General features: G+C 33.5%; 1 protein-coding gene across 1 annotated transcript; it reads left to right on the top strand.

The window, feature by feature from the left end:
* The first annotated feature begins 18,863 nt into the window (after positions 1–18,863).
* LOC114339228 (facilitated trehalose transporter Tret1-like) lies at positions 18,864–71,567 on the top strand. The gene is made up of 2 exons (XM_028289848.2): positions 18,864–19,091; positions 66,532–71,567. Exons 1-2 carry the CDS (start codon positions 19,052–19,054, stop codon positions 67,866–67,868), a joined length of 1,377 nt encoding a protein of 458 aa, XP_028145649.2. The 5' UTR covers positions 18,864–19,051; the 3' UTR covers positions 67,869–71,567.
* Positions 71,568–72,089: the final 522 nt, after the last annotated feature.

The following is a 72,089-nucleotide window of genomic DNA, read 5'->3' as shown; positions in this document are numbered from 1 at the left end:
ACATTGCTATTTTGAGTTAGCTACTGGGATTATCCCATTGATTTTGTTTATTGATTTTGTTGGTTAGGACTTTTGTGGTTAGCTTGAGTGCGGTGTTCAGTAGATTTATACCTCTATAATTATTGTCTTCTTTGTCTCCTTTCTTGAACATTGGTATCATTATGCTGTTTCTCCGTGCATCTGGTATCTTGCAGTGTAATATTAGTTTTTGTATAAGTTTTGTTATTAGGTAGTCGAGAGAAAAATATAATTATTTTGAGTTGAATTAGGTTGCCCAATGTCCAAAGAAATCAAATAATCTTGCTTGCAGCCGCGTATTTTATAAAGCGCTGAAGACAATGGATTGGTGTTTTCAGAGAAATTATGTGGAAGTTTCTGATAAATAAGTTTTATTAAGTAGTATTTGTCTGTAATTGTGATACATATGGCCTGTTGGAGAGACTTTGAACCATTTTTATATTAACAGGAGACGTGGTGGGTTCAAAAATACGGACCTGACCACTCTGACCAGTAATTAAAAAGGTAATGAAACTGGAATAATCAGACATGGGTCTTACCGTATTGATGGTTCAATTAATGGTTCAAGTGGTTAAATTGAAACTAACACGATGTGATCACTTACCGGTACTTTGTACAATTGTCACTTAACTATTTATAAATAAACTTTTAATAATTATTAGTGCACGAAATTTGCAAATTTGTTGGGTACAAACTATACAACTGCACGCCGGGGTTTGTCCTAGTTGGGTCAGAGAGAGCAGCATATGTGCCTCCTGATGAGAGACTAATAAGTTTCGAAACCGGTAGAGGTGCTTGCTGCACTCTCTGATTGGACTAGAATAATGATGCGGCTGTAGTTTCATCCTGCAACGAAATTGAAAATGGTTATTCATTTTTGATTTACATGTTTACTCCGATTGGAGTACGAAGGGAACCATTCTCGTTGGAACTTTACCGCGCTAAGCAGATGGGACGTGAATTATAAATTGTAAAATTCTCTCATCTTCCTTATTCTCAGCATCCGTTATGACTTGCAAATTGTAGAAGTCTCGGAGGTGTTACCAGAGAAGGTTCCCATTGTTTTCGGTCTGGTAGGATGTAGATGTAGAATACTATTTTTGGATGTTGTTTTATGTGCTATTAGATTGAAAACTTAGTTTTTTTTTATTTATTATCCTATTCCCGACGAAGATAAATCCAATGACACAAAAAATATAATAAATATATTTACTAAAAACACCAGTATATCCTTTTCCATACTTTATTTGTACTGATACATACGTAACTTGAAACATTTATGCTTGGTTGCACCAACAGAGCTTAGGCTTCACTATAGCCCGGATCAGCTTATAGATTATGACTGTCTAGAGTATGTCTTAAACTTAGACAGCAACTTAAGCTGAGAATAACGAGGACTTGAGATTAATATTGGTTCAAGCTGAAAATTGATCTAACTCAATGGTTCAACGCATATGTTTCATGAGCTAAGCTTAAGACACGTCATAAGCTTAAGACCTGTTGGTGTAACCAGGCATTAGCAACTAATATTATACTGTCGGTGTGCGCGTACGTTATACTGTCATTTTTATAGAAGTTCACCCTCAACATATTTTCCAATCGCACCTAAAGAATTATAACTCCAAAATTAGTTAAAACGCAGCCAGAAAACTACAGAGGTATCAACTGGTTAAATACTACCCTAAAACTTACAACTAAAATCTTACAAGACGTAATGAATCAGAGGATAAGTTTAGCAGATGAACAACAGGGTTTTCGTACTGGAAGATCGTGTACAGATGCAATATTCGTCATAAAGCAAATTACTGAGAAATCACTAGAGTATAATAGACCAGCATTCCTATGTCTGATTGACTTAAAGAAAGCATTTGACAGAGTAAGACTCAAAGATGTAATCCATCTTCTGTATAATAGAAAAGTCCCTCTAGATATCATAAAAACTATTGAGAACATCTACCAAAACAACAAAATGGAAGTCAGAATAGATGGATAACTTACAGAACCTATAGATATAGGCAACGGAATAAGACAGGGAGACTCATTGAGTCCTATGCTTTTCAATTTAATCATGGATGAAATCATCAAAAACGTCAACAAAGGAAGAGGATATAGAATGGGAAACAAAGAAGTAAAAATAATCTGCTACGCAGACGACGCAATATTGATAGCTCAAGATGAAGATAGTCTATAAAGATTAGTCCACAGATTTAACATAAGAGCAAAATAATTAAATATGACAATTTCATCTCAGAAACCCAAAACAATAGTAATCAGTAAAGAACCAATCAGATGCAAAATAGAAATTGATGGTATCAGTATTGAACAAGTAATGGAAGTAATATACCTTGGAATTACATTGTTAAGCCGACATATTAACACTGAGATGAAGTCAAGAATTTATAAAGCCAGTGTAAGACCAATAATGACATATGCATCAGAAACAAGACCCGATACAGCCACAACACAAAGACTACTGGAAACGGCAGAGATGAGAGTACTGAGAAGAATTACAGGAAATACACTGATCGAAAGAGGAGCGAAGATATTAGAAGAAAATGTAACGTACAGTGTATAAACGAATGGACACTAAATAGAAAAAAGAGAATGGAACAACCACATAACCAGAATGGGGGAGACACGTGTGGTCAAAATAGCACGAGATAAATCACCAATCGGTAGAAGAAGTATCAGCCGACCGCGCAAAAGATGGAGTGACAACCTTCCATGGAGGTATCAATCCGCCAATGAACAAGCAGAATTGCTTATAAAGAGGAAGAAGAAGAAGAAGAAGAAGAAGAAGAAGAAAATTAGTTGAGGATGAGATGAAAGTGGAAATAGAGTGCCTAGCAACAAACAATATGGCGTTAGATGTGTTACGTATGTGTCATGTTTTAAAGATTTTTAGTTTTTTTCCATCCTTTATCCCAACCCTGAATTTGTTTTTGTGATATATGAATATTCAAAAATTAAGAGAGATAAATGAAAACTGGAAATTTTATTATGTAGCTCATCATGATACTCGGAGTTAGAATAATTATTTTCCAAGCATTGTTTTTCTAATAATTTCTTTATATCAAGCATATTTATTTATCCAAGAAAGGTGCACACAAGGAAGGAAAGCTATCGCATTATTGAACAAAATCCTATGGGACCAAAGTATCTCCAAAGAAAATAAACGTAACATCTATAACAGCATTGTTAAGAGCATTATAACATACAGCAGCGAAGTTTGGCCACTTAAAGAAAAATCCGAAAATATGCTCAGAACAACTGAAATGGACTTCTGGAGAAGATCTGCTGGTATATCAAGAATACAAAAAATCAGAAATACAAGAATATTGGAGATAATGGATGTAAAGCATGCAATAATGGACGATATAAAAACAAAGCAACTAAGATGGTTTGGCCACGTACAACGTATGGAAGAAGACAGATTACCCAAGCAAGTGCTACGATGGGCACCAAAAGGACGGCGGAAGAAAGGAAGACCTAGGAAAAGCTGGATAGAAGGAATCCATAGGGAAATCGGAGAAAGAGGCTTGAACGAAGACATGTGCTACGATCGAGAGCAATGGCGATTGGGAATCGGAAGACGTCGTAGAACGTTATGAACCGATTATATATATATATATATATATATATATATATATATATATATATATATATTTCTTTATATTAAATAACAAAAATACAGTGTGTCCACGATTGGGGTGCCCAAGAGGAAAAACTTTTTTATTTTCAATTTTAGCGAAAAATGTCGTTCTTTATAAAAAGTTTTGCTTGTTCTAAAACCCCATAAAACGAAATAAAATTCAAGTTTTTCAAAACCTGCTTAATTTTGTAGCCAATTTTGTGTAAATCCCTATATAAATTTTTGCACTAAGTTCGAAATATTAACAATAATCTAGTGTTGCTAAGCTACAATGTAGCTGAATAACTGTCAACTCCGATAAATAATTTGCTAATTGTCATTCTTTTTCGATAAGATAATGTTAACCATCCAACAAAGAATTTATATTGTAAAGTGTTATGAAATTGGAGCTGTTTCGTACCGACATGCGATTGAAAAATATCGAGATGTAAATACTTGTTACGCGGAATGGATTGAAGAAACTGATAAAGAAATTCAATGAGACAGGATCTGTTGAAAACAGAAAAAGATCGAAAACAACGTATAGTGAGGACGATGATGCAGCTACTGCCCTAGCTATGTAGTCAGTAAGGGAAAATCCAAAGTTAAGTTTACGAAAAAGAGCAGCGGAAGTTAGCTTTAACAAAAGTCACTTACAGAAAATATTTGAGCAAAACAACATTCATCCCTTCAAACCAAAATTTATTCACATCTTACAATATTGTGATTATGAAATGAGGCTTGACTTTTGTGCAATCATTGGTGAAAAACTTCTGAATGACGATTTATATAAAATTGGCTTTTTTTAAATTATAAAAAATTAAGCAGGTTTTGAAAAACTTGTAATTTTATTTCGTTTTATGGGGTTTTAGAAGAAGCAAAACTTTTTATCAAGAATGACATTTTTTGCTAAAATTGAAAATAAAAAAGTTTTTTATCTTGGGCACCCCATCCGTGGACACAGTGTATAATGTTGTTTTGAAACTATTTTCTTGTGGCATTTTTGAAATTAACGTTTCGACGTCCAAATCGGATGCCGTTATTATTTTTTATACAGGGTGTTTGGTAAATAATGGGCCATAGCTTAACCTTAGATTCCTGAGGTTAAAATAGGTCGATTTCAGCTAACTTTCCTTACTACAAAAGTTGATAATAACCGAAATACAGGGTGTCAAAGTTAAACTTGTATTTTATTTATTTTTGAATATTGCCTGACAGGCATGAGACAACAACACGAAATTTGGTAAGTGGTGCTGGTACTGTCCACCCTACTAAATTATGTTAAACGAACGTTTCTGGCTACTACCAGAGGCGTACGACGGGGGAACGTGAATGGTTGACCCTTCCCAAATTCTACGCCACTGACGGAATTGCTATTTTTGTGCAATTTTTTGATTTTTCAATACTCTCTATGTAAATAACATACTCTTCATTCGTAACGATAAAGCCATTAGTTTTCGAGATATTTGAAGCTAAAAACGAAGAAGCATAATAAATTAATCAAAATACGTGTGCCTTTTCATTTTTAACTTCAAATATCTCGAAAACTAATGACTTTATCGTTACGAATGAAGAGTATATTATTTGCATAGAAAGTATTGTAGAATCTAAAAATTATGCTAGAATAGGAGTTTAATCAGTGGCGTAGAATTTGGGAAGGGTCAAGCATTCACTTTCCCCTGTCGTACGCCTCTGGTAGTAGCCAGAAACGACTATTTAACATAATTTAGTAGGATTTACAGTGCCTACACTTTTTGTCAAGTACCATAAGGATACGTCAAATAGTTTTATAGTACCGGGCACACATAATTCTTAACGTTTTAAATAAACAATAAATTATTTAAATAAAAAGAATACTTTAAAATAATTTAACATATCCATGACATACTTGACAGAAAGTGTAGGCACTGTACACCCTACTAAATTATGTTAAATATTAGTTTCTGGCTACTACCAGAGGCGTACGACAGGGGAAAGTGAATGGTTGACCCTTCCCAAATTCTACGCCACTGACGAAACTGCTATTGTAGCATAATTTTTAGATTCTAGAATACTTTCTATGCTAATAATATACTCTTCATTCGTAACGATAAAGTCATTAGTTTTCGAGATATTTGAAGTTAAAAATGAAAAGGCACACTTATTTTGATTAATGTATCTTCTCCTTCGTTTTTAGCTTCAAACATCTCGACAACTAATGGCTTTATCGTTACGAATGAAGAGTATGTTATTTACATAGAAAGTATTGGAGAATCAAAAAATTGTACTAAAATAGCAATTCCACCAGTGGCGTAGAATTTGGGAAGGGTCAACCATTCACGTTCCTCCGTCGTACGCCTCTGGTAGTATCCAGAAACGTTTGTTTAACATAATTTAGTAGGGTATACAGTACCAGCACCACTTACCAAATTTCATGTTGTTGTCTCATGTCTGTATTTCGGTTATTATCAACTTTTGTACTAAGGTTAGTTAGCTTAAATCTACCTATTTTCACCTCAGGAATCTAAGGTTAAGCTATGGCCCATTCTTTACCAAACACCCTGTAATTTCGACGTCCAAATATGAATGAGTCAGATTAAATAAATTATTAGAAGAATTATTTACTAAGCAACAACATTTTTGTTTAATTTATTAATAATTTTTGTATTTTGACAACGGCATCCAATTTGGACGTCGAAACGTTAATAAAATCATTTTTGTAGTAAAATTGTGGCTTATTTCCAATTAAAAATAGTTAATAACAAAAATATAAAGATGTGTACGTCTTAAACATTACAGCTATATAGTAATGAGCGCGCTAATAACCGGCAGAATAACGCAAAACATGGAAAACATAATGCATTGTGAAATAAAAAGAGATGAAACTAGTAGAGGTGGAAATTATAGATATAAACATATAAATTAACATTACATTACATACTTTTCGACCTTTAGACGTCTAAGTGACAAGAGTATTTTATAAAATTCTCCTGTCACAGTGACTGTTTTCATACTCCTCCGATACGTCTAAAGGTGGGAAACTAAGTAATGTAATGTTAATTTATACGTTTATATTCATAATTTCCACCTCTACTAGTTTCATCTCTTTTTATTTCACAACGTATTGTTTTTCATCTTTTGTGTTATTTTGCCGGTTAGGTATTAGGGCGCTTATCGCTGTAAATTTAAAATGTTCTGAGAAACGTTTTCATGAACGCACTGTGTACCTATAACATTTAAGACAACGAAATTATCAAAACAGCATATTTATGGTAATCAAACTCTCAATAAGTCAAAAGGTCTCTTGACGTCACAAGCCACAAAACAGCTGTTACCAGAACAACGGTAATTCATATTTTTCACGAAATTTAGAAATTTTTGGAACCACATACTTAGCACCATTATTAGAGACAGACAACTTTTAGATATACGATATGCTTGCTATGTGCAAATTTTTATTCCGAGATTTATGTAGATATATTTAGCTTATTATGTTTATAAATTCTTCATTTTTAAAAGTGGTAAATAAAATTCAAAAACAAATACAAGTTATATCTTATCTATACACAGAGTTGGTTTCAAAGTATACAAGAAATAATTTAAATATGATGCAATGCAGACAAAATGAAAGGAGAGGACAAATTATAGTTAGCAAGTGGAAAACGGAGTATACTCAACTCGCGTTTATCTGCGAGCGGTTAATGCGAGGGGCGCATTATCCGTGACTCTGTAGAAGATTTTTTAATATTAAAGAATATGACTGAGAGTTTTGGAAGCCATTCATTATTCTCGACTCTAAATGTACGAAATCTCATCTGCGTGGGGCAACGGCGGATGCAGCAACCTTTCAAGGAGGGGGCAATGAAATAAAAATTTTCTCGTCGCTCGCGTACGCAGGATTCGTTTTCGGAATGGGCTGTTACTTTCTTTTTCTTCATGTACCATGTCCATTCAGAACGTTGGTTTATATCATAGCTATCTTAATTATTTTATTCACTGCCACCCTAAATCAATCACGAAGTTCTTCTGCGTCCTGGACTGCGTTTGACTTCTATTTTCACTTGCATAATATTTTGTAGCAACCTATATTTGAAACTTCTCATTACATGTCCAAAATACTCCACTTTTCTCTTCTTGATGCCTTCTATAATCTCAGTAGTCCTGCTGAGACGTTCTAGTATGGTGGAGTTTCGAATCTTCTTCACCCAAGATACTTTTAAAATTCTTCTATAGCACCACATTTGGACCTTCATAACCTCAAGGCAATTTAAGTAGATCGATTTTAACGAAAAGTCTTGGATTTAAAATATTGTTTATTATTTTTATTTCAGTTATTTTAATTGTTTAATAATGGCCGGTTTCACCAATGACAAATAGTAGTTTATCCTATGAATAAAGTTATTCGACCAATAAACTGACATTTCTCCATTTTACTAACGTCATATAAGACTTATTTTAGTTATTTATCAAATAAATGCTTACTCTTCGAATAAATTGGCAAGATAATCTCGCTATAGATATTTTTAGGAAAGTAAATTCGCCAGTTTTTCTTTAAATTATCAAAACTATATTCAAACAAAATATAAATATAAACGTCCAATAAATTTTAATCGACGAATAACTATTCAATGATTTAGTTGTTGTTGGTGAAACCGGACCTAATTGTAGTAAACTTTGTATCTAGGGCTTTTCGTCTTCCTAGTTACGTTAAGTTTTACGAGAGATATCGCTGTTTTACGTCTCAAAGGTGGAACCATTGCATCGCGGTGATTTCCCTTAAATAGGCAGGCTGTTGATATTTGGTTTAGAGTTGTGACTGCGTAGCTCTACCGAGGACGCATGAGATGCAAAAATAGCTATCTGGAGATGGTGGTCCAACTCTGAATCAAATAAAAACAAAAACTGCCTTTTCCTCCTTCCTAGATCGATTTTATTCACAGTCCAAGACTCGACACCATACAGTACGACTGAGAACACGTACTTCGAAGAAGGAATTCTGTTTTATGTTTCAGTTATTCAGTTATCAACAGGACACAAAACCCGCTATTTATTTTCAGTCGTAATTATCTCTTTCTTAAAAAAAAATGCAACACCAGGCGAAGTCTCAAGGAGGGGGCAATTGACTCCATTGACCCCCCTTGGATCCGCGCCTGCGTGGGAATCTGTAAAGTATCCAATAATTGCGAATTCATGGAGAAAACTGTTACCAAACATCGAAAATTATGTCTAACCAGGAGTTAGAGATGATAAAAATGAACTGCCTCTCCTTACAAGTTTATTAAACACAATTCCTGGGAGAGATAATACGGGAGAAGGAAATCTGCAAGAGTGGTTAGACTTAGACGCTACCTACCCGAGATTTGAGCATCGAACGGATGAAGACATTCTAAGAAAAGGCTGAGGAGAAAACGAGGAAAGTGGTAAAGAAGAGTAGCTTGTACCTGGTGGACAAGTGACTTACAAAACGGCCTTGTGTCACGTGAATGAACTTCTGAAATGCCTAGAGAACCAGGACTCACTGAAAAACTGATGCTGCATAAAGTGCAATGTAGAATAAAGAAACACGTTTTTCACTCCAAGAAGTAGAAACAAGTGACAGACTACTTTCAAAAAGTGTAAAAATGTAGGTATACATTGAAAATTGTAAATTAAAGCTTAAAGTGAAACTACCTTTTCATTCTTTGTATATGCTACAGTTCAAGTTAATTCCCAGTTAGAGTTGACTTTTCCTAGTTCGTTGATTTGAAAAATTTAAATCAACTTTTACTAGTTGAAGTTGACTCTTCCTAACCCTTGTTAGTAAAAGTAGATTATACAATTTATACGAGTATAATCTCACGTGCATATTTGATGAGTGTGCGTCTCTTTGTTTTGACCGTTTCAACTACTTATTAGTCCAGGCTGTAACGTCGCCCCCGTTAGGTAAATTATTCTGATTCGATTTTTTTGCACAAACTTACTCAAACAAATACATCCTTATAACAAATACACAGTGTAAGGCGGTACCGCGGTCGAAAAATTGTTTAACCAATTTTTGTTAACCAAATTCACAAAAATAATTCTTATCTACTCTACCTCATATTATGTATAAGTTTTTATTGTGTGAAAATTGTAAATATAGATAGCAGTCCATGAAGGGTTTAAAGTGTCATCATCATCATCATTTGGCTCTACAACTCTATGTGAGTCTTGGCCGCGTTTACTATTTCCCTCCATTGTTGTCGGTCCTGAGCAGCTATTTCCCATTGCTGTACTCCCATTTTGCGTAGATCGCTGGCTACTGCGACCTTCCATCTCTTTCTTGGGCGACCAACTGACCTTTTTCCATCGGGCCTTTTCCAGAATGTGGCGTTTAGAAGTCTTTCGTCACTTGATCTTAGTACGTGACCCGCCCATCGTATTCTGTTTGATTTAATGTAGCGTACTATGTTTTCATCTCCGTATATTGTCTGGAGTTCATCATTGTGTCTTCTTCTCCATTCTCCTGTTGTCTCTTCTCTGCAAGGCCCATAGATAGTCCGCAGTATCTTTCTTTCAAGTACCAGTAATTTTGTTGTTTCCCGCTGATTCAGAGTCCAGGTTTCGCTTCCATACGTTATTGTGGGACGAATTATTGTCTTATATACTCTTATTTTTGCTTGTCTTGAGAGTATTTTTGATTTAAGTAGGGTCCTTAACGAGTAATATGCCCTGTTTCCTGCAATAATCCTGGCTGCCACGTCCTTTTCATAGTTATTTTCAGATGTTATGATCGCTCCCAAGTACTTAAATTCTTTGACGACTTCAAAATTGTATTCATTAATTGTTACGTTTTGTCTAACCCTTGGTCTTGGGTTCTTCGTAACCACCATGTACTTGGTCTTGTCCTCGTTGATCTTAAGACCAACTTCCTTGGCTCCGTTCTCGAATAGGGTGAAAACTTCTTTTGCATCTCTGGTGGATTGTGCAATTGTGTCCACGTCATCCGCAAAGGCTAATAGTATTTTTGATCCTTGGGCGGCAAATCCGTTTGTCAGTTGTGGCTGAGCTTTCCTTACTGCATGTTCCAGTGCGAAGTTAAACAGCAGGGGGGCGAGAGGATCTCCTTGTCTAAGTCCGGTGTCAATGAGGAATTCCTCCGACGTGTTGCTGCCAACTCTGATTCGTGCGGAAGCGTTCTCCGTGCTCACCTTTGCTAATCGTACCAGTATTCCAGGTACTCCCATTTCTACCATAGTCTATCACAATGCTTCTCTGCTAACAGAATCGTAAGCTTGCTTGAAATCCACCAAGATTTGGTGTACATCGCGGTTGAATTCCCAGTTTTTTTCCAACACCTGGCGTAGGACGAAGATCTGGTCTATAGTCGACCTTCCCGGTCTGAATCCGCTTTGGTAGTCGCCTATTATTTTCCTCTGCGTATGGAGTTAATCTTCTAAACAGTATTATGGATATAATCTTGTATGTTGTATTAATTAACGATATTCCTCTATAGTTCCGACACATTTGTTTGTCTCCCTTCTTGTGAATAGGTATTATATGGCTTTCATGCCAGTGTTTCGGTATTTCTTCTCTTTCCCAGACTTTTCTTATAAGATGATATATCTGAAGATGTAGTTTGTCTCCCTTTTTTTAGTAGTTCCGCCTGTATGCCGTCTGGGCCTGGGGCTTTATGGTTTTTTTAGGGACGAAATTGCGGACTTTACTTCAGCTAGTGTGGGCCCTGGTATTTCAGGTTCGGCTAACTGGCACTGTCTTTGTTGCCCTGTCGTTGTGGGGTTTTCTGTATTTAAGAGTTGCTCAAAATATTTTCTCCATTGGCGGCTTATCTCTTCGTCGTCAGTGAGCAATTGTCCTGCATCGTCTTTTATAAATCTTGGGCTGTTGATCGTGTTGCCCGTCATTGTCTTTATGTCCCTATAAAACTGTCTAGACTGACCGGTTCTATGTTCCTCCTCGAGTTGCTGTATTCGTGCTTCTAGGTACTGTTTCTTTTTTCTTCTCAAAGCTTCAAAGTCTTTAAAGTGTGCCTGAAGTAATAATGTATTTTAAATGGGATTTACTTTTTCGCACTGTTTTTAGCACACTTTCATATAATCAAATATCCTTAACTTTCGCCTTGTCATGGTGATGACATGTGAGCAATAAATTACAAAAAAAGTTTTGACAGTTTTGTGACAGCTCAATATTGATTAGAAAATAATTACATACTGATACTGAAAGTAAGTTACCATACGTCTTCTAAAATAGCACAAGCTATATGTTTTGGGTTTTAAATATACCATACTTAAATAACAGTAAACCTTGAATTATTTTATGTATGATTTTGATGTCAGCTAAAATGATAAAGCAAACTTTTAAATAAGAATAAGAAAATAAACACAAGGCAGTGAACTATGATTGCTAATATTTTATAGGTCCTTCTTTATTATCAGTTACGGTTGGGGTACTATTTATTTTATTTTTTAATGTCAGAAATTTTCAATAACATTCAAATCTGGTGACTGGGCTAGTGTTTTAATGACATTTCAGCACTTATAAAGCAACCAAATATGAACTCGATATAACATATATGTTTTGGGTCAATGTCCTGATAAAACTGGTACTTAATTATAATCAATACGTAATTTTTGAGCACTAGCAGTGAGATGTTGTGTTAGTATATCCAAATATATGTATTGGTCCATATTACTGTCAATAAAATGCATGTTACGTACTCCTGCAGACAACATACACCCCCACATCATCACTCCACCTCCTACGTGCTTTCATTTTTTTAATCTTAGTTCTTTAGTCCATCGGACTCAAACAAGTTTATTTTTATCAGCAAATATTACTGAATTCCAAAAGTTACAATCTTTGTTAATATGCTCCCTAGTGAACACAAATAATGTAATATGCCAATTTCTTTGGCTGATAGAAGATTTATTTCTTGCAGTTCATGTAGATTATTCTTTTGTAATATCCTAAATCAGGGGTTCTCAATCTGTGGTACATGTACCACTGGTGGTACATATCATTATTTGGGGTGGTACACAAAATACAAAGACACAGCCAAAATCCAGCATATTTGTAGTTAGTTGGATTACCTAGCTCGCCAGGTATTTCAGTTAGGTGGTACCAAGAATAATTTTAAAAGAATTTGGTGGTACATGACTCAAAAACATTGAAAACCAAAAACCACTGTCCTACATAATTAAATTTATTTCAAAGGTTTATTAATATTTAAGTATGGTATATTTGAAACCCAAAACAGCCTATGCTATTTTAAAAGACTTATACTAACTTACTTTCAGTATGTAATTTTTTTCTAATACATATTGAGCAACTGACACAAGCTAGTTTTATAGAGCTTTTCATTCACAGTCATTTGTTTCAGCTTCTATCATATGTTAAATAATCCCTGTATATTAATATTATACACAGATTATACAACATATGACAGAAGCTCGAAACAAATGACAATCTATGAAAAGCCCTATTGAGTAGTGACTGCATCATTTAAGCTGTGAGACACTGTATATCAGTGGTGGCTTCGCTACATATTAAAATTATTTTATTGATCTTTCCTTCCTTCATTTCCTTCTTTGCTTTCTTTAGCGTGCATACTAAACAAGTTATTTATGTACAGCAGCTTTTGTAGCCAATGGTTACTCTTGTTTGTTTTCTAGATTTTTTCTCATCAGGACTTCTCATTGCTTTTTGATTTGTTACTTTCTACCTTCTACAATTCACAGACAGAGTTTGGGACATATTATTTACTTGATATCCAGTTTAAAAATACAGCAAACCATTTTTAAGTCCCTTTTAACATCACTGCACTAGTAGTAGGATTGTTTCTGGTTTGTTAGTCGAAATAACACTTGTTTTATTTTTATTTATTTTGGCCACTCATAATATTAATAAAACTAATTATATTAATTATCAGTGTAATAATAATTGTAAATCTACAAATAAGGCTTAACTAAAAACGCACTAAAATAATTTACATTTTAAACTTCTTCACAGCCGAATGCTGCTAACTGCACCATTGCTATTAAAAAAATCTGAAATTCAAATCTGATATATTTGGATCATTTCTTCTTATATCTGCAATAGGAAATTGACCATTTGCATAATATAATACAGCAAAAAGTAATGGCTGTCAGTTCCTTTATAATTTCTATAGTATCCCTTCTGAGAGGTTGAAAGTTCATATGTTTCCATCCATAGCTTCTAGACAATGTGGAAACTGCCATTTGCTATTAAATTTATTGGTAATTTAGAAAAATTATATGCAATTCTCGTGGAAAAGCTTACCCTTTTTAATGTGAGCTCTGTGCCTATATAGCGTAAAGCAACAATTAATCTGTAAAGAACAATATTGTTTAAATATAAATACTGTTAATTCAATCATTGATTCGTACCTGTTCGCAGTGTTGATGCTTTCACTCATAGATGTATTTCTTTCCCAATGTCTTCTTGTACACAATTTAGTTTTTATTAGGGCTTTCATTTCATGGAAAAAGTCCAGGTCTAGCCTACATTCTTTCTTTTCTATTTTTTCTGCCTGATATGCCCGAACAGTGGTAATAGGTGCCCTACTTAGTACTTGACAACAAAGTAAAGTCACAACTCCCTTCAGCACTCCAGCCTTTTTATTTCATTTTCAATTTTCATTGTGGATTAGATTAAGTTCAAACAAATTAGACAACTCTTAATACAGAAAATTTGATCAAACTAGACTGATAGTGAGAACACCGATTTTTAGAATTTCAACAAACTGCAATTGTGACGTCACTTTGACGTACTTCCGGAGTTTGCTCAAACTGTTTAATCAAATTATTTGATGGTGAGAATAGACCTTAAGAAACAGCGACCTCTGAAAGGGGAAAAGCTGAAAAAGAAGAAGACAAAAGGTTGAAACAACCGCTAAATATCATAAAATAGTAGATATAATTTCTACTTTTTCTCTTGGAACCACTTTCTGGTGACATTCTTAATCTCTGCCTTTTACAACTTAAAAGGCAAGGAGACGACAAATAAATAAAATGAAAAGGAAATATAGAATATGCAGTCATATTCCGTCTAGTCTTCTAAGAGATAATTCCAACGAAATTTAATTCCGTGTACTCAAGATATAAGTAAAATGAAAAATTAAAATAACAGTTTATGTTTCATTTCGGTTCAGAGGTGATCCACCATCCCCATACGTACGTTTCTGTCTCTCCAGATGTCTTCGGTGGAGCTACATGGACACCTCCTTGTTCTATAAATTGTAAAAGGCAGAGATTAAGGATATTACCAGAAAGTGGTCCTAAGAGAATATTCGGCTTTATTCACCCCTGTGATGTATAAAACACGTTATAAATAACGTGCACGTTATCCTGCATTTACGTTAAATTCTACAAATTGATGTGATGTATGACAAATAATAACGTTTCTCAAAAACGTTATCTGGTAACATAACAGGCTCATTTTAACGGGACCTATTTAACCTCTTGTTATAAAATAACGTGTAGTATAAAGAATAAATAAATATAAAAAATGGACAATTTAGTCCAGAATTTTGTCAGATTGTAAACGTCGGATTATTAAAATAATTAGATTAGATTATTATTTTTTAGAAATAGTGTATTATTTTTTGAGGTTATGTTATTTGTAAACAAAAACATTTTATTCATATAAATGAAGAAAACATACAGACCATCAGACTATAGAGACCAGTTTGGCCAGATTGGGTAAATCCATTTGTATGTTCGTTTTGTAGTTTATTTCAATCCTTGTTGAGCCATTTTATACCATAACAGCACGACAAGCAAAAATTAAATAAAATGCACAATAGAAAGAACACCTCACGGACCGAGGACCGGGAATTTCAAATAACATCTTGGTCTTGGTTTTGGTGCCAGTGCCAGATGTGCGAGTGCGATGAACAAGATGCGTACTTCGCTGCACGCTGCATGTTTATGTCTGCCTTCCTCTAACTCATTCAATTTCTGTATACTGTTATTCTTGTCGCGCAAGACAATACTTTAACGTTTTGAAAATAACATGCTGGATAAGCAAGAATAGGATATTACCTCCGAATTATATCCTACTGCATGAATTTTAATGAAATTTTGGGAATAGCCTTAACTTATCTCCTAATTCAAAATCTACCCTATTCCGATGTGTGCTTTTATCTTGAGAGGTGGTTACCACCCCTCCTTAGGGGTGGAAAATTTTTTGGTTAAAATAACCACGGAATTCGCTAGAGAACCTAATTCTAAGCAAAAACTGTTCTATAATTTTTTTTGAGGCCATTTTCATTGAAAAATAACAAATTTTCGAAAGGTTTTTTGCGAATACCTTAAAAACTATGCATCTAACTAACAAAACTATATAAAACATTTTTATAGGTTATAAAAAAACAAACAAACGTGCACGTTAAAAACATGATACATCACATCAAATTTTTGGCAACACGTTATACAGGCTGTTATAATCAAACGTTATGTTAACATAACGTGTAACACGTTATTTATAACGGGTTTCTTACATCACAGGGCTGATTTTTTAGATCTGGAACTTCTCATTTCTCTGTAATAGATGTCGCTACCGCTAGAACGTCCGATACGCAAAATTATTTTTACAATTTTCCTTAATACGCCAGTCAATGGGAGCAAAAATAGGATATTACCTCCGAATTATATCTTACTGCATGGATTTTAATGAAATTTTGGGAATAGCCTCTACTTATCTCCTAATTCAAAATCTACCCTATGCCGATGTGTGCTTTTATCTTGGGGGGTGGTTACCACCCCTCCTTAGGGGTGGAAAATTTTTTGGTTAAAATAACCACGGAATTCGCTAGAGAACCTAATTCTAAACAAAGACTGTTCTATAATTTTTTTTAGGCCATTTTCATTGAAAAATAACAAATTTTCGAACGGTTTTTTCCGAATACCTTAAAAACTATGCATCTAACTAAGAAAACTATATAAAACATTTTTATAGGTTATAAAAAAACAAAGACATACTTGCCTTCATAAATCTTCTAGTTATAATACAAAAAGAGATATGGTAGGTGAAAAGAGTTTGTTTTTTGGTACATGCTCAAATTGGTGTATTCAAAAATGAATAACCATTTTCAATTTCGTTGCAAAACGAAAATACAGCCGAACCATATTCTAGTCCAATCAGAGAGTGCAGTAAGCACCTCTACCGGTTTCGAAACTTATTAGTCTCTCATCAGGAGGTACATATCCTGCTCTCTCTGATCCAACCCGAACAAACCGCAGCGTGCATTCCCGGATTGCAACGAACGAAATGGCATAGATACACTAGCGGTAACTGCTAGCAAAAAGACTAAATTTTTACTCTAGTGGCATATAAAACAACATAATGCTATTCTACATCCCACCAGAATGAAAACAATGGGAACCTTCTCTGGTTACACCTCCGAGGCTTCTACAATTTGCAAGCCATACGGATGCTGAGACTAAGGAAGATGTGGGAATTCTACAATTTACAATTTACGTCCCATCTGCTCAGGGCTGTAAGGTTCCAACGAGAATGGTTTCCTTCGTACTCCAATCAGAGTAAATGTAAATAAAAAATGAATAACCATTTTCAATTTCGTTGCAAAACGAAAATACAGCCGAACCATGTGTAGGAGGTGTAACCAGAGAAGGTTCCCATTGTTTTCATTCTGGTGGGATGTAGAATAGCATTATGTTGTTTTATATGCCATTAGAGTGAAAATTAGTCTTTTTGGTGTATTCAACTTGAAATGACAGAGAAACGGTCGATTTTAGGTGTATAATGCTGCCAATACCTTTTGTAGTGCTTAAAAAGATCTTTAAAAGCAGTAATATTAAAGGTACATTACGTTCAAACTAATAGAGATATGAGATATGCTGCAAACAAAATTAATAACTAATGTATTTTAAGAAAAAGTGAGAAATAATTTTAACCCTCATCCACCAGAATGTAAATGCATCGTTTTCCTTCTACAATACCTTTTATTATAGTGTTATTTCTATGTTCAAAACATTTTCTTTTTTCTCCATGTAACTTGAAAATAATAAGAGATACAGTAATAAAAAATAAAAACGAAATTTTTATCTAAAAAAACCCTAGATTTGTGTGTGGTATCCTTTTTTCGTATCTCTTATCATTTTCGAGTTACATGGAGAAAAAGGAAGATTTTTAAGAAAATTTAAAAATGCGCTCTATAATTTGATCTTATTTTTTTACTATTAATTTTAAACCAGTCCAACTTTTTGAACATAGAAATAACACTATAATAAAAAGTATTGTAGAAGGAAAACGATGTATTTAAATTATGATGGATGAGTGGTTAAATATACTTCTCATTTCTTCTGAAAATACATTAGTCATCAATTTTTTTGCAGCATATCTCGCTCAGTTTGAATGTAATCGACACTTAATATTGCTCATTTTAAAGGTCTTTTCAAGCACTACAAAAGTTATTAGTATCACTATACACTTAAAATCGACCGTTTCTCTGTTATTTCAAGTTGAATACACCGATTTGAGCATTCACCAAAAAATCAAACTCTTCTCACCTACCATATCCCTTTTTGTATTATAACTACAACATTTATGAAGGAACCAATCTCTTTGTTTTTTTTAAGCTCCAATATTATTTTATATAGTTTTTTTGTTAGATGCATAGTTTTTAAGGTATTCGCAAATCTCCATTCGAAAAGGTGTCGTCACTTTTCAATGAAAATTGCCTTTTTTCAAACACGAATAACTCAAAAAGTATTGAGTTTTCAAAAAATAATTATAGAACAGTTTTTGCTTAGAATTAGGTTCTCTAGCCTCTTCCGTGGCTATTTTAACCAAAAAAAATTTTACCCCCGAGAAGGGGTGGGAACCACCCTCAACATAAAAGCGCACATCGGCATAGGGTAGACTTTGTTTCTTGAGCTATTCCCTACTTACTGTGAAAATATCAAGTAAATATGTAGATGTAGAAGGATGGAATTCGGAGCTAAATACCCTCATTGACTGCCCTATAAATAGGCAATTTGGTTTCGTTTCGATTCATAGGTGTCCATGTAGCCCCACTGAAGATGTCTGGAGAAACAGAAACAGCTATATGGGGATGGTGGATCACCTCTGAACCCAAATGAGACAAGCTGTTGTTTGATTTTTAATTAATTAATATAATTGAAAATTTTAACTAAAATACCGTAGAAACGGCTCTGAATCTATCAAAAACAAATTTCCAGTAAATCGGAAATTCAGTGTTAACAAACTAATCACAAGAGGTCGTAGTTCAGTATAGTTTTGAGACGCAAGTCACAAGCTGACACTACAATTTTTCATTTGCTAAATCTCTCATACAATGACCTCTGTCGCTCCTCTCTCCATTTTATCTTTGAACATATATTTCTAGTTCATTGAAATTTTAAGAAACAGGAAAAACTGTGTATTAGTATTATTATTATTATGAAGGTATTCGAGAGTTCTATTCTGGTTGTATTGATAGGTAAGCGCTAATTGTTTTTTTATTCTTACTCAGTAATTTTAAGTTTACGATTTTAATGAAAATAAATTATATTTTTCTACGAGCGTGCAAAAATGTCTACTTTCGCGCACGCATTTTAGTTTAGAAAGTTTCACTTTTCCGCACGCGTGTTACTTTTCCACACGCGTGTTACTTTTCCGCACGCGGTTTTTACTTTTCCGCACGCGTGTTAATTTAGATATGTTGTAACTCTTGCAGAAAGTCTCTTTTCCGCACTCGACTGCTTGCCGAACTTTCTAAACTGCAGACGCGTGCGGAAAAGAATGACTTTCTGCACTTGTTAGGAAAATAACTATATTTATCTAATATTTGTAATAAAATACTTTAAATGTGTATGGAAATAAATCGTCATAGCTACATGCACCTTGTTCCCTGCCGCTCTAAATAGTTTTACACAACTGCATCCAATCCATCCCCTCAGGTTCTTGAGCCAGGATATTTTTCGTCTTCCCACAATTCGCTTTCCTCAAATTTTACGTAGCATAATGAGTTGTAATAATGAGTATTTTTATCCTCTCACCCCATACCTACTCAAGTTTTCGTCTTTCTTTTTCTTCTTCTTCTTTTTGTGCAGACATGATTCATGACATGTGTCTGTTTTTCAATGTGCCTCCATTAAGTTGTCATTCCATCGTTTCCTTGGTCTTCTCACTGATCGTTTTCCTATTGGAAAACCAGCTCTCGCCGTTCTTACTACTCTATTTATTGAATTCATTTGGCTTATGTGGTCATTCCATTCTACTCTTCTGTTTTTTACCCAGTTATTAATGTTGTCCACCTTGCATCTCCGTCGTAGATATCTTCACTTCTAGCTCTATCGTACAGTGTCTTACCATCGATTTTTCGAAGGGTTTTTCTAGTATTTCTAGCATTCTTTTGTCCTTTCTGTATCAGGCCGTGTTTTTGCTGCTTATTTCATTATTGGTCTGATGACTGTTTTGTAAATTCCGTCTTCTACTTCTTTTCCGATATTTTTATTTCTCCATATTGTTTTATTCAGATAACCTGCAACTCTGTTTGCTTTATTCACTTGATCTTCCACTTCTGTTTTGAACTTTCCGTAGCTAGATAGTGTAATGCCCAGATATTTAAACTACGACTTTTTCTATTATGTGACCCTCCAGTTCTAATTTACATCTTATTAGATTTGCTGTTATAACCATGCATTTGGTTTTTTTTGGACAAAATAATATGTTAAATTTTCTAGCGGTTATATTAAATTGGTGTAGCATACGTTGTAAATCATCTTCACTTTGAGAGATTATTTTTGCGTCGTCTGCAATAGCAGATTATTTTTAAGTTGTTTTTACTTTGGCATAGTTCTTACTTTGTTTATTATTTCATCCATGATCAGATTGAACAATATTGGACTCAGGAAGTCTTCCTGTCTCATTGCCAGCTTCAATTAAGTCAGTTAGTTCTTCATCTACTTTTACTATTATTGTGTTGTTCTGGTAGATATTGTCGATCATTTTAATTAATCCTAGAAGCACCACTCTTGAGTACAATAATAGATAATTTAATTTGACCCTGTCAAATGACTTCTTAAGGTCCACGAAACATAACTATGCCGGCTTGTTGTATTCTAAGGATTACTCTTGAACCTGCCTCACTATAAATATAGCGTCGGGGCATGAGCTTCCCGACCTAAAACCTTGTTGTTCTTCTGCTAATGTTACATATATATTTTTTTAGTTTGTTTGTTGTCATTTTGGTCGTTAATTGTAGTGGTATGTTTGATAAATTGATTCTGATTTTTTTCCCTTTTTGAAGAGAGGTATTGCTTGATCTCCATTTTTGTGGTATTATGTTTTGTTCACGCACAGGAGAGAGAGGATTGGATAGAAATAGTCAAACGACTTACATGACGCCACTACATCCTTACGAAGGAGAACAGATAGAGGAGGAGGAGGAGGTTTTGTTCTATTATTTTTTGGATTAGTTTTAGTAGTTGGTTGGTCAGATCATGTCGTCCGTACTTTAGGAGTTTATTCAATATTCTGTCCTTTCCTGGTGATTTTCTATATTTCCTTAATGCTTCTTTACCTCTGCTTCTTCAATTTTTATTTCTTCGTTTGTTCTCACTTCAGGTGTTGGTGGTTCATTATCGTCACATTTAGCAAATAGAGATCGAAAATAGTCTGCCTAAGTTTCCTTCTGAATGTGTTTCGTTTTTATTAGTTCGTTCTTCTCTTTTCTTTGTCCTCTGATTATTTTATATATTTCCTTTTGTGTTCCGTAAGAGTCGTGTTTTATCTGGTTTGAGAAGCTCTCCCAGTGTTCCCTTTTTATTTGTCTCACTAAAGTGCTCGCTTCGGTTCTGATTCGTTTGTCGTGGTTGTATGCCTATTGCGTTTGTTGTGTTCTGTATTGTAAAAAGGATTTCTTCTTTTCTTTACATTTTGTCTTCACTTCTTCTCGAAACCATGGAGTTTTCTTTTTTGATAAATAAGTACTGGTTACTTTCCTCTCTCCAAGTGATTCTGTTGCCGCGTTAATTATGTTACTTTTGAGTTTTTCCCACCTTTCCTTGATGTTATCTTATATTATCCTATTATTATATTCCTTATCGTTATCTAATATTCCATTCTCAGCAATTTTCTCCGGTATTCTTTTTCTGTATAAGTATTCCGTGGATTCCGTATTTAGTACTTCTGATTTTTGTTTGTGTTGATGCCACTCTTTTAGGTGTGAAGTATTTCATGGTGATTCTTAGTTTAAATAATACTAGGCTGTGGTCACTACCTACATCTGCCGAGTTGAGGCATCTTACATCGTTTATTTTTGAAGGATGTATATTTCTGTTAATTACAACATAATCTATCATAGTTCTTTGTCCACGAGTGTCATTGAATGTATATTTGTGTAGGTTTAAAGGGGTTTTTAATTTTAAGTTCGTTATTTGCGCAGAAGTTTATCATCAGTTCTCCATTTTATTTTTTTACATTCTCATTGTGATTTTGCTTAATCCCGGGTATTACTTAGATGTCTATTCGAGCGTTAAGATCCTTCAATATTATCAACTTTCTTCTAACTTGATCTACTACTTGTTGCAATTGATCATAAAATGTTTCCATTGTTGTTTGGGACTTTTATTATTTTCTGGGCCGTATACTCCGATGATGTTCAGGTCTTCCTTCTCCATTCTTATTTTTGCTGTTTTCGTCTTTGGATAGTTAAAATATTTACGCTTCATTACATTTTTCTGTAGTCCGTAATAAATGTACATAATGTGTTTTAAACTTTCTGTCAAATGTCATTTTGACTTGAATCTGTTTGAATTATTATTTCACTTATGATACACAAATATTAATAGAGAAATGCAATTCGTTGTCTAGAATATTTCAACAGACAAGATAACAAAAAATGATCGACTAATAGGTACACAAACAATTTCGGATATTTAAGAAGGTTTATTCGGTGATTTTTTCTTATCCTTATAAGAATGTTAAAGGAGAAGAAAAGTTAAAAGTGAGTGTCAAAGGCTGTAAATTGCAACTGCATAAGCTATTATAAATATATCGGCATATTGATTACATTTTTATTACTCGGAAACATCTATAAATAAATATTTTAAAATTAATACCATAACAATATTTTGCGCAATATGAGCATTATCCGTATTGCTGATTATCACCTTTTTCAAAACAAAAATAAGATCAATAAAAGCGCTCGCTTAATATATTATGAACTGTTTATAATCGTTGGTTGGTGTAGTAATTTTTATTTTAATTAAATATTATTTCTAAAGTCTGTTGTATGTCAATACAAGCATAAAAAACCTCTAAACACGGTAAATGAGTGGCGCACACAATAATCAAGCTACAGAAGAGCTGATAAATATAGTTTTAAAAGTTAGGCATCACCTAAAATTATGCTCATTTTCATAGTTGATTTTTCCATGAACAGATTAAGGGATTCCGCTATTTTCAACGAAAACTCTTCGTTTATAAATTCGCAAAAGTGTTTGTGTTATTGCGTTGCCGCTCCTAAAATATCTAGAGGCCACCTAGCGATGGATTCGTATGTAGTTTTGTCTTCTGAATCCAAATCTGAAAAAGGCATTTCGCTATCTCTAACCATCTTCGAGATATCCGACCTCAAATTCGTCATTGTGACGTCACAAGCCTCCTTTAAATTGACATTTTCTTCCGACATAGAAACGTCAACTCTACTTTGTTTTCGTTTGACGCAACTAAACGTCAACATAAAATTGAAATGTCAGATAAACAAATTTTATTTATTTATGTTAATGTACCTAATGTTAAATTACAGTTCACTATTTTCAAGAAAAACTGTTTATTTTGTATTTATTTATTTTTATTAGATATCAAATCTATATTATACGAGGTATGTCAAAAAATATGAAGTTCGATCAAGATTAACGTATCTTTATTTTTCACAATATTGAAAAGTGTTATTATAAAAAGTTGTTTGGAGTTAAAAACTATGTTCTAATATGCAATTATTACTTGTACATCCTTCTAAAGATAAAAAATATTTGAAAATTTTTCTCAAATTACGGATACCAATATCATTTTCATTCATAACTCTTTTATTATTAATTTTACGAAGAAAAGTTATTCTTCATAAAAAGATCTGCATGGTCTAAAATCTAAGATGCAATCATCATATATCAAATTTTATCAATTTTATTCGAGGTATGTCAAAAAATATGAATTTTGTTCGAGAGTAGAGTACTTTTATAGTTCACAATATTTAAATTAGGATATAATTGCATATTAAAACATAGCATTTAATACTAAACAAATTTTCATAATAGAAATTTTCCATATTATGAATTTAAATACGTAAATAAACAAAGTTTTCATTATGATAATGCTCGCATTTTCAGCTTGTTTTTATTATTTTATATTTTTGTTTGGAATGTAGGTACACTGTTGGCAAAGGTTTACTCAAACTTCTTTTTTAAATTATACCGGGTGGAAGAAAAGTACGTTTTTCTGATATTAAGTTTGAGACACCCTGTAGGAAGGACAAGGTGCAAGTGTGGGTGTTTCAATATGTTTAAACCATTTCTTTGGACTAATAACAATTAGAAAATTAGTTAGTGCAGATGTCAAGTTAGATAGTTTTTCAGTCGCTATCTAATTTGTAAACAAAGTTAATATTTTAAGTCTCACCTATTTATTTATATAAAAGCTGTTTATTTATATATCTAAGCTATTTATTTATATATCTAAGCTATTTATTTATATAAAAAAATTGATAGTTGTCAGTGTCAGAGGAAAAGTAATAAAACGTTGGAAAATTTGTAAAAAGACCGAAATTTGACTGAGTTTCCATTAATTAGTTGCAGCTAACCTAATTTGATTGGTTTTTACTTCGAAACCTGGCAAATTAAGGAGTAGAACAAGATAAAGAAGTTAATCTAAAGTAGAAGTTATCTTGTTCGAAACAGTGGGTATACATCAAAATTGTATCGTAGTCTTATGATTTGTGAACTTTTTGTTTTTTGAATGTCCCTGATATCTTTAGAAACAAGGAAAATAGACAGGTTTATTCTTTAACATGATGTATTTTAACGGAAACCAAAGCAAATTAACAATAAAAAATAGCATTTAACAAACCTTTAAAAACAGAAAGGCACATAACGTTAACAATTATTCTGGTCGACACCTTGAGAGTTATTGGTCGATCAAGTGAGCGGTATGCACAGCGCAACATAAGAGAAACAAGGTTGTTTAATGGAGGCTCTGTAATGTTTGGGGGTGGAATTTCCTTGAGAGTAAGTACGGATTTGGTGTATACGTGGATGCTCTTTAAATAGCGAGAGGTCCATTCCACAGATTTTCTTTCTTTGAACTCCCTGTTCCTTTCGCACTAGATATAGGAAATAATTTCAGCTTAGTGGTATGATAAGACATGGTCTCCTCACGTATCACATGTCGTCAGTTAAAACACATATTAAAAAGTGAAACCGTCTAGTTTCTTTATTATTAAAGATATCAGAGAAACTAAAAAATAAAATATTCAAAAATATTAGACTACAATACAATTTCCATATATAGTATAGTATAGTTGATCCAAAAGATGGCATAACCCAGACATCCAAAGTGAAAGTTATCCTTCAACACCAAATTGTTCTATATGGTCCACACAATGTCCAGAAAAAAGTTTGAGCGTCGGGTTTGGGGGGAGAGGGGGAGAAATCGGTAAATTCGTAGTTTTTTTTAAGTTTTTCGCCAATATTTCTAAAACTATGCGGTTTAGCATGAACAACCCTCTATACAAAATTGTTCTACATTAAATTTGAAATAAAAAAGGCCCTATGCATAATCTTTCTAAAATGAATGGTTCCAAGGTTACGGAGGTAGTATAGTATAACTGGTCCAAAAAAGGCCTAACCCAAACATCCAAAGTAAAAGTTTTCCTCCAACACCAAAATGTTCTATATGGTCCACATATTGTTCAGTAAAAAGTTACACCATTTTGAGCGTCCGGTTTGGGAGGGAGATGGGAGAGAAGCCGGTAAATTAGTAGTTTTTTTACGTTTTTCGTCAATATTTCTAAAACTATGCTTTAGCGTAAACAATGTTATATACCAAAATGTTCTACATGAAATTTAAAACAAAAAATATTGTATACATAATTGTTATAAAATCAACGGTTCCAGAGTTACGGAGGGTGAAAAGTCGAGGTTTTCGATACTTTTTATATTTTTTGGGCAATATTTATGATTTAACTATACCAAAAACCCAGACATCCAAAGTGAAAGTTATCCTCCAACACCAAATTGTTCTATATGGTCCACATAATGTTCAGAAAAAAGTCACACCATTTTGAGCGTCGGGTTTGGGGGGAGAGGGGGGAGAAATCGGTAAATATAAAAAGTATCGAAAACCTCCACTTTTCACCCTCCGTAACTCTGGAACCGTTGATTTTATAACAATTATGTATAGAACCTTTTTTATTTTAAATTTTATATAGAACATTTTTCTATAGAACATTCCTTACGCTAAAGCATAGTTTTAGAAATATTGACGAAAAACATAAAAAAACTACTAATTTACCGATTTCTCCCCCATCTCCCTCCCAAACCGGACGCTCAAAATGGTGTAACCTTTTACTGAACAATATGTGGACCATATAGAACAATTTGGTGTTGAAGGAAAACTTTTACTTTTGATGTCTGGGTTAGGCCTTTTTTGGACCAATTATACTATACTACCTCCGTAACTTTGGAACCGTTCATTTTAGAATTGTTATGCATAGGGCCTTTTTTATTTCAAATTTAATGTAGAACAATTTTGTGTAAAGGGTTGTTCATGCTAAACCGCTTAGTTTTAGAAATATTGACGAAAAACGTAACAAAACTAGGAATTTGAGAACAGATTTTTCTCCCCTCTCCCCCCCCCCCCCCCCAAACACGACGCTGAAAATGGTGTGACTTTTTTCTGAACATTATGTGGACCATATAGAACAATTTGGTGTTGGAGGATAACTTTCACTTTGGATGTCTGGGTTTGGGTCTAACTATACCATACTAATATTTCGAAAAGGTACCTTTGTACCTTTTCTTCTCTACAGGGTGTCTCAAACTTTTGTTTTAGTTAAAACACATATTAAAGAATAAAAACGTCCATTTTCTTTATTTCTAAAGATATTAGGAACATAAATCACAAAACATAGAACTTTCAATTCTTGTTTTGCCAAACTGAATCAAATTGGGTATACATTTTACATGTAGGTAACGGAGAAATTTCATGTCTCCTTTTTAAAACTCTAAAACTATGTAAATCGTGAATCTGGTCCACCCATTTTTCTGTAGAAACTAGAAGACATGGCCAACAAAACAGTATATTTTTCTTGCAACCACATAACCAAGGATTTTCACTGTACCGACTAAATTTAAAATCTCAAACTACTTTTTTTTCTTCCTTTTTTTAAATTGTTTAAAATAGGTCTTTCATTTTCAATAATCTCATTTTTTTCTTCAAAATTATACAAGGAGAATTACTTTTCAAGTAGTTGACCAATTACGCAGCGACACTCATCCATGGTTAACTGCACGCACACTTTTTATAGGTACTGTAACCAAATTTAAATCTGGTAACAGGGCTACTGATATACACAGCGCGCTTACGGGCTTACGCCGTCGCTCCTTCAAAATTTTCAGACACTAGCCGGTCCCGAGCGACAACGAGTATATAACCATTGTAACCACAAATGAGACTGGTAACAGAGTATAATAAAGTGCAACTGAGTCACATTAACTCGATTATATTTTCGTGTGTCTACGAGTAGTTGGCTATTTACTGAATTAGGTACAATTAACACATAATATAATAATATATTTCTATTGGTAAAAATATTGGTAAATGGAATTATTTATCGTCATAAAATATTTATTTGCAAGATTTTTAACAGTTAGCAATGGTAACAGGTAAACAGGTGGTAACATGAACGCTTCGCCAGTGAGTTTTTCTAGTTGTATGTTTTCTAGTTAAGTTTGTATAAACTAAATGTATGAACCTGAACGTAATGTTTCTCGATTAGTTACACGTTAAGCGTTATAAACCAATAAACCATTATCGTCGAAATAGTTCTGTTGTTTAGGGCGCTAAATTTGTGATCAGGCAATCCGTGAAATATTAAAATAATTTAGGGTAAATTTTTGAGCTCGATAACTTCTAAACAGTTTAACCGATTTTGATCACTAAACACGAGCTCGAAAATATAAAATTTTAAATCGCTGGTCCGTCTAATATACATAACCAACATTTTCTTACTATTTTATCATACGGGGTATCACAGATAACTTTGTTTCCATACTTTACGTGCTCACTGTACATCTAATGACATAGGCGTAACCAGGATGATCCTAAGGGGGGGGTTACAACTACTGGAAGGTCTCTGAGGGGTATGGTGTTAAGCGTATAAAGCTCAAAGTACATCCCAATGGGGGGAGTTATAACCCCCAAAACCCCCCTGGTTACGCCTATGTCTAATGACGCATAAAGATAGATCAAAAAATAATTGTGATCATAATCATATTCTTTTATAAATTAAATCACTATTCTGTTTCTCATGATCATATTTCAGCCATAATAAAAAAATAATTATTTTTTTTAATTAGATAATAATATTACAAATATAATCTCTATAATTTATAAGACTATACAAATCAAAGAAAATACCATTTTATAAATGCAAGAAACACATTTGATTTGTTTTTATTCCAAATTGAAAATAAAATGTGACAACTGTCAGATTTAACTAAAATGTCATGTTAGAATAAATGTCATAAATGTGTATTATCACGGACTTACCTTTTTTCCTATTATTTGTTACGCACTGAAAAATGATCATGAAAAGAACAATATCAAAGTTGATAATGGGACCAGTTTGATATATCAAATTTCCTAAACCTCTTGTCCGATTTTAGTGACTTTTGAATATATTATAGGCTTATTCTTTAACAATATCCTTGTAATAATATTGTTGCTATAAGTTGTCATTGTATACCGGGTATACCAATCACACTGTGTTTTTTTGTAAAAGCTCGGAACACTCTGTGGCAGTGGCGTAGCTGACAGGCCCGCAGGGCCCGCAAGGCGGGGGGCTCCGACGTTAGGAGGGGCCCCTTAAAGGCCTTTAAGCTTCATACTTTTACTTTCTTTAAAGGAGAGCAAAATATATTTCCCCAATAAGCATCAAAATAGGGAATTTGAAAGGAAGTAATGAAGCAGGTAATTGACGTAACTCTCTCTTTCCGGGTGCAATTTAGCGTTTCGTGGACATGTTGGTAGTGTAGATGAAAGTGAATCCCAAAAAGATAATTTTTTTGTCGGTGGTTCTTTTACTAGCTAAATATGATCCTGTTTTAGCTAAATTAATCGATAAAAACAATAACTTAAAACAAATAACTTGAGCTCCCAAATGCAAAACGAAGTTATAAATTTGCTAGCTCAAGCTCAAGAAACTGATATCCCTCAAACTTGATACCACTCAAGATATTTCAAAAAAAAGATCAGCTTATGGTAGGGGAGCCCAAGCGGGGATTTTTGCAGTTACTCGAGCGCGTCATAATATGACATGGGGAGAAACCCTGTTGCCTGTAAATGTACCACTTCCATATATTAGTCTTAATACAGGGGAGTTCGTTAAGGGGGCCCGAAAAAAAATTCTATCCTCAGAAAAACTCTAAATCGTCAGATTAAGATAAGGTAAGTTAAGTACACGCAGAACAGTATATATTTCAAAAATCTGACGGTTTGAGCGGGGCGTAAGGAAATGGGTGGGCCACAAAGTTTCACAAGAAAAAAGCGAATATTTCGAGAAATAGACGTCAGATCGAAAAAATAAAAAATACGTTTCCAATATTTTTTAAAAATCTATCGAATGATACCAAACTCGACCCGACACGGAGAGGGAGAGGGTAAATTTAAAATTTTAAATAGAAACCACGCGATATTTCGCGAAATAAATATCACATCGAAAAACTGCAAAATATACGTATTCAATATTATTGAAAAATCTATCGAATGACGCCAAACACGACCCCCTCGGAGGTGCGATGGGGGGTTACTTTAAAATATTAAATAGTAGCCCCATTTTTTATTGCAGATTTGGATTCCTTACGTAAAAATAAGTAACTCTTATTCGAGACATTTAATCGGAAAAAATGATTGTTGGAAATGGAAAATTAAATTAAAAAATGGAAAGTCCCCACTTAAATGCAAAACTTTACTAAACTTTTTTTGGTTTTAGGACCTAATCTTCACACCCAATAAGTCCCCATAACGCTCGAGTAACTGCAAATTTAGCATACTTTCCTCCCCTACTATTAATTTTATTTTCCGGTACGTAAAAATAAATTGCGATGAAAATAATTTACCTTCCAAAGCAGAAGTTGTTGAAAGTTTTTTGGGATTTATTCGCATGTTAGACCAAAGTGCAAAGGTCTTTCGGTAGACAACTGCAGAGGAAAGGAGTGTGATCAAGCGTTATGAGTGGTGTATATTCAGGTGTACCTACAAAGGCGCATAACTGACATTGAAAAACAGCTTCCTATGATTAATGTGCATCCCATAATCTGAATAATCTGAACCTAGTGTTGAGTGATTCCGTTGCTGGTGTACAGGAGTTGTTTTTTACGATATAATTAAGAGATTATATGTTTTTAGTGCAAGTATTAAAAGATGCGATGTACTATGTACTATTATTACTTTGGATTCATCGCCAACACTTAAAAGATTATGTGAAACCCGGTGGTCATCCAGACATGCTGCTGATGTGGCTTTGCTTCGAGCTTTCCGACAAGTAATGAAATCTTTAACGAAAATTCCATTGCTATCTAAAAAAAACGATGAAAAATTATAAGCTTATGCATTATTAGAGCATGTTATGAATAATTTTGAATTTGCCGTTATCATTACTATTCGATCAAAAATACTTAACTTTATTAATCTAACATTAAACTTTTGCAATCTGAAACGGTAGAGTTTTCAACTTTTTGAAAAAACGCGTTAAAATCTTTAATGAGAAATTCGTTTTCCGAAACTTTAGCAGAAGCAGCAGGAATAGCAAAACCCACATAACAATTTCATGTTCTTAGTAGATTCATAGAACATACTTTTCAGAAAAAGTATATACTTAGAATATGCGTAATTACCATTGCGAATGTGCAGAGCATATACTGAGTATATACTACATTACAGTACTTAAACGTTCTATGTATATACTTAGAATGTACTACCGCACTTCTTTTCAGTATATACCAAGAACATACTTTTTAGAAGATTCTAAGTAGGTGCTATAAACCTTCTATTTATATACTTAGAATGTACTATCGCACATATTTTTAGTATATGGGAAGAATATTCCAAGGAAATGCTATATACCTTCTAGTTACATACTTAGAATGTACTAGGGCACATATTTTTAGTATATGGGAAGAATATTCCAAGGAAGTGCTATATACCTTCTATGTATATACTTAAAATGTACTATCGCACATATTTTTAGTATATGGGAAGAATATTCCAAGGATGTGCTATATTTCTCAGAAGTATGTTTTCAACATCACCCAATCTCATCCTAGGTTCTACTAATATATTATATTTACATATTCTAATTGCATATGAGAATGTATTATTACATTCTACAATATTACGTAAAAAGTAAGTATAAAATATATAAACTTCAGTTAGTTATATAGGTACCTATGTATAATAAATATTATATGGGTAAGTAGCCTATATATAAAATATAAGTAATATATTTAGTTATTATGTGCACATCAAAATAAAAATGCTGCTTATATAATTATATAATAGCCAAATATTAAATATAATATGTATGTAAATTACTAAAATTTATAGGTATCTATATACATTATACATACTTTTACTTACTAGGTATTTAGGAAATATTGAAGTACCAATATGAATTTATTATTTTCAAGCTGCTTTTTATGTTCTTAAAATGTTTTAGTCCTTGTAGCTACAAATACAGTCGCTTCTTCCTCACAGCGTAGACATAAATGCCTTCACTGTACTGGAAACTATTTTCATATTTTGCCTTTTTGTTACCTACCCCCTTCCCTTGTGCAGGTATAAAATATGCAATGCAAGGGTCAGAATGACAATGAATGGCCGTTTCCGGATTCCCGAAAATTATAGGTAAAAATATTTTTATGGTATAAACTCAAATCAAAATGGTGTATTCATTTCAATTGAAAACGAAACGAGAATTTCTCATTTTTCTTCAATAGAATTAAGTTTTAAACTTTTTTACCATACAATTAAAACGGTTTAAAAAAATGATGAATTAGATAGTTCAGTAGTACCTACCAAAATACCTAAATTTTATTAATTATTCTTAACGCGAAGTTGATAATCTATAGGCTAACATTATTCTTCTTCCTATAGGTACATACATACAGTATATTCTTTTTAAGATATTTTAAAAGTATATACAAGTATGTGTTAAGCATATACTTTTGCATATACTTACGCATATACTAAGAATATTCGATTAAGGTATATTCTAAGAATAAACTTTTACGAACATTCCGAGATACTACGTACACGAATGTGCTCAGTATATTCGGTGCAAGAATATTCTTCGAAGCACATGCAAAGAACATGAAATTTAGAATGTTTTTTATGGTACATGCTATGCTTGTACTATGCATATACTAAAAAGGATATACTTCGACGAATGTTGGTAGGATATGCTTAGAACATGATGCGAACATCATTGTTATGTGGGAAGAAGTGGGGTATTATACCGGAATTTAAAAAATAAACCAATAAAACGTATAAAAAATTTTACAATGGGCTCAGCTGGGACGAAAAAATAATTTGTAGCAAAAAAGTTTTGAAGTTCATGTTTCCAATGTAAATTTCGTTATAATATTGCAACAACTTACTAATACGTTTGTCGTATTAAGAGACATGTATACAGGGTGTAACAAAAATACAGGTCATAAATTAAACCACATATTCTGGGACCACAAATAGTTCGAATGAACCTAACTTACCTTAGTACAAATATGCACACAAAAGAAGTTACAGCCCTTTGAAGTTACAAAATGAAAATCGATTTTTTTGAATATATCGAAAACCATTAGAGATTTTTTGTTGAAAATGGACATGTGGCATTCTTATGGAAAGAACATGTTAAAGAAAAATGATAGTGAAATTGTGCGCCCCATAAAAATTTTATGGGGGTTTTGTTCCCTTAAACCTCCCCAAACTTTTGTGTCCGTTCCAAATAAATTATTATTGTGGTGCCATTAGTTAAATTCAATATTTTTAAAACTTTTTTGCCTCTTAGTTTTTTTTTCGATAAGGCAGTTTTTATCGAGTTGCGGCTTCTTTTTAATATGTTTACATAAAAATTTTATGAGGGTTTTGTTCCTTTAAACCCTCCAAATGTTTGTGTACGTTCCAATTAAACTATTACTGCGGTACTATTAGTTAAACACAGTGTTTTTAAAACTTTTTTGCCTCTTTGTATTTTTTTGATAAAGCATCTTTTATCGAGATGTGGTTTCTTTTTTAATATGGTTCAAAATACAGAGGAACCTCGATAAGTCGGCCCCCGATAACCCGGAAGTCCGGCTAACCCGGACCGATTTTCATCAGACAAAACAAAATTTTTTCACTTTGACTGAGTTTTTTTACCAAGAAATAAACAATACTCTATACAACTGTACGTAATTTAGATGTACTGTGCATATGTATTTCATGTTTTTACATTTATAATGGAGTTTATCTCTAAGTATACCATATTTTGTTAATTTTTACCATATTCTCCGGCTAACCCGGATTTTCGACAACCCGGATCGGCCGCGGTCCCGATTAGTCCGACTTATCGAGGTTCCACTGTATACTTAAAAATGTAAATCATAAAAATAAATTTTCATATTATTACCAAGTCTCCATAATCGTACTTTACCATATACAAATATGTGGTGGATTTGACAAATATCTCGATAAAAACTGACTTTTCGAAAAAGTACTAAGAGACAAAAAAAGTTTTTAAAAACTTGTGTTTAACTAATGGCGCTACAGTAATAATTAAATTGGAACGTACACAAAAGTTTGGGGGGGCTTTAAAGGAACCAAACCCCCATAAAATTTTTATGGGGTGTCCAAATTTCATTATCATTTTTTCTTAAAATACTACTGCCATAAGAATACCACATGTCCATTTTCAATAAAAAATCTCTAATAGTTTTCGATATATTGGAAAAAATCAATTTTCATTTTGTAACTTCAAAGGGCTGTAACTTTTTTTCCGTGCACATTTGTACTAAGGTAAGTTAGGTTCAATCGAACTATTTTTGGTCCCAGAATATGCGATTAAATTTATGACCTGTATTTTTGTTACACCCTGTATAATAGGTTTTCATGTCTATTCCCAAAAATCTATTAACACTAACTTATGAAGACTTATTAAAGAAAGGCCAAACATTGTCATTTACACATATTTTAGTAGTTATACTGTTATTACTTAACTTAGTCGTTATGTTTATAATACGGGGGCCCACAAAAATTGTCGCGGGGGGCCCCCAATCTTCAGCTACGCCACTGCTCTGTGGACTATTCTAGCATTTATAAAATGTTGAAATTAAAACTCAATTGTAGCCTTTGGCTTTCTTAACATTTTGTTTTTTTATTCATTCGCTAATATTGGAAAATAAAAAAGTTAGGTAGGTACTTTAACAACTAGCCATATTTTTCGTTGATAAATCTTCATTTTCTGCTTAGTTTAATATCCAAGCCTACAGTGGGCTATGAGAAATTAACAATTTGATAAATATCAAATTGTTAATAGTCAATTGTTGTTCTGATTTGTTGTGAAAATTAGTAGATTTATTATTTAAAGTTTCAATTAAGTCCGTAACATTTTTTGTTGTTTGATGGAAATGGAACGCGCTACAAAGAATTTGACCCACGATGAGTGTGTTCAAGCAGGGACCTTACATAGTGAAGGACTTAGCTACCATGGTATCGGCTCCTTATACTGGTAACAGTTTTTTGCTAATGCACGATAATGCAAGACCTCACGTTGCACGAACTGTTACCGAATATTTACAACAGGTAAATCTTCGGAGTTTCAATTGGCCACCGCATAGTCCAGATCTTAACCCAATCGAACATTTATGTGATATAATTGGCAGAAGACTACGACAGCATTTGCCACCTCCTAGAACCTTACAAGAGGTAGAAACAGTAGCTCTCGAGATTTGGAATGATATTGTTTAAGACCATATAGCAAACCTCATTTGTAATATAAAAGTACATATCTCTTTTATTATCGAACATGTCGAATAGATCAAAAACAAATGTTAAGAAAACCTAAGGCTACAATTAAGTTTTAATTTCAACATTTTATAAATAATAGAATATTCCATAGGGTGTTCTGAAGCCCGGTATATAATGGCAACTTACCTGTCTAGCAATAATATTATTGCTGGTATATTGTTAAAGAATAAGGCTATAACATATTAAAAAAATCACTCAAATCGGACAAGAGGTTTAGGAAATTCAATTCACTAAGTGCGTTAATTTTGCTGCTAAGTGTATTTCTTATAAAATTAAAAAAAAACAACAGTTAAATTATCTCGCATTTTTATAAAAATATCGCTCTTAAATTTGTTGGGACAATCTGTACCACTTGCTAGTGAGATTTAAGAATTTTGTTTTTAAGTTAAGCAGAAAAGATAACGGACATGTGGTTTTGCTGTTTAGCTTCTCCGGTGGTCTCAAGGGTAGAAACATGTGTGGACGAACACGCTCTTGTGACATTCATAAAGTCGCCTCATATTATAATGCACGTCGCGTTTTCGTCACATAGCGTTTCGTTTGCGAAAAATATAATTTAATGGTTTTTAAATTGAACCATTTATATTGTGCGTATAAGACACGTAACGTAGCGTATAAGACACGTTACGTCTGCGTTCGGTTCATTCGAAAACAATATTTTTCGGATGTTGACAGATACGGGTCGTTTTCCCCTTGTTGTTTATGTAGGTATTTCTTTGAATTTGATACCGAGTATTTAGACCGGTCAGTATCGTCGCCCTCGCTAGCGAAATTATTCCGATTCGATTTTTTGCACAAATTTACTCAAAGAGAGGTTCTTATAACATATCCACAGGGTGCCAGGCGGTGCCGTGGTCGAAAATTGTTTAAACAATCTTTTTTAAACAAATTCACAAAAATATTTTTTCATTCGAGCAATATTTTTTTTAGATAATTTGGGTAATTCTGAGCAAAAAAGGCTTCTTGTCATTTTTCTCTAAAATTGCGAAAAATCAAGGCTTAATAACTCGATTAAAAATTATTATTATGAATTTCAATAAGTGACCAAATCAAGTTTCAAACAACTTCTTCAAGGTCCTGAAGAGATTTTTGTCATTATTTTATTACAAAGCTGTTATTTTTAACTATTAACAATTACCGCTATAGTCCAACTGTATCGTCGCCCCCGTTAGCGAAATTAGATTTTTTTGCACAAACTTACTCAAAAAGAGGTCCTTATAACACATCAGCAGGGTTCCGGGCGGTGCCGTGGTCTAAAAATTGTTTAAACAATTTTTGTTAAACAAATTCACAAAAATAATTTGAGTTATTCTGGGCAAAAAAGGTCTCTTGTGATTTTTCTCTAAAATTGATTGTTGTCGAGTTATATGGCCATTTCCGCATTTTTGCAAGATATGTTTTTTGCTAAGAATAACCCAAATTATCTAAAAAAAAATCGTTCGTAATGAAAAAATTATTTTTGTGAATTTGTTTAATAAGAATTGTTAAACAATTTTTTGACAACGGCACCGCCCGGCACCCTGTGGATGTGTTTGTTATAAGGACTCTTTTTGAGTAAGTTTGTGCAAAAACATCTAATCGAAATAGTTTCGCTAACGGGGGCGACGATACAGTTGGACTATAGCGCTAATTGTTAATAACTAAAAATAACAGCTTTGTAGTAAAATAATGACAAAAATCTATTTGGGACCTTAAAGAAGGGGTTTGAAACTTGATTTGGTCACTTATTGAAATTCATAATAATACTTTTAATCGAGTTATTAAGCCTTGAAAATGGCCTTTTCGCATTTTTCAAATTTTTAATCGCATGTAACTCGACAACAATCAATTTTAGAGAAAAATGACAAGAGACCTTTTTTGCCCAGAATGACCCAGTTTATCTAAAAAAATATTGCTCGAAATGAAAAAAATATTTTTGTGAATTTGTTTAAAAAAAATGTTTAAACAATTTTTCGACCACGGTACCGCCCGGCACCCTGTGGATATGTTATAAGGACTTCTTTTTGAGTAAGTTTGTTTAAAAATATCGAATCGGAATAATTTCGCTAGCCGGGGCGACGATACTATCCGGTCTAATTTAAAAAGTAGTTTTCGAGGCAATTTGTCATGTAAACATGTGTTGTGACAATAAACACATCTGCACCACACCAAACTGAAACCAACGTAAACGTTCTATGTATGATAATGTGAATGGGCAGTCCGATTGACGGTCTGCAAACGCTACGTGCCGAAAACGCGACGTGCATTATAATATGACGCGACCTTTACTCTTAAGGGTCGTTTAAACACAGCGATAAATCAAACAACTTATCAAGGTCAATCGAGTTGTTGCAACTTATCACTGTGTGTAAACGGTGCATCGCACAACTTATCAAAGTTGGAGTTGGGTTGAAGGTGGTATCGCATTGAATCGCAGCGTCTAAACAACGTTTCAACTTGTCATCACAACTAGTTGCTGTGACTTATCGTTGTGTTTAAACGACGCTTTTGCGAAATATTATGTAGTTTTAGAATAAAAATTGAGCAGTCTCTAGCCAGTCTCTCTAGGCGAGGTGTCAGTGGGTGTTTCTCTTTTCGCCGTGAAAATACGTTACGCTCTCGCAATAATTACTCCTCTCGCTAATTGTCAACACGGAAATTTGTATAATAGACTCTTGTCTCTCTCTTTCGCTACTAAGACAATTTATCGTTAAGCCGCTTATTTGTTGTTTTTAATAAATGTTTTGTTCGTTTAACACCTTTATTTCTCGTGTGCACAACCCTTCATATCATGTTAATTAGTAACTACAAAACCAGACCAAAATAAATCTTAGAACCAGTTTTCCTAAAAGTTCACTGTTTTGTATAATCGAAGGACATTCTCTGCTTGGGACAACCGGGTGTGGTCCAAAAATATTCACCTATGTCCCATTAGGACAAAGGTAATAATTAAACCCTTTTTGCCACGGTGGGGTGAGATTCAGTAACTCACATCATTTATTGGTCTACATCGACCCGGATTTTTGGTTTGGGTTTTCGTTTTGGTTGTGTCGCTTATTCGGACATATTTTGTGTGTAATACCTTTACAAGACTTGTTAGTTCACGTCGCGATAAACTCTAAGTAAAAGGAAGTGAAGTTATTGTGTGTAGTTAGTACCTGCCGCCTGTCGCTGTATCAATTGGACTAATTTGGTGAGATTTTTCCATTTTTTTAAACTTTTATTGCAGATCCAAGGTAAACTCTGCTCAAATGCATTTTACGGTCAAAAAACACTTTTGTAGACATTTAACGTGGAGACTGTATATCTCTGTGTAAACTTAGACTCTTATTCTTTCGCGGTGTTTGATAATTGTCGAAAAAAACTCTCCAGTGTAATTTAGGCTTTGCCGCGTATTGGTAGACTCTCTCGCCTTGTGTGCTCAATCGAATTCGGGATAAAAATGGAAGACCTCAAGAAGAAGAGGACGCCTTTGAAGGCTAAAATTACGAGGATCGAAAACTGGCTCTCACAAAAGGCTAGTACGGTAAAGGATGCGCTGCAATTTCAATTTCAGCAAACAGAATTAAAAACCTGTTTTTTTAAATATGAAAAAGTAATGGACCAGGTAGACGAGATTGATGAAGCCGATACTGAAGCCGAAGACAGGGTGACAACGAAGCAAAAATATTTCTCTATTCTCGCGGGCCTACAGCGTAAGATGGACGAATTATTGTTGGGCCCCCCTCCTCTCAGATCAAATAGCACTCATTCAACTGTAGCTACTGCTAAGATTAGGTTTCCCGAGATCACCATGCATACGTACTCCGGGACCTTCTCTGAGTGGAACTCGTTCTACCAGCTCTTTGAGACGCTAACAGTGAACAATGAAGAGCTCAATAATGTGCAACGATTTATTTACTTCAAATCGTTCCTGCGAAATGAACCCCTCCAGTTGATCGACAGCATCGAAGTTGTCGAAGAAAATTTCGATATAGCTGTAAAAACTCTGAAAGATCGCTACGAAAACAAATCGCGAGTGATTAGCTTACATATTCAAAAATTGTTAAAGGCTCCATCTCTAGTTAAAAGTAATTCAAAGGCATTACGCGAATTTTTAACTCTAGCTCAGCAGACGCTGCTCGCTTTGAAAAATATGTCTGTACCAATTGAGTATTGGGATTTACTATTAATCGAAATATTTTTACAAAAATTAGATTTTGCTACACGTAGGGCCTTTGAATATGATATTGGGACAAAGACCTTACCTACCCTTTCACAGTTTTTTTAATTTTCTCGAGAAAAAGTGTGATATTCAGGAAAAATTAAATGTTTCAGATTATGATAAAAAGGTTAATAACAGGACTCAATCAAAAACATCTTTCTTCCCATCAGTTGACCAACCATCACACTCTTTCTCTGATAATAATTGTATTTTTTGTAGAAGTAATGCTCATAAGGTTTATCAGTGTAATGATTTTAAATGAATCTCTTTACAGGAAAAATTTAATTTTGTAAAAGTTAAGCAACTGTGTTTTAATTGTTTGGGTAGTAAACATTTCTCTCAAGATTGCGGCTCTACTGGATCATGTACTTCTTTTGGAGGTCGTCATCACTCATCCTTACATGGTACCTTTGAAAATGTCTCTTCCTCTAGGAACATCAATAGGCAATCTCTCTCTCGTGAACGCAATGCTCAAACTCCCCAAAATTCTCAATGTGCTTCTCGTATTGTCGCTCCCATATCTACTCAGCATTCTTTTAATAATCGCAGCCAAAATGAAGCTTCTACTAGCTAATTCAGACCTCTTTTAGATGTGCAAAATTCTCCAGATTCTCAGGCAGCCACGTCTCTCTCCGCTTTATCAGTTAAAACTGATGTATTGTTGGATACCGCTTTAGTAACAGTTTATTCGAAAGACGGCAGATCTATGCATGCCAGAGCGCTCCTAGATAATGGGAGCCTACATTCGTTTATTTCTCGTGATTTGGTTGAGAAGCTAAAGCTCATCCCTTATTTTAAACAGTTACCAGGGGCGTAACAGAGGCCCCCGCAACATTAAGCTTGCGGGGGGGCCCAATCGATCAGGGGCCCCATCTTGTCGTCTGATATTATGTAAAAATCTGTTATTGTTATATTATTTTACGTTGTGTGTTTAAATTTAAGAACGTAAATTTCTAAATAGGCATGTTCGGCAAGTGAATCATCTCATATCTATAAACTTAATCCTTTCCGGTCTCCGAAACTTTTATGGTGACGACAATACACTATAATGCTTTGTACGTGACCATTGAAAGATTTGAGAATTGCAATTTGCCGAATTTTAGAACAATATTTTTAAATCTAGAAATGGGTTTTCTCTTTACATTTAGTATTTTGATACAATTATCAGCAGTAGTTTCCAGGCACGTAACAGAGGCCCCGCAGCATGGGCTGACAATATTGCGTTGTTTGCATAACAGAGTATTTTTACTTCTTTGTTTTCCACTCTGTATCATCTGCCTTTGTAGATGCTGTTGGCGATTTCATTCATGATTAAATTGAAGAGAATTGGGCTCAATGAGTCCCTGCCTTATTCCGTTGCCTAGTCTATAGGTTCTATAAGTTGTCCATCTATTCTACAGGGACCTCTCTCTATTGTACAGGAGATGAATTACACTTCACTCTTAAATTTTTCAGAAAGTGGTAGACTCGCTCAAACGAAGCAGTTAACACCATTTTTAAGACTTTTGTAATCATATTCCAAAAAGGACGAAGTACTGTAGACTACAACTTTTATTCAATATGGTTTGAGTTATTTGCGAGTGAAATTGTTTATTTTTCAAAAAAAAAACACGTTTTAGTAAAAAAATTTTTATCGAATTAAATATTCTCAAAACAATATTTTCAGCAAAAATGTAACTTATAAAAAGCAAAAAAATATGGTCTATTCATGAAGTCAATCGACACAGTTAAAGCAAAGTTAAAGCTCATGAAAAATTGTTCTTATTTGTCCAATTCCAAAGAAAATATTTCAACGTAAAATAACCAAAAAATAAAGCACTTTTCGGGGAAAACTCATTAATTTTTTTAAATGTTTAAAAAAAGCTTTATTTTTATTTTTTATAAAAGTTTCTAGAATCAAAACTAAGTCAGTTACGCTCAAAATAAAGTTCGCCCCTTCATTTGGTAAAAAAAAATCGTGAAAATCTGCCCCTATTTAGCACCTCAAATAAAATTACTCGTTAGCGCTTTACCATTTACTTTATATGTATTGTTTATATTATCTGTAAGTTTGACCGATTTAAAGTTCTTATTTTCGAAAAAATTTGGTTTTATGGTAGAAAAAGGTTTTTTATTTTGTAAAAAATGCACTTTTTTCAAAATAACTTAAAAAGTATTACCGATACAAAAAATCTCAAAGAGTAAAGAAATGTAGGTTTTGCTCTTATAAATATTATGGTTCTCGACACCTCACGGTAGAAGAGAACCGGATTATATATATAAATATTATGGTTTAATTTTGTTTTTCTTTAAGGCAAAAATTGGTTAAGATATGGCTGTTTAAAATTTGCGTACACTCGTGATTAATAAGTCGTTCAAGCCCTTTCAATTAGAACCTTTTCAAAAATAAGCACTTTGAACCAATGAAACTTACAGGTCATATAAAAAAAGTTAAGTAATTTGTAAAGCGGTAATGATTAGCTAAATAGGGGGAGATTTTCACGATTTTTTTACCAAAACAAGGGGTTAACTTTATTTTGAGCGTAACTCGCTTAGTTTTGACGTTAGAAACTAAAAAGAAAATAAATAAAAATAAAGCTTTTTTTAAACACTTTAAAAAAGTTTTATTGAGTTTTTCCCGAAAAGTGCTTCATTTTTTGGTTATTTCACGTTGTAATATTCGATTTGGAATTTGACAAATAAGAAGAATTTTTCGTAAGTTAGAACTTTGCTTTTACTCTGTCGATAGATATCATTTTTTATAAGCTGCATTTTTGATAAGAATATTTTTTCGATCACATACTTACTTTTTGAGTTTTTTGCGAAAAACTGCCTGAAAACGTGGTTTTCTTGTTGAACAATGAACATTTTCACTCACAAGTAACTTGAAAAGTATTGACTTGACCACTTCGGTGGTGACACTGAAAATTACACGGTATCTCCGTATTTCACGTTCATTTACTAGGCTACAACACACATAAGTTTTTGTTACACAAGTCGTATTTAGTAACTTTTTAAAGGGGGCCCATTTCCAATTCTGCGGGGAGGGCTGACGGAGTTTGTTACGCCACTGACAGTTACAGATATCAACCATATCCGAAAACACCTCACTCTCAAACGAAATGTTAAATTTAGAATTTTTCCCCTATAATGTAAAGGACAGAAGTTTTAAAACTTCCTTCGCTGTACTCGATAGCATAACTTGTAGGCTTCCTAGAGCTACTATATATATATATATATATATATATATATATATATATATATATATATATATATATATATATATATATATATTGATGTGATCTTTATTATTGATATGAGATAATATTCTTATATGTTACTTAATTTAATCAATGTATTAATACTAATCTAATTAATTAACCAGATCACATATCAATATGTTTTCAATCTCAGGGCGAATTATAAATTAATTACTTACTTCCGTGGCTTCTAAATATTTCTTAATGGTTCCTAATCGGGATAGAAAAGAAAAGAGTAAAAAAAATACACATATGGGTTACAATTATAATCAAAATATTTTTTATTTTATTTAAAAAGGCAATCAATGCTTAATATTTGCTATTTCTTATTATTCTTAAACATAACATTTACAAATGGGAATCTTATTTCCTTTTGGTTTTCAATTGAAAGTTTTTATTAACATTTAACTATTAGGAGTTATTAGGAACAACTCTATTTAAGTTTGATGAAGCTTTTCTGATATTATTGATTATGTTATTCAATTTTTTATGTGGAATTTAATACGAAAACCCATACATTCATGTCCAAACAAATGAGACTGACCTTTTCCTGGTGAACTGAAAATGTCCTCACACAAGACCCTTTCCTGCTATCCTTGGCTGCGATCAAACCTCGTCCTGGCTTCCAGTGATGTTCTCCTTTGAAAAACTAGCTCGAATAGCTCTCGTTCCTGCTTTTGTCGTGATGCTGTGTTCTACCTTTTTCGAAACTGCTATCAGCTACCGGGACACTCTGGGCTCAAGGAGGTTCTTTTACTCTCGACCTGGCCTACTTCTCGTTCCACGATAGATACTCCACACTCACGGAACTACACTGGCTTTCTCACTCCTCGAACACTACCGTCTACTACTCGACTTCACTTCTCGACAGCTCAAAACATTCTGATCTCACTTTGTCATTCATTCACCTACTTTCTAAATATCCCTTCCAGATTCACAAATCAATCTTCCACCACCAACTCTCATTCGTAATATTCCTCAAAACCAATTTTTAATCTTTCTAAATATGCTTAATGGATTTCAAAAGAAAATATTTAATTCCCATTCTAAAATACTTTCTAACTATTTACAAATTTTAATGACCTATTCTCTCTTTCAAATGAGTCTTATTTAGCATAGGCTAATGATCGAAACCTTCCGCGAAAAACGATAATGAACTATCATCTATTTCACTGAGTTTTATTTAGCATAGGCTAATGATCGACCTTCCGAGAAGAACGATAATGGTACGCGTCATTCACTTTGTTTATCTAAGCACATTGTTCCGAGTTTCGTACGCTTATTCTAATCACTTCTTAAAATTAAATATAACAATTTGTTGTATACAGGTTGTTCTAAATTTATATGCCCGTGGTTGAGAAAATTGAAAATATTTTATATTAAATTGAATTTTGTTTATAATTATCAAATTTTAATTTTTATATCAAATAGAAATATAACAAATCCCCGCCTTGTATTCGATAAAATTTATCTGCATTTTTAAATAAATTTTCTCGAGGCAAAACCAACTCCCTGTATATTTCCTTACTTTAATCTACGTCTTATACCCCTTCTTCTTGTATTACTCTAATTAGTCCCACCTGTAGAGTAATTGTTTCCTTATTTTCAGTGTCCTCATCCTGTGTTAGAGTGTCGGCTATTATGTTGTCTTTCCCTTTTTCCCATATTAATCTTCTGTCTTTTTCCTCCGATTTTTCACATACTTTTATCGTGTATTCTGCATCCTCGTTTTCATATGCCTCCTCTTCAAATGCCACTGTTTCGATCATATCTTTTTCGCTTTCATTTTTTTGCTTTATTTCTTCTTCTCCTGAGCTCGTCTCTTCTTTTGAGGAATCCCAGGTTTCCTTTGTTTCTGATACTCTCAAATTTTCTTCTTCTGGGCTCAACTCTTCTTTTGAGGAGCCACAGGTTTCATTTTCTTTTGTCTTTTTCTGACTTTTTCTCCCTTTTCTTCTTTGTCCTTGCTTCGTTGCCAAATTCATTTCCACTGTTTGTTCTTTACCTGATTCGTCCGTATTTTGTTTCTCCTGTTCCTTGTCCTGTTCTTCTTCTTTTTCTTCTGTTAGATTCATCGTATTATTTTTAAAATTTATCACTACATGTTTTTCTGCCAATTCGTCAACTCCTACTATCATGTCATGTGACATGTTTGGCATTATTACACATTGTAGTGCATACATCTTCTTACCCAGTCGTACCATTACTCGTATGCCTTCATTTATAGTTGCCAATGTCCGTTTGTTTGCGCCCACTAAATTTACCCTAGGTATTTTGTAAATTAAATTTGTTAAGTTAACTTCTTCTATTAGTTTTCTGTTGACCAATGTTATTTCAGATCCAGTGTCTATCATAATTTTAATTGGTTTCTCGTTGATAAATCCATCCACAAATTTTAAATTTACTCCATTTTTCTTTTCGTTGTTTCTTGCCAATTTAATAAAATCCTTGGGGTTACAAAAGATTCCTGTTTGATTTTTGGTTTTTAGTGAGCGCCGTCGTGAAAAAACGCCGGTTGCTCATCGTTGTTTATATTTTCGTCATAATGTCTCTCTCCGTCATATCCATCTGTCTGGGTATTATTTACTTCTCTTCTATTTTCTCTTGGTCTGTCGGATCTGTTTCGGTTTTCTCGATATCCCTGTTCATTTTGTCTACCATTATTTCTGTTTTCTTGATTTGAGCGTGTGGTGTTTCTATTCTGGTATTCTCGATTTCTGTCCTCATTCCATTGCCTATTTCTTTGTTCATAATTTCCTCTTCCGTTGTCTCTATTTTCGTTTTCCCTTCTGGGATTAAAATCTCGTCTTGTATAGTCCCTCCTATTTTCATTTCTATCTCTGTACTCCTGTGTTTCTCGGGGCCTGTAATCTTCTCGCGACCTTCTTGATTTTCTTTCTCTTAAACGCAATTCTCTTATTTGTAGGAATTGGCATAAACTATCTATGTCTTTGTAGTTTTGCAATGTGATATGGTCTTCCAGCGTTTCTTCGAAATGTCTTGCAATCAGTTCGACTAATTGTTCCGATGAGTAATTATATTGTAAATGTTTTGCGTTATAGTAAATTTGTAATGCATATGTCCTTTCTGATATACCCATCCTATCATTGTATTTCCCATTTTGCAATTCCTTGTTAATTTCCAATTGTTGGACCTTTCCCCAGAAATAATTCAAAAATTTTTGTTCAAATTGTTGCCAATTGCCGAATTCTTCTTCTTTACTATCGAACCATAGGCTTGCTTCATATTTGAGATGGTTTCTGATAGTTTCTTTTGCTGTATCGAAATTTCCGATGTGTTGTATTTTCTTTTTCAGGCTATTAATGAACGGCACTGGGTGTAATCTTCTTACATCCCCGCCAAACCTTATCTTCACGTCATCTGTGCTATGTATAACCATTTCTCTTCTTTCTCCGACATTTTGTTGCGTATTGATTTCCGCAATCTTTCTTTCCACTTCTTCTATGTCTGCTTGAATAGCGTTTTGCAACTTGTTTTCCAAACTTTCCATTTCTTTTTTCTGGCAATTCGTTAACTCCTTCATTTTATTTTGAATTTTCATTTCTTGTTCTTTCATGTGGTCCTTCATTCTCATTTCTTGTTTTTGCATGTGATCTTTAATTTTCATTTCATACTTTTCTATGCGTTCCTCTATTTTCTTATTGTTCTCTTCTATCGCTTGTTTTGTTTCCTGTTGATTGTCATCCATTTTTTTCTCCACTTTATCCATTTTCTGATCCAATTTTTGTTGTGTTTCATCCATTTTTCGATCCACTTTTCGTTGATTGTCATCCAGTTTTTGTGACTGGAGTTGCATCAGTTGTAATAGTTTATCTATTCCTGATAATTCTTGCTGTTCTGATGCCATGATTGTCGTGTCTAAAATATCTTCTTGGTCTGAATGTTCTTTTTGTTTTTTGTTGTCCTTGCTTTGGCTTCTTGTCACAGACATTTGTTTTCAAGAAGTATTATCCCCGCCAAATATGAAATTTTACTAGTATGTTACCAAGACGACTTTTTTTTTTACCCAAATATTATAAATTGTCAATAAATATATCAAATGTAAATATCGTAAAAATAAAATATTAAATCAGTTATGTAAAATTTGTACCTAAAGAGATCTAAAATTTTATGTTATCAAATGTAATTATCTCACTTTTTACCACAGGCATATAAATTTTCAAATACCGGCTTTACTCTTTCTATCCTTCAAATTTGCCACTAGAAATACTTTACAATGCTTTCCACGTTGGACGACAGTTGATGTGATCTTTATTATTGATATGAGATAATATTCTTATATGTTACTTAATTTAATCAATGTATTAATACTAATCTAATTAATTAACCAGATCACATATCAATATGTTTTCAATCTCAGGGCGAATTATAAATTAATTACTTACTTCCGTGGCTTCTAAATATTTCTTAATGGTTCCTAATCGGGATAGAAAAGAAAAGAGTAAAAAAAATACACATATGGGTTACAATTATAATCAAAATATTTTTTATTTTATTTAAAAAGGCAATCAATGCTTAATATTTGCTATTTCTTATTATTCTTAAACATAACATTTACAAATGGGAATCTTATTTCCTTTTGGTTTTCAATTGAAAGTTTTTATTAACATTTAACTATTAGGAGTTATTAGGAACAACTCTATTTAAGTTTGATGAAGCTTTTCTGATATTATTGATTATGTTATTCAATTTTTTATGTGGAATTTAATACGAAAACCCATACATTCATGTCCAAACAAATGAGACTGACCTTTTCCTGGTGAACTGAAAATGTCCTCACACAAGACCCTTTCCTGCTATCCTTGGCTGCGATCAAACCTCGTCCTGGCTTCCAGTGATATTCTCCTTTGAAAAACTAGCTCGAATAGCTCTCGTTCCTGCTTTTGTCGTGATGCTGTGTTCTACCTTTTTCGAAACTGCTATCAGCTACCGGGACACTCTGGGCTCAAGGAGGTTCTTTTACTCTCGACCTGGCCTACTTCTCGTTCCACGATAGATACTCCACACTCACGGAACTACACCGGCTTTCTCACTCCTCGAACACTACCGTCTACTACTCGACTTCACTTCTCGACAGCTCAAAACATTCTGATCTCACTTTGTCATTCATTCACCTACTTTCTAAATATCCCTTCCAGATTCACAAATCAATCTTCCACCACCAACTCTCATTCGTAATATTCCTCAAAACCAATTTTTAATCTTTCTAAATATGCTTAATGGATTTCAAAAGAAAATATTTAATTCCCATTCTAAAATACTTTCTAACTATTTACAAATTTTAATGACTTATTCTCTCTTTCAAATGAGTCTTATTTAGCATAGGCTAATGATCGAAACCTTCCGCGAAAAACGATAATGAACTATCATCTATTTCACTGAGTTTTATTTAGCATAGGCTAATGATCGACCTTCCGAGAAGAACGATAATGGTACGCGTCATTCACTTTGTTTATCTAAGCACATTGTTCCGAGTTTCGTACGCTTATTCTAATCACTTCTTAAAATTAAATATAACAATTTGTTGTATACAGGTTGTTCTAAATTTATATGCCCGTGGTTGAGAAAATTGAAAATATTTTATATTAAATTGAATTTTGTTTATAATTATCAAATTTTAATTTTTATATCAAATAGAAATATAACAATATATATATATATATATATATATATATATATATATATATATATATATATATATATATATATAAAATTATGTTGGATAATCGAGTACAAATATAAAAATAAATAAGCAAAATCATTGGCTAATACTCGTAAAGTGAATGTGAATTTAGTTGGAAATATATAAAATGATGAAATATATAAATATATAAAATATATAAAAGGTATAAAAATATATATAGTTGCACAGAAATGTATGGAATGATGACCCTTCATCATTTTATATCTTTCCAACTAAATTCACATTCACTTTACGAGTATTAGCCAATGATTTTGCTTATTTATTTATTTATATATATATATATATATATATATATATATATATATATATATATATATATATATATAAGTAAATTAAACGTCCCACACCATCTCACTCTCGCAGATCCCTCGTATTCTGTTCCGGGCAAAATTGATTTGCTTCTAGCTGGTGATATCTGATATCTATAGTGAATTATTGACGGATGCATTTATACGGTTAGGAAAAAATCTTCCCATTCTTCAGAATACTCACTTAGGCTATGTTATTTTTGGTACACTTAATCCTCATGTTTTTCACCGTAATTCATATTTGGCTATCTTTCAGCCAAATGTTTCTCTCTTTGTTCAGTCCGAACCCGAAGAGAATAAGTTGGATAAGTTGATTCAACAATTTTTCGAAATTGAAGAAGTTCCCCTCGCTAGTAAATTAACTCCCGATGAAGAATTAGCGGAACAAATATTTAGTAAAACTACTCTTATGTTAACTTCAGGGCGCTTTCAAGTAAATCTTCCACTTATCTCTGAAATTGCTAATAAAATGTTAGGTGAATCTTTTAAAATGGCGCTTAAAAGATTTATGAATTTAGAAAATAGGCTCTTAAAAAACGAAAGTACATACGCTCAGTATGTCTTTCATTAATGAATATCTTCTTCTTGAACATGCGAAAATAGTGCCTCTCTCTCTCTCTCTCTCTCTCTCTCTCTCTGTAACCAATGGAAAGTTAGAAAATAAATATTTTCTACCGCATTATTGTGTGTTTAAGGAAGAATCCTTAACAACAAATCTTAGGGTTGTTTTTGATAGTTCGATGAAAAGCTCTAGTGGTTATTCGCTCAATGACATTCTACTCAAAGGTCCTACTCTTCAACCGGAACTTTTTGAAGTGGGAACCGGAACTTTTTTGGGAACTAGATCAAGTTTATGGCAACATCTCTCTAAACTCCAGCAAATGTTTTGGAAAAAATGGTCAATCGACTACTTGAACAGACTTCAAAATCGCCCTAATGGTTTCTTTCCATAAGAACCTAGAGCCCAACGATCTCGTCTTGTTGATTGAAGACAACACTCCTCCTCTTTACTGGGCTCTAGCAAGAGTGATTGATGTCTATCCCGGAAAGGATGGCCGAGTAAGAGTTGCATCGGTCAAAACTAAAGATGGAGTCTTCAAGCGCTCTATTAATAAATTGTGTCCTCTACCAGATGACTGTTTAAATTAAGTTAAGTTTAGTGTTATCGCTTAGGAACGTTGTAAGTTAAATTATGTTAGGTTAGGTTTATGTTAAAGCCAGCGCTTCAACGCGGGGAAGTATGTTGTGAAAACAACAGTTTAATTAATTCGCATTTTTATAAAAATATCGCTCTTAAATTTGTTGGGACAATCTGTACCAGTTGCTAGTGAGATTTAAGAATTTTGTTTTTAACTGTTGTGTTAAGCAGAAAAGATAACGGACATACGGTTTTGCTGTTTAGCTTCTCCGGTGGTTTCAAGGGTAGAAACATGTGTGGACGAACAAGCTCTTGTGACATTCTTACCCTTAGCGAAATATTATGTAGTTTTAGAATAAAAACTGAGCAGTCTCTAGCCAGCCTCTCTAGGCGAGGTGTCAGTGGGTGTTTCTCTTTTCGCCGTGAAAATACGTTACGCTCTCGCAATAATTACTCCTCTCGCTAATTGTCAACACGGAAATTTGTATAATAGACTCTTTTCTCTCTCTTTCGCTACTAAGACAATTTATCGTTAAGCCGCTTGTTTGTCAAACTCGTTGTTTTTAATAAATGTTTTGTTCGCTTAACACCTTTATTTCTCGTGTGCACAACTCTTCATATCGTGTTAATTAGTAACTACAAAAACAACCAAAATAAATCTTAGAACCAGTTCTCCTAAAAGTTCACTGTTTTGTATAATCGAAGGACATTCTCTGCTTGGGACAAACGGGTGTGGTCCAAAAATATTCACCTATGTCCCATTAGGCAAAAGGTAATAATTAAACCCTTTTTGCCACGGTGGGGTGAGATTCAGTAAAAACTCACACCATCTACTAAACATAGACCAGGGCATTTAGGAAAAAATAAATCGATTTTGCAACACCTATTGACTTGCAACGTTTTACATTATGTTCGGGATGACGTCATGAAAAACTCTACAATAGAAAAATGGGTGGAAATGCATAATTGCATTTAAAATGGAAATCCATAACATAAACATAACATGCATCCAAAAGTGCGTAAGCATGTCAAAATTATTATATTAAAGGCCAGATTTTGTTATTTGGGGGGTTTTAAGGTCACTGAATACGAACACGTAATCAGAACCAACACCCTATGTACCTGGTGGTCAGTCAATTCACCATTATAATAAAAATTAAAATGGGAAATAGTTATTTAAATCTAAAACTTTTCTTGTTGAAAGTTATTTCTGGTACATCCTTAATCTGCGACTTTTACAATTTATAAGACAGCAGACGACGAATATAGAAAACAAAAAGGACTCTACTGTATGCAGACACATTCCGTTTTCATTCGTCTAAGAAAAGGACAGAAAGAAACTTCCTAGTACTCAAATCTGAGTAAAGATAGAAAAGTAAAAGACGGTTTTGCTTGTTTTTGATTCAGAGGGATGCACAATCCCTGGACAGCTGTTTCTGCCATTGCAGGCTTCCTCAACAGAGCTAGCGTGCACATCTCTGAAGCGAAAAACAGCTACACCATCTATTTATGGGAAATTTCAAAGATCATTGAAATCCCCATTGGGACGCAATCCAGCGACATCTCTTAAACAAACTGAAAAGTCTCAGATGCAGAATTCACAATTATAATAAAAATTAAAATGGTAAATAGTTATTTAAATCTGAAACTTTTCTTGTTGAAAGTTCTTTCTGGTACATCCTTAATCTGCGACTTTTACAATTTATAAGACAGCAAACGACGAATATAGAAAACAAAAAGGACTCTACTATATGCAGTCACAGATTAATCGTAGTTTTTTGGCTCGCTGAACATAAACATGACATCAGAACCGACCCATAGAGAACGTAGTGCCCAAGATCACTGCTATGCACGCCCCGGGCACCAGATGCTCCGGAGGTCGGTTCTAATAATGTATTTTTCTTGTTCAGCGACTCCAAAAACCCCCGAGTAATCTGTTTACTTCAATTTAATAGCGAAAACTCTCGAAACTCCAGAAGATGACGTACCTTAGCAGTGACCCTGGTGTCCGTTCTGAGGAGGTGTTCATGTTCATCAACCCCAAAAACCTATGAGTAATCTATTTGCATCAATGTAGTTCGGAAAACCTTCTAAATTCAAGACGACGTGCCTTAGCAGTAACCCCTGGTCACCAGGTGCTCAGGGGTCGATTCTGATGAAGCATTCATGTTCAGCGATCCCAAATACACTCGAGAAACAAAATATGGCCCTTACTATAATGATTTTGACATGTTTATGCACTTTTGGATGCATTTTATGCAATGTAAATTCAATTATGCATTTTCACCCATTTTTCTATTGTAGACTTTTTTCCTAACGTCATCTCGAATACAAAAAGTTGCAAAAATGCCCTAGTCTTACAGTGATGGAAAGTACCCAACGAAATTAATTATACATAATTACTATCTTGTATTTATTCGTATAATAGTAAAAAACGTTCACCATTTATTTTAAATACAAAATAACCGCAGTGTTTATATAATTTAATCAGTGGAAAGAAAATAAAAAACAACTGAGATAGTGGATTATTTATATACAATATATGTAATAGAATTTTATTTTGAGTTAAGAAAAAGACCAAACTTATCTTGAAAGTGACTATTAATCAATCACCATAAATTATTATCTATCTAAAAGAATAAATATGAAATACCATAGTGTACCATTATTAGTTGTTTAACTGACGTACAAGAACGAAGTATAATATGTAAAGATAACTCGGGCACAGACGAAGAAATACTTTGATAAATATTTTCAATCATATTTTATTTATAGTATTGTAAATATTATAACTGTTGATTCCTGGGCTCCAAATTCCTATTAAGGTTTAACCCAAATCACTTAAGGGGGTAGGCGCAAAATATTGGTCCAATAAGTACTATTTAAATGCATTCATTTTTTTTTTTCGATTCCTGAGAAAACAAGACGTACGTTTTGCTGTTTTCACGCTACGTCTTATTGTACGTTTTGTGTGATAGGATTTGTCATCCGCTTATTCACAAAACGTACGAGTTGTCGTTCGTTTTTCATGACACACAAAACGTACAATAAAGGCCGCGTCTCACCATCAAATAATTTGACCAAACAGTTTGAGCAAACTCCGGAAGTACGTCAAAGTGACGTCACAATTGCAGTTTTTTTGATATTCTAAAAATCTGTGGTCTCACTATCAGTCTAGTTTGATCAAATTTTTTGTATTGAGTTGTCTAACTTGTTTGTACTTTATTTAAAATTAAAATTTTTCATTATTATCCACAATGAACACTCAGGATGTGACGTCACTAACTGTCACTTTCAGTTTGCTCAAACCAGTTTGATCAAATTTGTTGATGGTGGGACGCGGCCTTAAGATGTAGCGTGAAAATGACCTTTTTTAGTGCTATGGAGGTGCATAAATGTGACAACGTCCGTACAGTCCGTAGTCACTGTCATCTCACCACCGCCCGCTCTGCGGCCGTATAACATCCCTCATCAACAAGCCTGCTTATAAACGTGACCATCTGTTATATATAAAAGCTTCTTCTATGGGCTATATATTCGTTGCTAAAATAAGCATTTCTGGTTAGTACCAGAGGTGTACGACAAGGAAAAGCGAATGGTTGAATCTACGCCATTGACGGACTTGCCCTTTTACTGCAATTTTTTAATTCTCCAGTGCATTTTACGCAAATAACTTACTTTTTATTCGTAAAGATAAAGTCATTACTTTTTGAGATATTTGAAGGTAAAAATAAAGCGGCACGGTTATTTTGATTAATGTATCAATTATAATAACCTAGTGAGCCTAGTATTAGTAGATCTATCAAAATAAACCGGCTGCGGAGGCTAGGTCACTTAGAGAGAATGAGTGAGATGGATCCGTCGAAACACATTTATAAACAAAGACCGGGTGGCGAGAGGAGAAGAGGCACACCCAGAGCACGATTTAAGGACCAGGTGTAAGACGACTTACGAATATTAAGAGTACGAAATTGGAAAATCAAGGCTAAGGATACGAAGGAATGGAAGCTGATTCTGGAACAGGCCAAGACCACCCATGAGCTGTAGAGCCAATGATGATGATGATTAATTATATTGGTATTTTCGGGTCATGGGATTGCATTTATTACGCAAATAAAATAATTTTAATCGCTACTAACAAAAAACATAACGTAATCTCGGACAAAAAATCCCCACAAATTATTCCTGGACCAAAGATCCCCAGACAAAAAATCCCCACAAAAGAATTCCCAGACAAATAATCCATGGACAAAAAATCCACACAAAAAATTCCGGACAAATAATTCCCACAAATTTTTTTGGACAAAATATCCCCACTAAAAATTAAGGACCAAAAATTTCTTAAGAAATATTTGCTGTCGAATAAAGCAGAATAAAACCCTGCTTTAAAAGATAAAAACCTTATTTTGTAAAAAATAAAAACCTTATTTTGTAAAAGGTATATGTATTTAAAATCCCTAAAAAGGGCTGTATCACAAAACGTTTTCGGAATCAATATTCCATCATCAGTGTTATCACCTAAAATAAGTATAACTATAAGTAAAACAAACGTGAGGTTAAATTTTGACAAAGGTAAAAAAGTGAATAAATAGTTATACTTACAGGTTTACATGCTTTAATCCACCAAAATGTACGGGTAAAAACCCTTAAATTAATTTTAAACAGTTGGGGTTACATTATGTTATCTGATTTTGAAGGATGTTAAAAATATTTCCAGATTAACCCCTGGCATCACATGACATCAACCATATTGGTTGGAAAATTGTAGGTAGAACCTTACATGGAAGAGTTTAGGTGACAACTGATCGGAATGACCCCCGGAAGGATGTCATTACCAGACTGACACCGCACCTTGACAGAATCTAATATGTGTAGTTAATTCAGCCAAAAGAATATAAATTTTATGTTAATATTTAAATAATAACAGTAGTGAAAAATATTAACATAAAATTTATATTCTTTTGGCTGAATTAACTATGAACCACATTATGAACCTAGCGCTAACGGACATAGACGAGGGAATACTTATAAACGGAGAACGATTGAACAACATAAGATACGCTGATGATACTGTCATTTTTGCAGACAGTCTTGAAGGTCTGCAGACACTTGTCTCCAGGGTGGCAGAAGTAAGTAGCAGGTTTGGGCTTGATTTTAACATCAAAAAAACCAAATACATGGTTATAATCAAAAATAGGATACCACCTGGTCAATTACTAGTTAACCAACAACCTATAACACAAATCACCAACTTTTGTTATTTGGGTGCAAACTTAAATGAACAGTGGGACCAATCGACGGAAATTAAGATAAGGATCGAGAAGGCAAGATCAGCCTTCGTCAAAATGAAAAAAATCTTTAACAGCCACGATATAAAATTGGAAATAAAAATTCGTTTACTAAAGTGCTACGTATTCTCCGTTCTTTTAAATGGCGTGGAGTCATGGACCTTAACTGAAGCATCACTGAAGAGACTCAAAGCATTTGAGATGTGGTGCTATAGACGCATGTTGAGGATTTTCTGGATAGACAGAGTTACCAACGAAGAAGTTCTACATAGAATGGGTAAAGAACGCGAACTAGTCGTAACCATAAAACGTCGCAAACTGGAATACCTGGGCCATGTAATGCGCAATGAACAACGATATGACCTACTTCGGACCATACTTCAAGGTAAAGTGCATGGGAAAAGAGGTCCAGGACGAAGAAGAATATTCTGGCTGCATAACCTGCGAAAATGGTTTAACTTAACCACTACCGGACTTTTCAGGGCAGCAGTCAACAAAGTCAGAATAGCCATGTTAGTATCCAACATCCGTAACGGATAGGCACCATATGAAGAAGAAGAATTAACTACACATATTAGATTCTGTCAAGGTGCGGTGTCAGTCTGGTAATGACATCCTTCCGGGGGTCATTCCGATCAGTTGTCACCTAAACTCTGCCATGTAAGGTCTACCTACAATTTTTCAACCAATATGGTTGATGTCATGTGATGCCAGGGGTTAATCTGGAAATATTTTTAACATCCTTCAAAATCAGATAACATAATGTAACCCCAACTGTTTAAAATCAATTTAAGGGTTTTTACCCGTACATTTTGGTGGCTTAAACTTTAAAGCATGTAAACCTGTAAGTATAACTATCTATTCACTTTTTACCTTTGTCAAAATTTAACCTCACGTTTGTTTTACTTATAGAGTTATACTTATTTTAGGTGATAACACTGATGATGGAACATTGATTCCGAAAACGTTTTGTGATACAGCCCTTTTTAGGGATTTTAAATACATATACCTTTTACAAAATAAGGTTTTTATTTTTTGTGATTTATGGTATACAGCCAGTACAGAAATTTTTCCTTGTGATATTTTCTGCTTTAAAAGCTTTCAAAAGCTAATAAAGAAAATTATGGGCATTACTATTCGATATTCGGTTTTTAAAAAACGTTTTCGAGTACACGTGTGCATCTATAATAGTTATTTATGAAACAGTTCGTGAAGTATGCTTTTTACGAACGTACGCGATATTTAGAGCACGAGCGACAACGGAGCGAGTGCTATACATCGCGTAAGTTCGCAAAAAGTACTTCACGCACAGTTTCATACAATATTTTATCTACTCTTCGATAAACAAATAAAAAAACTGTAACTCTTCATCACTGGAATTGATTTCTATTCTACAATTTTTAGAACTTTGACATTTAAAAATCCTAACTACTTTCAAACCACAAAACTGTCAAAAATTTTGTTGTAAGTCATTGCTCATATTGTCATCACCACGACAACGCGAAAGTTAAGGATATTTGATTATATGAAAGTGTGCCAAAAACCCCATTGAAAGTGTGCGAAAAACTAAATCACATTTAAAATACATTGTTACTTCACGCACACTTTAAACCCTTCACGCACTGCTATCTATAATGACAGTTTTCACAGACTAAAAACTGATATGACATAGAGTAGATAAAAAAAAATTGCGCTATTGCGAATGTTTAGCGTTGTTATGAAAACGCAGACCACAGGTTTTTGACATAGCTTTTGAAGCAGGTTTTTGAAATGTTCCGTGCATTGAATTGAAACTAATGACTAAATATTTTTGACGTTAAATTTACAAAAAGGAACAGGTTTTTTGCATTACAATCAAAATTATCGTTTTCACAAAATCTGCAGTTATCACGAATAGGCAATGATTTGAACAGAGTTATTCAAAGCAGTGTGAGCAAAATATTTAAGCGAATAATTACAACATGATTTCCACAGCCGTAGCTCATTCCCCAAAGGTTTTCACGAATTTTGAAAAAAATCACTCTCTTTTGTCATATAAAATTTGAAGTGTTCGGCTTGAAACTGGAGTTGGAATTCGAAATTTGGTAATCGAAATTACAATTCATGCCTTAATTCCATCCAATGGCACTACAGCCCAAGTCGAGCCTTAGCCTCCTTCAACAAGCTTCTCCAATCATTTCGATTTACCGTTGTTCTTTTCCATGAACACGTTCCCAGGAAGTTCCTGGCATCCTCATCGACTTCGTCTTCCCATCTCTTTTTAGTTCTTCCAACAGGTCTTTCTCCCTGCATTCTTGAATTTTGCAATTTTCTGGGGATTCTATTCTCATGCATGCGGAACACGTGCCCTCCCCACCGTAATCTCTGCAGTTTAGTGTATTGTGCTAGAGGTGGTTCGCTATATTTCTCTATTATACCTAATTCGCCAGTTGTTATTTTCACTTATTGGGCCCAGTATCCTACGTAATATTTTTCTTTCAAACACAATATGGCAGATTTATGTGTCACCACTAATGTTTCAAAGCCATAACTTACTATGGGCCTAATTATTGTTTTATAGACCCGGAGTTTTGTTTTCCGATGTACGTCTCGCGATTTGAATATGTGGTCCATCGCGAAATAGGCTTTATTTGCCAGCACAAGCCTTCTATTTATTTCCGGTTCTTCTTCATTGCTTGCGACCATATCCATTCCTAGGTACGTGAATCTATTCACATGTTCTATATCGTCAATAAAGTGTTGTTGCGCCGGTCTATTTGATCTGGTTTGTATGAGTAGTTTTGTTTTATTTGTATTTAATGCTAGCCCTACTGCTTATGTACTCTGTTTCAACTCGACGTCGGTTTCTTCCGCTGCATTCATTGTTCTGCTCATTATGTTTATATCATCTGCGTATGCTGCTAATTGGGTAGATTTGTTTGTAAGTATGTTATTTCCGCTCACCGTCAACCGTCTAATTACATATTCAAGAACAAGATTAAAAAGCGTTGGAGCCAGTCCGTCGCCTTGTTTCAGTCCTTGCGTTATCGTAAACGCATCAGTGATCTGTCCTTGAATACATACCTGTGCTTCTGTTTCTGTCATTGTCATTTGCACTAGTCGTATTAATTTTGATGGTATGCCAAATTCTTCCAATATATTAGGTAGAATTGTTCTATCTATTGAATCACAGGCTTGTTTAAAATCTACAAAGAGATTGTAAACGTCCATGTCATATTCCCCTGCTTTGGCTAGTATTTGTTTAACTGTAAATAGTTGGTCAATGGTAGATCTATTTTGCCTAAACCCTGCTTGATATTCCCCGATGATTTTTTTCCGTGAGAGGTTGAACTCTTCGATTAAGGATGTTTGTGAATATTTTATATCCCGAACGAAGTGCCTTAATTGCTAATCATTATTTTCGTGCCGAAAAGCGGTTTCCTGGCGATTGCTATACCTACTCTCATGCACCGAGGCTCAAAAATATTTGCGTCGATTGCGTTCACGGGAAAACTTTCGAGAACTATTTGGCAGCAAATATTTCTTGGGGATTTTTTGTCTAGAATTTTTTGGGGGGATATTTTGTCCAAAGAAATTTGTGGGGATTATTTGTCCGGAATTTTTTGCGGGGATATTTTGATCGGGAAACAGTTGTGAGGGATAGTGGGATAAATAGGTCCGGAACCCTTTTCTACAAGAAACACCAATGCCTGGCGTATGTTGATGATGTGGTTCTTATTGCACCAAGTGGAAAAGAACTGGCAAGTACGGCAAAAAAACCTGTTTCTAGCTAGCGCTAAGATCGGACTGAAAGTGAATATCAATAAATCCAAGTACATGGAAATTATGAGGAAAAAAGAAGGAAACAGCAGGGGACAGTTTAAGTTAGAGGTGAAGGATGGATCAGAAGTAGAATTTGAGAGGGTGGACGAGTATATCTGTAATTTTGGGTAGGTTAACTTATCGATCAGACATGTAAGAAAGAAACAGAAATCCAGTTAAGGCTGACCAAGAGTAATATATGCGCTGGGGCCATACTCTGGGCTAATTAGCAAAATACAAGGAAAAGTTATTTACCAGCAATTTTATTACTGGAATCGAATCTTGTGATTGTATATATTAATAATATAGGTATGCAAAGTCCGCAGATAGTGTGCTACTTTTTTATAAACAAAATGGCACCCGGAAATCGTGTTATTTTCAATTTTTGCTCTATAACTCCAAAGAATTTAACTTTACACCAAAGATATCCAAACAAAAATTCACCGTACCTAATTAAATTCTGCAATAAGACGTGTTTTCCCGATTTACTTCGACGAAAATTTTCCTCGGAAAGTGAGGGGGTTTCCAACAAAATCTTTAATTTTCAACTAAAATTTTAGATAAGTAATTGTTTATCAATAATTAAATAACTTGGTAATATAAAAGCTCTTTTCATATAGATTATAATTCCAGAAGCCGATGGAAATTGAATGAACAGTTTAGCAACAATTGAATTGTTAATTAAAAATGTACGGTAGCTATAATAACCACAACCACAATAAGTATGATACATAAGAATAACTATGATTTTTGTATAAAAAGCCACTGTACCTATCTAATGCACTTTACAGAATTGAAATTGGACTATTTAAGAGGCCTCAGGAATATTTTAAAATTATAAACAATTTTTTGGCTTATAAACAAATAGAATATACCGAGAAATATTAAGTTTAAATCGTGAAAACGGTATTGGAAAAAAAGCGACAGGGCGCTTAATTTAAAAGAAAAATCGTTTAATTGTGATGAGTGGTTCGTGAGATACAACCTGTCAAAGTTGACCGGCATTTACTTCAAAGATATAAACAATAGGATCATAATTTTTGAACCATCACCTTTTTATTTTTGTCCTCTTTCTCCACACCAATTTTCATATCTTTAAAATACTTATTACATATAATATTATCATAAAAACTATCGATATTACGAGTGAAAATTGACAAAAATAGCAAAATTCCAATCAAAAATTAGGTTGGAGGAAATGTAATCTTAAAGTTCAAAATCGGTATACGTTAAAAAATGCATTCTCTCGGCTTCCCATGGACCAATTTTCTTCATTCTTTTTTTGTTCCCAAGTAACTAGAGTAGAGCCATCTAACCAACGCATTATTAAATGTCGAACTTGCTTTTGTTTTGTTATTTAATTTTGATTAATTTATTTAAAAGAACAGAAAACTACATATTTTTTCCAGTTGTTTACTTTATTCAGATAAACTTACTGCAACCTTTTAACGTTAAAAATACAAATATTCTCATTTGAAAGCTGTATAATTATTTAAACAATCTGTATTTAAACAAATTTAAAAAGTTTGTTATAATAAATAAATTAATTTATTATAACAAAACAAAAGCAACTTTGACATTTAATAATGCATTAGTTAGATGGCTCTAATTTTTTCGAACCTAATTTTTGATTGGAATTTTGCTATTTTTGGCAATTTTCACTCGTAATATCGATAGTTTTTATAATACTAATATATGTTATGAGTAGGTACCTATTTTAAAGATATGAAAATTGGTGTGGAGAAAGAGCACCGAAATAAAAAGGTGATGGTTCGAAATTTATGATCCTATTGTTTATATCTTTGCCGTAAATGCCGGTCAACTTTGATCGGTTGTATCTCAGGAACCACTCATCACAACTAAACGTTTTTTCTTTTGCCGCTTTTTTTCCAATACCGTTTTCATGATTTAATTTAATTTAATATTTCCCGAGTTATTCTATTTGTTTATAAGCCAAAAAATTGTTTATAATTTTAAAATATTCCTGAGGCCGCTTAAATAGTCCAATTTTAATTCTGTAAAGTACATTAGATAGGTACAGTGTCTTTTTATACAAAAATCATAGTTATTCTTATGTATCGTAATTATTGTGGTTATAATAGCGACCGTAAATTTTTAATTAACATTTCAATTGTTGCTAAACTGTTCATTCAATTTCCATCAGCTTCTGGAATTATAATTTATACGAAAAGAGCTTTTATATTACCAAGTTATTTAATTATTGATAAACAATTACTTATCTAAAATTTTAGTTGAAAATTGAAGATTTTGTTGGAAAAACCCACATTTTCCGTGGAAAATTTTCGTCGAAGTAAATCGGGAAAAGCACGTCTCTATGCAGAATTTAATTACGGTGAATTTTTATTTGGATATTTTTGGTGTAAAGTTAAAATCTTTAAAGTTATAGAGCAAAAATTGAAAAAAACACGATTTTCGGGCGCCATTTTGTTTATAAAAAAAGTAGCACACTATCTGCGGACTTTGCATACCTATATTATTAATATATACAAACATAAGATTCGATTCCAGTAATAAAATTGCTGGTAAATAACTTTTCTCAAAAATGGCCTATTCTCCGATAATCCAAAGCCAAAGAAATATCACGTAATACAATAAGAGTACACAAAACGATTATTAGATACAGAATGCTATACGGGGTCGAAACGTGGATTATAAATAAACCATACAGAGTAGATTGGACGCCTGGGAAAGAAAAATATTTCGCAGAATATCTGGCGGAAAAGTAGTTAAAAGATAATGGAGAAGACTAACGAACGAAGAAGTGTACCAACTGTATGCTAACCAACTGATATCAAAAATAGTGAGAAAACGCAGACTAGAATGGCTCGGTCATCTAGAAAGAATGCAGGAAGGCAGACAAGTCAAGTCAAAAAAATGAATGTGTGTGTACTTTGTACGCACGTAAGAAGTTATACTTCTACTACATATTATGTGATTTTTAAGACAATACCAAAAATTTAAAAAAATAAAAGAATACAACGCACACAAACACATTGAAAAATGCCACAAAGAAAAAATGATTTCTGAACGATAATAATTGTTGGCAAAAATTTTAAATACGCATTTTCTGAAAAAAAAATATATAACAAATATACTTACAATCATAAAATGCATAAAAAAATAAAAACTTGCATCGGGACTCGAACCCGTGAATTTCTGGGTGCTTTGATTCGTAATCGAAGCCTAGACTCACTCGTCCAATTCCACATTATTTGTCATGTGGAAAAATAGGGTAACTGAACGTTTTACTGTTTGACAGTTGTTTTGAATATAATTAAATTATGTAGTTTAAATTTTGTGGAAGAAAATATTAAAATATAACAAAACAGTAAGAAAACAATATATTAGATGAAGATTGGTAGAACTTTTGTTGGTAATCAAATTAAGTATGTAAATCGAAGCATTACATACCTACTAGATAAATAAATCTACGCCAAAAAATCATAATTTAAAAATAAAAATCGGACCTAATTTGGGATTTCTCTCTAAAATCCCCATTCTTGAGAAAATAAATGTACAGTAGAGCGTCGATTATCCGAGCAAGCGTTAGTAATTGACGCTTAAAATATCTTCAATTTTCTTCAATATTGTATCCAAAAATAATTATGTTGTTGCAAAGACTGCACTTTTTTGTTTAGTTGCTAGTTGTCATTATCAAGATATAAATAAATATGTAGGTATATAAATATGGCTTTTATTCACTTGTGGATAAATATGTATGACTATAAATATGTATCAATATATTGTAGTTCGATTATCCGAACAAATCGGTTTTCCGAACACCTATGTCCCCCAATTAGTTCGGATAATCGACGCTCTACTGTATTTCAACCTAATCCAAATGTATAATTACAATATGATTATAATAAAAACTACTTACCAAATTAGAATGAGTTTTCCTTGTCCAAAATAGTCCAAAAGTCCAAAAATATAGGTATATGAAAACTATTTAAAAATGCAGTATAACCATTAACTAACTTTTGTTTGTTATTTCTTTCACACAAATTTTAAAACGCAACAACCATAAATAATCTAACTACAGCTGTGCCACAGCCGCCATATTGAATAATTTTTGACATGTCATTTGAACATCCAATCAGAACAAAGTTATAATGCGCATGCGCCGGGATCATAGGTTTTAACATATAAAAATTCACCCTCATATCGCCGGTAAAGAAGTATAACTTCAAAAAAAAAAGAGAGGAAGACCAAGAAGGAAATTGAGAGATGCAGTAATGGAAGATCTCAGTGATTTGGGCATCAGAGATTGGAAGCACACAGCTAATAACAGATGTGACGATAATATAATTTTATTGTCTAGAGTACGCCAATGAATTGAGTAAAACGTGTTTTTGTACCGTCTTGGGCTATATAAAAGTCGGATCGAAAAGCCTAGATGATTATTATTCTTGGAGCGTTGATCGAAGAATAATAAACAAGAGCGAGGTATAAGAGGTGAGTTTATGTAGGTAGTATTTCCCGACCATTTTCCGCTGTTGTTTTAGCGAGCTGAGCGGATCCGACAGTATTCCTCTTACCTATCCTTATAAGAGTGGTGATCGTATATCCCTAATATGTCTTTTCATGTGGCGAGCTGAGCGAGATTCCCTTGCTTCCCTTTCCTTATACATTCATGTCGTATTAATAAAAGCAATTCCTATTTCACGCGATCGTCAAAATCATTCATTTATGTACAAAATATCGTCACATCGGCCCGAATAGAAAGCTCGATGCGTAGATTATAAATATATTTTATTAACAAAATTAACGAGTAATTAAGGCTAATTATCTTATCTTTTGTATGTTTTCATTCCAAATAAAAATGTCTTAAAAAGCGAACTCTTTTCTTCGACTGATTTAGTTACCTGGAGCAACAACGCAACGACCGCGTTACATTTGGGATCGCTTCTTCTTTGTGAAGTGTTGTCTACCTCTATTTTACTCATGTTGCTTTGAATCGTTTCGTATTCTTCAGTCTAGCGTATAAGGTCTTTAACGGACGTGACATCTTTTTCCTTAATGTATAATTTGTAATTTGGGTGCATGTTTTTGTAAATTCGTTTTAATTCTTGTGTTTTGTCCATTTTGAGTACCTTCTGATTAGCGTTTGAAGCTCTAATAGAAAATCTTTAAACCGTTCGTTTGTTTTCTGCGTTCTCGTTCTGATTTGGTCTTCCAAATCGTCTAACCAGTTTGCTGATTTAAAAGCAAGGTTGAAATCCTCCGTAAAATTGTTCCAGTTTTCCCAGGAGTCGACGTTGCTTCGGAACCATAGTATCGCTTTATTCCCCCTAAATACTTCTGGTAGTGCTTTCAATAAAGCATCGTCTCGAATCCGGTAACAGCTTTTTAGTTCGTATAGCCTCTCCAAAAATTCTGTGGGGTCTTTGGATCCGTCAAAATGTAAGCCCCATTTTCTAACTGTGTCCATTATTTGACTATGTTCATTTTCCGATTGTGTATCGTCTGTTTCGGGATCCTTAGTTTCGATATTGGTAACTGTGCCGGTCTTTTTTGAGCGTAAGTGTAAGACCATTTTTTATCGAAGATCGGCTAATTTACCTCTCGTATCTAAGTTAAATTCTGCCAAACATTGTTCGGGCGCATTGCATTGTTGTAAATACTCGGGCGCCAATGTAACGCGGTCGTTGCGTTGTTGCTACAGGTAACTAAATCAGTCGAAGAAAAGAGTTCGCTTTTAAGACATTTTTATTTGGAATCAAAACATACAAAAGATAAGATAATTAGGCTTAACTACCCGTTAATTTCGTTAATAAAATATATTTATAATCTACGCATCGAGCTTTCTGTTCGGGCCGATGTGACGATATTTTGTACATGAATAAATGAATAGAAATTGCTTTTATTAATGCGACATGAATGTATAAGGAAAGGGAAGAAAGGGAATCTCGCTCAGCATGCCAGATGAAAATACATATTAGGGATATACGATCACCACTCGTATAAGGATAGGTACCCATATAGCACACAACGTCCGATGGACGTTCATATAACGTACATTTAAAGTCCAAACGTCCATGGACCAAAGCTGGACGTACTATGTACGTCCATTACGCGACGTCCATTGGACGTTTGATTTCGACGTACATTGGACATCCATTTGTGGTCCATGGAGATTTTACACAAAATGCGACTATTATTATGAGTAATTATATATAGCTTCTTGTTTTAATCAAAGCAATATTATTAGTAGAATACAAGAAGCTTCTAATAAATGTAGTCACATATTTTTTCATCATCGGATTAAAACACTGAACCACTAAAATTATTTTAATTAAACCTATATAATATTAGATGATGGCAAAACGATGGTAAACTTTTTCAGAATAACGGAGCTACATCGCGCATCGGTAATTATATAGAACTTACAATAATTAGACACTATCAATTTAAATCTTAAATGTGCATTTTGTAACTGTTAAATTTCCCTCCAAACTAAATGAGAATCTTCTTGACAAAGTTGTCGCTCTTCACGCTATCGGTCGTAAAAGGTAGTACTAGGCAGGTACTTTTAGGGGATTATCGCTGTAATTGTTGTGGAATACTGAAGGAGGATTTATTTATGATAATTCACAAAATGGCAAACTCGCTTGCAATATACAACCGTACTGACTCTAAGTTCTAAGAAATAATGTTTGGATGGAACAGAACAGAAATAAACCTCTTTTAATGTGCATGCATCATAGGGCGCCATTATCTGAATTTTGTCTTTATTAAGTTATTACATACAATATAATACATCCTGTGATATCTTTGTGTTTGCTGTTTATCGTGCAAGTGCAGTCGTGCATTAATGAAGTTCCTATAATAAAGTTATAATAAAGAGAAATAAAAAAGGTATTTTGTGTAATATTTTAAAGTATAAGTTTAGTATTATAGGAACTATTTCCTATACCTAAAGGCTTTTTGCTATGTATGTATTCAAAAAATTATGGACACTATAGATTGCTTTCTGAAAAGTGCCCTACAAAAATGTCCATAAGACGTACATTGAATGTACACTGAATGTACATAAAATGTAAACTGAAAGCTTCAACAACGTACACTGTACGTTTGTAGCGGACGTTCTATGGACGTCCAATTTTGTGAACTCTGGACGTTCGTTGGACGTCCATTGTACCTTAGCGGGACGTCCATTGGACGTTCCAATGTACACAGATGTACGTCCATTGGATGTCAATAAAACGTACTTGTGCTATCTGGGTAAAAGGATAGGTAAGAGGAAAACTGTCGGATTCGCTCAGCTCGCCAAAACGACAGCGGAAAATGGTCGGGAAATACTACCTACATAAACTCACCTCTTATACCTCGCTCTTGTTTATTATTCTTCGATCAACGCTCCAAGAATAATAATCAACTAGGCTTTTCGATCCAACTTTTATATCTCCAAGACGGTACAAAAACACGTTTTACTTAATTCATTGGCGTACTCTGGACGATAAAATTATATTATCGTCACACAGAACACGATGGAAACTATCCATCCACCAATGGGCCATACATTTTGTCCGGGGATTATTTTTGAGGATTTTTTGTGGGGATTTCTTGTCTGGGGATTTTTTGTCCAAGAATAATTTGTGAGGATTTTTTGTTCGGGATTATTTGTTGTCAGGGAATTATTTTTTTGTCCTAACCACAATGTTATTTATTGAAATTTCTTGAAACGAATAGAAGAGACTGATCAAGACGAGACGATGTATCCTTTAATTTAATACTACCCTGATTTCATGAACACTCCACAAGAGTGTGAAATACCAAAAACACATACGAGTGTTATTAAACATGTTTGGAAAATAGGTACTAAATTCCAATCTTACATTTCTTAACTATAATTTATGTTTAAATATCTACTAAGATTTTCTTATTTGTTTTAGTTGATTTACTAGCAACAACTGGAGATTTAACGCTATCATGGACCTCCCCGATATATCCAAAACTATACTCCAACAGTACAGCTATAAACCCGTTAAGTAGGAAGATAACAAGGAACGAAGATGCCTGGTTGGGATCTCTTCTAAATTTTGGAGCGATTATTGGTCCGATACCGTTTGGATATATTTCGCAATGTTATGGGAGAAAAATCGGATTACTAGCTATAGCTGTTCCCCATATTATGTCATTTTTTATATTTGCATTTGCCGAAAGTATACAGTTGTTCTACGTGGCAAGATTTATAGGCGGTGTAGCACTTGGAGGAGGTTATTGTTTATATGTTATATACATAGCCGAGATAGCAAAAGATTCGAATAGAGGCAAAATGTCTCTAACTATAAGTATTTTTTGTGCTATAGGAAATTTTCTTCCTTTTGTAATAGGTCCTTTTACATCAATATTTGTATTTAATGTTAGTTTAGTTTGTATACCGATTACTTTTCTAATTTTATTTTCACTTGTTGCTCCCGAGAGTCCGTATTACCTTGTCGGAGTAAAAAAAGACAAGGAGGCTGAAAAGTCACTAATGTACTTAAGATCAACTGATCGAAATGGTGTTGCCGAAGAACTAAACTACATAAAATCTTTTGTTAGAATGGATGATCAGGGTCGTTTATCCGATATATTTAAAAACAAGACTTTGAGAAAATCATTTCTTATATGTTTGATTCTAATAGCTTCACAGGATTTGTCAGGATTTTGTGCCATTACCTATCACTTACAAACCATTTTCGAGGCAACTGGAACAATACTGCAGCCAGAATTTTCTGCTATAATTGTAGGGGTAGCAATGTTAATATCGAGCTTTATAGCTCCTTGCGTGGTAGATAAAGTAGGTAGAAAACCACTCATTTTAATATCATGTATTGGTATGTTCATTGCATTAAATTTACTAGCAGCATTCTTTTACCTACATGACAGACATATCAGTACCAAATCCATATACTGGCTACCTATTCTAAGTCTGATGTTGTACATAGTATTCTTTAATGTTGGTATTTGTACAGTACCGTGGGTTTTGATGTCTGAACTCTTCCCTAACAACATGAAGCAAATGACTACGGCCATTGCCGGCAGTTTTGGTTGGATAACATCTTTTATAGTAACCAAAAGTTTTCATGACATGAATAGTACTATAGGGAGATGTGGCACCTTTTGGTTTTTCTCTTCTATGTGCTTAATGTGTGCACTTGTTAGTGCCCTATATTTGCCCGAGACAAAAGGCAAAAGTTTTAGTCAAATACAGAAAATGCTTTCGGCGTCAACGGAAATTAGTTAGGAACAAAACTGTTTTTATGTTTTTATGTAAGTACTAAGTACCAGCGACATGCTAAATTTAACATGTTTGTTTAAGAACATGTAGGTATTCAGGTCCAGTTTCAGAGATGTTTTATACAAGAATAAGTATCTACAACTTTGAAATATCTCTAAATTTGTTAATGGGTGATTCGCCAAAATAGATGGCAATTTCGAGGTAGAGAAATTTAATTTAAAACATGGTTTAGAATTAGTTCATTTTTAAATATTTTTTATAAAATGAGCTATTCAACTTACCCATGATACCAGCAGAGATCATTTTTAAATATTTTCCGAAAAACGGAAATGTTGTGACTTCCGAGTTGACTATAAGTGTCCACGGTGTTGACGTAATTCTCTGTTAATTAAAATTTATGATCGTAACAATTAAATAAAAATTGGTATGTAATAAAACTATACAAAACACTTCCATTTTGATAAAAGCTACTACAGAAAAACATGAAAAATAGGCAAAATATCAATTGCGTCGGAGTTGATTTAGACCGGCCTTCGTGTCGACAAAACTTTCCAATATGTAGCCGTGTCTTCTCCGTTAAACTTCAAAAATCTAATCTGCTTTTGAACATAATCTTGGCATTTCCTTTCTATACATTCTTCTGTCTTTTCTCCATTTTCTCCATGTCAACATAATGATTTGTTATCCGCTTCCACACAGTCATGAGCTCCATGTTTTCACATAATGTGCCTACATAGACAGATGTCTCTTTTATCAACATTAGAGAAGACTACCCAAAATGGTATATTCTTAGAGAAATAAGCATAGCTGCATAAAATATTACTTTCTTTCATAAAATCTTTATTTAACAATTTTGGGGGCTTTCGCCTTCATTTTTCCGTCGTACTCCAGTGTATACGAGCCATTTTCTATAAAAAGAAGATAATTACCAAACCGACCGAAACATCTTGAGAGCTTACCCAGTAATCCTTTTCCTATATCAGACTAAATTTAAATTGTATTTTTTTAGTTTAAGAATGACCACTCACACACTTTCAACAACTCTGAGGCACGTTCGTCAACTCCGAGGCACGACTGGGTTCGGAGTTGATTGCTTGGGTGTTGATGATTCCATACATTTTTTAATTCTACTTTCTACAAATATTAAAAATAATTCTGCTTTATTCATCGTGTGTCAAAAAAACTTTATAGCGCATACATAGAAGAAAAACATATTAAAAAATTAGCAAAATTAGGCTTTTACGAAGGCTTCGGTGTTGACTGTATAAAAACATACGCTTAGCTTAAGCCACGTTGAAAAATTTTCTATCGCTTAACGATATTATGTTCGTCCACTTTCTTCCACAATTTGGGTTAGACTGAAGCGTTCCTCTCTTGTCAAGCTGCCTGTCATACAGTATAGTGCAGTTTTGCCTATATTTTCATATATTTTCATGAGGCCTCGGTGTTGATGCACAAAGTTGGTTACAGTTTTTAGTAGTAGATTTTTATGGTTTAATTTTAAAAATGAAAGTTATTAATTGGACAGTTTTAAAGTACATTGGGTTTTTAATTAACTATTGATAAAATAATCTGCACTTTTGTAAGTTTTCAGTGTGTAATACTATAAAACAGATCAAAAAACAAGGTGGGTTACAGCCTCGGAGTTGATATTTTGACATTAAAATTGCATAAAATGCTTGTGAAAATACTTTTTTTTTAATTACTGTTAAGTGGCGTACATTCATCTATTGTATAACTTAACTTTGGCAACACAATTTGAAACACAGTATGTAAAGGACTTAAGAAAAAAGCGAGTTACACAATATGCCGCTTATTTTGGCGAACCACCCTAATATAACCTATACGAAAGATGTAGCTGTGATTTGTATGTATCTAATATCTAATATTTTTAAATACGAAACTGAAACCAATACAAAACATCTAAAGATAAGAACATTCCCATTTTGCACACTGTATAAATATTTGTTTTAAAACAATGTTTATGTAACTATTTACACAAAGAAGTTTCATACACAAGTCACACGACAGAAGTCATAACGTTCCATGACGTCTTCCGATTCCCAATCGCTTGTTCTCTATCGTAACAGATGTCTTCGTTCAAGCCTCTTTCTCTAATTTCCCTATGAATTCCCTCTATCCAGTGTTTCCTAGGTCTTCCTTTTTTCTGCCGTCCTTTTAGTGTCCATCGTAGTACTTGCTTGGGTAATCTGTTGTCTTCTATACGTTGTACGTGGCCAAACCATCTTAGTTGCTTTGTTTTTATATCGTCAATTATAGTAGGTATGTTTTACATCAATTATCTCCAATATTCTTGTATTTCTGATTTTATCTATTCTTGATATATCTAGAAGTCTATTTCAGTTGTTCTGAGCATATTTTCGGATTTTTCTTAAGTGGCCGAACTTCGCTGCTATATGTTGTAATGCTCTTAACAATGCTGTTATAGATGTTACGTTTATTTTCTTTGGAAAGCACTTTGGTCCCATAGGATTGTGTTCAATAATGTGATAACTTTCCTTCCTTGTGTGCACCTTTCTTGGATATTCTTGTCCAGTGTTTGGTCTTTGATATTGTGTAATTTTAAGTCGCAAGTATTAATATTTCTGACAGTGATTAATAGTTATTTCATTTTCCAACGCTAGATCCTGCTGAATCCTTCCGACGCACATATATTCCGTTTTTTCTTTTGGTATGCACTTCTAAACCCCAGTTCCGGTACTCCTTTGATAACTTTTCTAATATAATGTTAAACAACATACAGAACAATACAGGGTGATTGATTAGTAGGGTAAAGCTCAATAGCTCCGCTATAGTAATAGATAGCAATAAAAGTTAATAACAAAAATTTTAGCCACCTTTGAGCTTCACATTACAAAATTAGTTAGAATGTTACAGGGTGTTCGATAACACAGTGGCAGACCTAACTTATGTTTTTTTAAATGGAACACCCTATATTTTATTTTATACTCAAAATCCTGTTAACTTATCCATCACAAAAATATAAAGGTTTGTAATGTTATACAGGGTATTTACAAAGTTATAACTAATTTTTTATGAAAATCGTAACAAGTTCAACTCCCTGTATAAATAAAAATAAGCACAACAGCAATAGTTTATTAATGCCATATTTTTTTATTTATTGTCAAAATTTTTAAGAATTATTTATATTGCTAATTTTTTTTATATCAAATACAGGGTGAGTAAAAACGCAAGTACCTACATTATTTTCTCAGTAATGTTAAAGGGAACCCCCTGTATTTTATATCATTATTGAAAAGTAACATTAACGTACTTTAATTTTTATATAACATTCCCTATGCCCAAATTTATTAGTTTTTGAGATATTTTCATTTTTCAGAGAAAATTATTTTAGGCGTTTAAATTTATCTAAATTTTAAGTAAGCCATGACTGAATTGACAATTGAAGATTACCGATTATCAATCCGGTAATCAATGTAACACTGTAGCAAATAAAGAAATAAAAATAATTTATTAGTAATACATTTTACAAACAAAAACACAACCACTACATGTAACATTTTTCAAACAATTAAAAACTATCTTTTTATGTAAATGCAACAAATAAACAAAGAACATTAGTAATTTTACAAAAAAACACACAAACACAAAATACAATATTTTGTGAAGACAATTAAACACTACTTTTGTATGTAAATGTAACAAATAAAGAACGAAACATAATTTATCGGTAATACATTTTGCAAAAAAACAAGTTTGAAAAAATTAGAAGCTACTTTTAATAAAATATTTTTAATATTTAATTACATAAGGTGTTCAAAATTATCTCACTAACACATTTATGTACGCCTAAAAACGATCATTGAATGAGCTACTTACTCTACGGAGCATTTGTAAATTAACACATCGAAATACACTTTGTATTCTATTTTTCATCCCATCCCTTGTTGTTGGAGGTATTTTATAAACTTCATTATTGACGTAACCCCAAAAAAATCAGTCCAGTTTATTAAATTCTGGTGATTTGGGTGGCCACGCTACTGGTCCATTGAAAAATGAAAATATCTCGAAAACTAATAAATTTAGACATAGGAAATGTTATCTAAAAATAAAAGTACGGTAATGGTACTTTTCAATAGTGATATAAAATACAGGGTGTTCCATTTAAAATTACTGAGAAAATAATGTACTTGCGTTTTGACTCACCCTGTATTTGATATAAAGAAAATTAGCAATATCGACCAT

This window comes from Diabrotica virgifera, chromosome 5 (genome assembly GCF_917563875.1).
Source record: "Diabrotica virgifera virgifera chromosome 5, PGI_DIABVI_V3a".
NCBI lineage: Eukaryota > Metazoa > Arthropoda > Insecta > Coleoptera > Chrysomelidae > Diabrotica > Diabrotica virgifera.
Note: the sequence above shows the minus strand (reverse complement) of the source record. Positions and strands in the feature narration are given on the sequence as shown.

What these genes read in the sequence shown, in the direction of transcription:
- LOC114339228 (XM_028289848.2), top strand. Translation starts at nt 19,052, where the DNA reads ATGAAGGTATTCGAGAGTTCTATTCTGGTTGTATTGATAG. An exon ending in TATTCTGGTTGTATTGATAG is followed by an intron (nt 19,092 to 66,531) that starts GTAAGCGCTAAT and finishes TATTTGTTTTAG; the next exon opens with TTGATTTACTAGCAACAACT.